Source organism: Rhinoderma darwinii, chromosome 6, assembly GCF_050947455.1.
Source record: "Rhinoderma darwinii isolate aRhiDar2 chromosome 6, aRhiDar2.hap1, whole genome shotgun sequence".
In the NCBI taxonomy this organism is placed as follows: domain Eukaryota; kingdom Metazoa; phylum Chordata; class Amphibia; order Anura; family Rhinodermatidae; genus Rhinoderma; species Rhinoderma darwinii.
Window position 1 is genome coordinate 28,133,283 of NC_134692.1, and position 72,089 is coordinate 28,205,371.

The 72,089-nt window shown below is 40.9% G+C and overlaps 1 protein-coding gene across 3 annotated transcripts; it reads right to left on the reverse strand.

Annotated features, from left to right (window-relative positions):
• Positions 1-4,785: 4,785 nt before the first annotated feature.
• On the reverse strand, positions 4,786-60,480 carry GRB14 (growth factor receptor bound protein 14). Of its 3 annotated transcripts, none has more exons than XM_075829374.1 (13): positions 60,334-60,480; positions 42,508-42,664; positions 40,408-40,529; positions 36,175-36,249; positions 35,081-35,218; positions 24,397-24,507; positions 21,480-21,575; positions 16,474-16,551; positions 15,054-15,170; positions 14,571-14,640; positions 13,338-13,425; positions 6,318-6,387; positions 4,786-5,214 (listed from the first exon to the last, which is right to left on the reverse strand). In XM_075829374.1, exons 1-13 carry the CDS (start codon positions 60,394-60,396, stop codon positions 5,068-5,070), a joined length of 1,332 nt encoding a protein of 443 aa, XP_075685489.1. In that variant the 5' UTR covers positions 60,397-60,480; the 3' UTR covers positions 4,786-5,067. The 3 variants fall into 3 exon arrangements, with proteins under 3 accessions (XP_075685489.1, XP_075685488.1, XP_075685490.1); XM_075829373.1 differs by having other exon boundaries at positions 6,294-6,387; XM_075829375.1 differs by lacking the exon at positions 15,054-15,170 and having other exon boundaries at positions 6,294-6,387.
• Between the last annotated feature and the right edge of the window lie 11,609 nt (positions 60,481-72,089).

Below are 72,089 nucleotides of genomic sequence, written 5' to 3' on the forward strand. Positions count from 1 at the left end.
TTGTGTACCTCTAACAAAGTATAGCCCTAATACTGATCAGATCTAAGTTCATGAACACAGGATAGCCTTAACACCGGTCACATCTAAGTTAATGAACACAGGATAGTCTTATTACCGATCAAATCAAAATTCATGAACACAGGATAGCCTTAATACAGATCACATCTGATGTAATCTGATGTAATCGCTATTAGGGTTATCCCGTGTGTCAGAGACACACAGGAGCCGCTGTCAGCCAATCCATCGGTCCAACAGACTGATGGATTTGGCTTACAGCGGAGCTACAGTATGCAGCTTCTATAAATAGTGCATATGTGCATTGCAAAAAGTAAAGAGAATTTTTAGGTGCATAAGTTTAGATAGAGCCAACTTTAACTAGACCCCGCACTGTTCAAAGCAATTAAATAGCTCAAAACTAGAATTACACTTTAAAGGAATATTCTAGACCAAATGTATCCACTCTTGATATTCCTTAAATCCCTGGATCGTACCCTGCCCCCTCAGGTCATGCACAGGACATAACACAGTAGGGCAGATTTATTAATACGGTCCTAAATACAGAATAAAACTAAGTCATGCAAGCAGAAATTGTGCCATATTTCTCAGTAGCACACGCTGTATGATCAATTTAAAGCACTTTTCTCTTTCTTACGCCACCGCTTGGCCAGCATATTTCACACAAGGTTTTTGCGCCAAAACAATGGCACACACCATTAATAAATTCTGCACATTTTACAACTCCTTTTAGACATGCTCCCTTTTCTAGACAGTTTTGAAGACTGTCTAAAATAGATAATACATTTGGCACACAGCATGCACACCAGTTGTTTGGCACATTTTGCTTAGTAAATCTCTTTCAGTGTATGATTTTTGCTTGGAGTGTTCCTTTAACAACATTATAATTTCCACCCTAGGGTATAATAACATTTATTTTCTATAATTTAACAGAGCAGTACATCCTAGATGGCATAAAATCTTGAAATTAATAATAATATTAATAATAATAATAATAACGCCAGATAATTTATGTTAAAGGGGTTAGAATAGGGCATATGGATGTCATAACTGATTGTGACCCCCGTCTATGTGCCAGATAGAGAACCACTGTGTAAAAACAAGTCGGACCCTGGAGGACCCGTCACATTGATGCATTCCATGGTTGGCCATACATTTATATTGGTAGAAGCAGCTTTCGCTGGCGATCACTGGGGGATAGCGCATCCAGACTCACAGCGATCCGCTTATTGCCTGACCGCATACTATTTAAAAAGGATTTGTCTTCGTGAGTAAATCCATTTAACCCTACGGCCTCCCTATCAGGCAAGTTTACACATTTCTGTCCCTTTAAAACTTCATCATCTCAGTAAAACTCCAAGGACATCAGTGTGAAAGCTTAAATGGAACAAGACCCTGAGATAGAGAAGAAAACGAAACACTGATTTAACAATTACCTTGGTCACTCCATACCTGATTAGAAAAACTACTTACAAATTAAAGAATTGGTTTGGTTAATACACGGATGGTCCCTTTCTCAAGGCTGGGGAATTAAGTTCCCATGTGGATTCGGAAACAGGTCTCCAGTCCACTTCAGAGTCATCTCATTAAGTAGAGTGAACACATTACACAGTTCCGTATTAAAGATCGAAAATTACATTTGGAAGAAAACTAAGGCCGGTAGAGATGTCACAAGTCCGGCAGGATAAAGTACGTTGAGGAGGAGAGGGTGGTCAGCTGTGTCGACTTCAATTTAAATAGGGTTTTTTTGCAATAACTTAGCTGCCTTATTTGCATCTCACCCCTTTTGAAAAGTCTCATTATGCTTTCAAAAGTCTTTTCAGGCTCCTTTATATTAATTATAGAAATCATTAGAATAAAAAGTTAACATAATGGTTTTAAGAACAAGCTTCACAAGCGGAATATGTGCATATTTAATCCTCGGCGCTGATGAATTTTTAATCATTGTTCATGTCCAGGTTTTTTATCTTAAAGCCTAACTTGATAACAAACCTAGCAATTGGTAGAACTAATTGGTACAGAATAAGTAAATAATTTATACAATTAAAAAAAAGCATGGCTGTTTAAAAGGTGTGCATAGTGAGCGTGGATTTAATGATGGCAGAACCAGCCTGGACCTGGGTATGGATGCTGCTTTATGGTACGCTGCTGACATCCAGAGGCCAATGCTATACATGCTCCACTCATTTTATTTACAGATGATACAAGCCAGGAGAAATTCATAAAATCTTTCCCTTAAATTACCATTAATTAGAATTTGTTTGCGTTTGCTGTGTGCATCTTTAATAAGGGACAAAGGCTTTGGAGAATGCTAATATTTCCTAGTTTGTGTGGTAGACTAGGTACAAAGGGGATTAAACTGCATAAAAGCAGTACGATATTAACACTGCTGGTCAGAGGTTATTATGGGAATATTAGCAGACACATTTTTAAATCTCTCCAAGGTATAGCACTGTAAAATTCCTTTAATCTAGCATTTGATAGTCCAGAAATTTTGATAATCCATCACTTATTTTGCAAGAATTGCTAAATAATCTTAAATCCCAGAAGCAAAAGTGATTTGGGAAATCCAGAAATTGTTTAAAGCACAGAATTTTAAAATAATCTAGATTATGTTAAGATTTTATTTTTTATTAAAAAAAAATGTGTTTTCTTCCTGGATGTTCTCTAACTATTTCTGTCTGTCCAATAATTATGAATATTTAATTCTCCGGCACCTATCAGGTCCCATTAATACTAAGTTAAAGGAGTTTCACGGTTACTCATCATATATATATAAATGAAATATTATTAACTAACATGGGAGAATATAGTATGATGGAATAATACTGTTAACACTGCAGTCCTAAGGCCAGGTACCCACGGGTCGGATACGCTGCGTAAAAACTGATCAGCATATCCAACCTGGAACCCGTAGCACCATCCGTCTGAAAAATCGCACCACATTGGTGCAGTATTTCAGACGGAATTTCCTCTGCATAAAAAAGCACTCATACACCCTAATCTTTCAGCTCTTTTCCCACTGATGTCATTGCTCCCATTTTTACAGGATCTACAGATTTGTCCTCTCTTAACTTATCTCTAAACCCGACATGTCCCGAGATGTATGGCGCAAAATAAAATAAAAATAAAATTAACCAATCATGTAAATAAAAGACGTATACTTCCTATGGATGCCATTCGTCAGCCATCTGTCGCCCATAGACTCCCATGTTGTTTTTCTACTGGATGGCTGTGATGAATGCCTCAGACTGATGTCATCAGTTGACCATCCGTCGCTCATAGACGCCCATGTTTAAAAAATGTATGTTTAGCGTTTACGTTATTGTTGGATGGCGCGAGATTGTATTTAATTGGTATCATTACAAATTGTATAATTTATCGCAATGTAAGAAACGTTAAGGGTGGACACATCTGTACAAAGGATATGATGGATCCAATATGATCCTTTAGAATCTGTTTTTTCTTTTACCCCTATTGACTTATTATGGATCCGTGAGATTTTATCTACGTTTTGCTTCAACCACAGTACTTTATGGGCTACAATATTGATACACGATATGTAAGAATGATCAGAAGGATACGGTAGATAGTGACTTTTTCAAAACAGATGACAGACCCAAAAGACAAACTAATACTATATGCTCCATTCATATTTTATTAATAATAGTTGTAGTAGTAGTAGTAGCAGCAGTTGTTGTTGTTGTAGTATTCAGATCAATATATTTTAATTTACAGTTGCAGTGACCACAAAGATTACATTGTCGGGCACAGGGCTGGCGTTAGGTTGGTGGGTGCCCTGTGCAGTATCATATATGGCCCAAATAACCCAATTTTATAGTACCCTAATAACATTCCTGTAAGTTGCAAAAACAACGCTTGTCCAATAGATAAACTAGGAAAAGTAGCCGCATCTTTTGCAGCTGCATTTCCATAGGTTTGGGCACCAAGTGTAACATCTGGGCGGCAAGCTCCGGGTGCACAGGACATCAGGGCCAGTGTGACCTCTTCAGTGGTAACAGATGAAGCGCCCTGCACGACAAGCACAGGTTGGACCCCCTAAAACTAGCCCTGCTAGTGCACACATAGCCCTCTTGAACTTGGACACATATCAAAGAGCTGTATATTATTATTATTATTATTATTATTGCCATATACACCGAGGTTGATGTCATACAATATTACTGTGTTTAAATGTCATTTAGCAACTTTTAATTATGTTCTTCCCCATAAATTTGAATGGGAAACACTGGGTCACATGTATCAATGTATTTGCGAAGATGTTTGTATTTTATCTACCATGCAACATAATCCGTTTATGACATAATTTAGTGCAATTTGCGCCATGCATGTCCGTCAATTTGTAAAAGTAGAGTACAAAGTGCGAAAGGTGTCTAGTAAAAGGGGCATGGCTAAGAAGACTCATATAATGCCCCAAATTTATTACACACATAGCACATCATAGCATCATAGCTTGTAAGACCGAAAAAATACATTTGTCCGTCCAGTTCAGCCTATTATTCTGCAATGTTAATCCAGAGGAAGACAAGATCCCCATGAAGTAAAAGTACATTTTTCTCAGCTTAGGGAAAAGATTTTTCCGACTCCAATATGGCAATCAGAATAAAATGTTGGTGTACATGTATGGCAACCATGATGTGAAATAAAGTAGAGAGATTGATCAATCTTTCCCTCACCCTGTGTTTTTCTTCCTTAAAATGTCTCGTTTGGAAGATTAAGCCAGCCACATAAAACAATCCCTATATGATATAAAGTAAAGGGTTATTATCACCTTCTTATATTTTTATTTGAGTATTTGCAATATACATTTATCAGCGGAGACTAAACATATATCCCCATAGTGTAATCATACATGTGACTTGGAGCCCGATTACGGGATCACTCTCCATCACACTTTGGTCACAGCTTCTTCATATTTTATAATTCCATCCGTGACAGTCACTAGTTATAATTCCACATCTTTTAGGCACCATTTATATACAATAATGTCTTAATACAGTGATTATTATTTACAGTAGTTCATGAAGATCGTTAGAAAGTAACCCGGGTACAATAGTGCTTCAGGGTGCAGGGCAGGATTCCCTTGTTCAGCTGATGAAACTCAACAAATTGTGTGAGATCTGTAAACCTTGTGTGTCCCTCATCTAAAGTGTAAAACAGTTCTCCTTCATCTTCAATCTGTTGGATGGTGGGAAAAATAGCAGAATTAAGAATTTCATGAAAGTTAATGGCCTAAAGGTAGTTTGTCTGCAGTTTTGACCCCCTTAAATTGCTAACATCGCTATATACTGTAGGTGGCGGAAAAACAAGTTTAAAGATCCCCATGTACCGAACATACTGCTAGAATAACAGAGAAAATCAAGTTTTAATGACCCACAGGCTGTATGCTAATGAGAAATCAAGTGTCCCCTGGGCATTCATCAACAAGGGAAGTATCCTGGGCTCTCAACTGTAAACCCTCCCTAACCCCTCTTGATTGACATCTCTAGTGGTCTCCGGCATCATATGATGTCCTATCCGCTAGAGACGTCTATTGAGAGCAGAAGGAAGGGGTTGGAGAGGTTTCACAGCCTGGAGCCAAGGATACTTCCCTGGTTGATAAAAGCCCAGCGGACACTTGACGTCTTGGTAGCATACGGCGCATGAGCCATTAAAACTCTATTTTCACTGTTATGCTAACACTAGATCAGCAACATGGGAATGTTTAAACTTGTTTCCCCATCACCTGGCTTTAATGAGAAAGGCAGGACACTGTAGACTAGCCAGATGGGATAGCAAGTGAATATGAAATGGAAGGAGTATTCCCATCATGCAAATTATGGTGCTAACACTGCAAGATCGATAGGGGTCCTATCTCTGGGAACCTCAGCGATCAGGTGAAGGGGCTTCTGTGACCCTGTTCTCCAACTCTGTGCAGCCACTGTCCCGATAGACTTTTTGTAAATCCCATAGACTTTAATGAAGAGTGCAAAGTTTCCGCTAAGGTCTATGAGGACAGCGTTCGCACAGAATCAGTGAGGGCCCCCGAGGTGGGACCCAAACTTATCACACATTTATGAAATATCCCTTTACAGTGATTTCCTGACGACAGATTCCCTTTTAATTATTTAGAAAGTTAGGAAATACCATTGTCTAGTAACCCAGCCCATATCAACAAATAAGGCGTGAAAACAAACCATGAACATTTTTGGTTGCCATGGTTTACTGTGGGTGCATTTTGGCACTTGATGTACACGAGGTGAGTACATGTTACTTACTGGTAGAATCTGGAAATGCTTTACCTTCTGTCCATAACACAGAGATAAAACAAACGATTTTGGAGTACTTTGGCTGTCCCGGACCAAAAAGACCCTAAAAAAGAAAAAAAATATTCCTCAAAATATATAAATTGCTTGCGCCTATAGCTTGCCCGTGGGATGGAACAATTTACATATGAATGTACTCTATGTGCATTCTTTTCATATCTAAATTATGTATATTTATAGGTTAGTTAGAAGAATACGGTACTGTGGGAATATGAGGACACCCAGTGGCGGATTATCATATGGGCCCGAACCGCACATCATCTTAAAAAAAACACATTGCAGCGCGCTAGCACTGCTAATGGGGAGGAGGGGCGGGCTGAGAGGGAATAGGGCCGCACCGTCCGCCCTGCTGCCCCTTTGAGTGGGCAGCGGCGCAACTGAAACCAGCCGCCGCCACCCCCTCCTGCACTAATTGTACCTGCTTCTATAGAACGCAGTTGCAATTATATGCATAAGCGCTGAATGGCCGGGTACGTTCCGTGCCCGACCATTCAGCGCCTTACAATGACACTGATTGGCAGGGCAGAATGAGTTGTCTGGCTAATCAGCGCCTTTCAACTTGTTAAAAGGCGCTGATTGGCGGGGGAACTCATTCTGCCCTGCCAATCAACGATTGTAGCGGCACAATGACATCATCGCATCGCTTCCATTATTGAAGGGCCCTGATTGATGGGGCATGTCATTCTGCCCTGCCAATCTGTGCCTTTCAACAACACAAGCGGCGCAATGACTGGCTGAAGTCTGGAACCCATGGACATCACCAAACGCTGGGTTTCCTCCTTTGTGATGCTTTGCCCGGCCTTTACTGCAGCTGTCTTCAGTTGTTGCTTGTTTGTGGGTCTTTCTGCCTTAAGTTTTGTCTTAAGCAAGTGAAATGCAGCTCGATCGGGTTGAGATCTGGTGATTGACTTGGCCATTGCAGAATATTCCACTTCTTTGCCTTATAAACTCCTGGGTTGCTTTCGCAGTATGTTTTGGGTCATTGTCCATCTGTACTGTGAAGCAACATCCAATCCACCTTGCTGCATTTGGTTGAATCTGAGCAGAAAGTAAATCCCTGAACACTTCAGAATTAATCTGGCTGCTTCTGTCTTCAGTCACATCATCAATAAACACTAGTGACCAAGTACCTTTGGCAGCCATGCATGTACATGCCTTCACACTGCCTCCACCATGCCATCACACTGCCCCCACCATGTTTTACAGAGAATGTGGTGGCTTTGGATGATGAGCCGTTCCAAAACTTCTCCATACTTTCTTCCTCCCATCATTCTGGTACAGGTTGATCTTAGTTTCATGCTGTTCCAGAACTGGCCTGGCTTCTTTAGATGTTTTTTGGCAAAGTCTAATCTTTCCTGTCTATTTTTGGGGCTGATTAATGGTTTGCACCTTGTGGTGAACCCTCTGTATTTGCTCTCATGAAGTTTTCTGTTTATGGTAGACTAAGATACTGGTACACCTACTTCCAGGAGAGTGTTCTTCTCTTGGGTAGTTGTGAAGGGGTTTTTCTTCACCATGGAAAGGATTCTGCAATCATCCACCACTGTTGTTTTCCGTGGACGTCTAGGCCTTTTGAAGTTCACGAGATCACCAGTGCGCTCTTTTTTTTTCAAGAATGTATCAAAATGTACTAACATTTGTGCTCTCTCTCATTGATTTCTTAATTTTTTTCAGCCTAACGATGGTCTGTTTCACTTGCATTGAGAGCACCTTTGATCTCATGTTGTGGGTTCACAGCAACAGCTTCCAAATACAAATGCCACACCTGGAATCAACTCTAGACCTTTTACCTGCTTAATTGATGATGGATTAACAAGGGAATAGCCCATGCAGCCCATTAAATTGCTTTTGAGATAATTGTCCAATTACCTTTTGTCCCTTGAAAAAGAGGCAGCTACATATTAAAGGGAATGTGTCGTTAGAATTAGTTTTTTTTTTCCAGTTAAACAGTTAGTATATAAGTGATTACACATTGTTTTAATTGTTTTAATTTTTTCACAAGTCCGGAAACATTATAAATTAGATTCTAATTTTTAACATTTCCATGTGCTGGTCACTAGAGGGAGCAATTCCCAAAATTGCAGCATTGGCAATGTGGTAAAGCAACCTCATTGCTTTATGCTGCAAATTTGGGGCAGACACACTCGCTCTAGTGTCCTCACACAATCCCCCGCCCTTATTCTGGTTAGTGCCAGGAGGAGGGGGTTGAATCTTCAAACCTCCTACAAGGTGTGCCGCCATTTTCTGAGCGAATGCACAGTGTAGGAGGATTAGATACAGTGGTAATCAGACAGTATAACACAAACATACACGAACATAATACACACATCACATACACAAACATAACTTACCTGCTTCTGCCGCCGCTGCCGCCTCCGCTCCTATACCTTGCGTCTTCGCTGCCTTGAACATATGGCCGGAAGCCGCAACCGGAAGTCGTCATCTTACTGTCCGGCCGCGGCTTCCGGTCCACATAAAAATGGCGCCGGATTTCGCTCTGCCAAAGACCTTCCTTTTGGTCTGTGTGGGAGCGGCGCATGCGCCGTTCCCACACAGACGGTGTACGCTATGGTGAATGGAACGGCTCCCGTTCGCATTCTCCATGGGGATGTATGTGCTGTATTCCATCTCTGTATGTGTCGTTAATCGACACATACAGAGATGAAAAAAAAAATGGCAGCCCCCATAGAGAAGTAAAAGTAAGAAAAAAGTAAAAAGTACAACACAAGAACACAAATAAATACAATTTATTTTAATATCATACTAAAAGCAATATTATATATAAAAAAAAATATCATAATTTTGTGACACCTTCATTTAAAGAGCTGTAATTCCTAAACCCTTCCTCAAATTAGGATGTGAATACCCTCAAATTAAAGCTGAGAGTCTGCACTTTAAGCCCATATTGATTATATAACTGGATATTCAATATGTTTTGGTAAACAGATAAAATGCCAAAACTTGTATCACTGTCCAAATAATTCTGGGCCTAACTGTAGTTAAGACAGCATATCTATAGCACTAAGACCCTATAGCTATGGATAGGATTAGATACAGTGGCTCAGCAAACAGTATCACACATCATAGGATTAGATATAGAGCCCAGCTCGCTGACATTGTGGCTCCAGCGCTGGACCCAGGAAAGGTAAAAATAATAATTACTTTGCTTGTTTATGTGTTACAAAAAAAAATTTTGTTTGTGTATTTTACAGGTTTGGTTGTTGAACTACTTCGGATTCGAGGACTACTTCAATGACAGCGTTTTTTTTTATTCTCAATAAAATTATTAACGAGGGTTGTGTGTTTTTTTTTTAATTTCAATAAAATATTTTTTCCTATGTCTTTGTATTCTTTTAAACCTTATTACTACCGCCTTAGTAATGGCCGCTGGCTGATTACTAAGGTGGGGCTTAGTTTTAGCCGGTGTAGAGGCTAAAACTAACCTCCATTATTACCCCGGTACACACTGCCATGAGGAGTATGAGGAAGAGCAGGGTCTGATCCAGCACCCGACAATTTCTAGTGATGGTTGGGCATTGGGTCGGCCGCAGGCTGATATTATTAGGCTGGGAAAGCCCAAAAACAATGGTAATGCTAGCCTGCTGCTGCTGGGTTGTTTCTGGCTGGTTATGAAAAATGGGGGGGACCCCTCATCGATTTTCCTAATTATTATTTTTTTTTTATTACGTGCCCCCCCCCCCATTTTTCATGACTGGCCAGATACAACATTGCAGCAGCAGGCTAGCATTACCAGGGCGGGAAGACCCACTGTTTGTGGTCTTTCCCAGCCTAATAATACCAGCGGCCCCAGTGTCTGACCATCCCTACATATGGTCGGGTACTAGATCGTACCCGACTCTTCCCGGCACCCCTGGGTAATAATGGGTGTTAGTGTTAGCCTTTTCACAGGCTAACACTAAGCCCCGCCTTAGTAATGGATGTTGTCAATCAGCCAGGAGCCATCACTAAGGCGGTAGTAATAAAGTTTAAAAAAAATACAAAGACATAGAAAAAATATTTTATTGAAATAAAAAATTCCCACACAACCCTCGTTAATCATTTTATTGAAAATAAAAAAGCCGCCATCGAAGTAGTCCTCAAAACCGACGTATTCCAACATCCGAACCTGTAAAAAAGCACAAACACAAAAATAACCCATTAGTAACACATGTGGTGGGCTTAGATACAGGGCCCATGTGTGATACTGTCTGTTGGACCCTGTATCTAAGCCTACCACATGTTAGGCTTAGATACACGTCTTATACAGTATAAGGCCCTGTTCACACAGAGTTTTTTTACAGGTGGAAAAATTCCTCAAAATTTCTTCAGGAATCCTTTCCGTGTCAAAAACAGCGCCAAAGAACTCAGTGTGAACATACCCTAAGATTACTGTCTGCTGGGGTCCTGTACCTAAGCCTACTATGTGGTAGGCTTGGATACAGGGCCCATCGGACAGGATCACACATGGGCCATGTATCTAAGCCTACCATTTGGTAGGCTTAGATACAGGGCCCCAGCAGACATTAATCCTATATAGTATAAGAGTAATATCTGCTGGGGCCCTGTATCTCAGCCTACCATGTGGTAGGCTTAGATACAGGGCCCAGCAATCAGGATCACACATGGGCCATGTATCTATGCCTACCATGTGAAAGGCTTAAATACACGGCCCAGAACACAGAATCACACCATGTCTGATCCTGTCTGCTGGGCTCTGTATCTAAGCCTACCACATGGTAGGCTTAGATACATGGCCCATGTGTGATACTGTCTGTTACAAGCTGTATCTAAGCCTACCACAAGGTAGGCTTAGATACATGGCCCATGTGTGATACTGTCTGTTACAACCTGTATCTAAGCCTACCACAAGGTAGGCTTAGATACAGGGCCCCAGCATACAGTAACGTTATACTTACCCTCCTCTTCGGCGGCACAGGTTCTGATGTCATCCAGCGTCGTGACATTGTGCGTGGCGCACAGCGTTGTGACGTCATGACACGGGAAGACGTCAGGACCTCCAATGCACTTGTAAAAGAGGAGGGTAAGTATATTGTTATTACTATAGTAACAGGGGCCCGTGTAGTTTCTTACATAGACCCCAGTTAGTATCGTAACCTTTTATAGACTTGGTGCGGGGGGCCGCAGGCCCCCCATACTTTGGGGCCCGGTCGCAATTGCGTCCGCTGCAACCCCCATAGCTACACCATTATGTGGCAGTCGCCTGGGGATCCGTGGCACCAAGCCAAAAATCCGGAGCTTGGGCCCCGAAAGCCAGGTGCTAGCGACGCCACTGATTTAAATTGATTTCTGGGGGCAATCTGACTCCATGTTAACAAGGCTGATTTCTATAAGGCATGATAAAATACTCTGATTGTATTTAAACATTTTAAAGAAATGCTAAAAAAATAATAAGGTGGTGTTCTGGTTATTTTATGGGTTATGCTAGAGTATTTACTAAGCCAGGAATCTCAGGAGAGAAACAGGTCCTCTATAAGTTGCAGCAAATGTGGTGGTTGGGGTCTGTATCTGATGCTGCCCTGTTCACAAAGCCTGTTATTTTGCCACAAACCGAGTTTTTATTCAAGTCATTGAATTACAAAGTGGTTTCTAGTAATTTTTTTTCCACACAAAAAAAAAATCTTATAGAACTAAATGCAAAATGAACATTATTTAGAGGAAATAAGAATTACATTTCTCTATATACAGTATTTTCCTAAATCAGAATATGTGGCATTTAAAATCTAGAATTTGCATGCCATACTTCTAAGGACATTTTTTTGAAAGTGTTGGTCGACACAGAAGACCAGTTTTCAATAGCACTACACGGCATTTCGAAAGTTTTATGGGAATCAGATTTATAAATAGAACTTCTTTGGCTTAGAAGTGGAAGGAGATAATACTGAAAAGTATGATTATGCTTTCAGAGAAACTTCAATGACTTGAGTATTGATTCATCTCTATAGGTCCAAGCTGTCAAGTTTGTGTAGTACACCAGCTGGCTTCCACTGCATAAGAGCTGAACTTCAAAATGCCTCTCTGATCCAGAATTGAAAACATTAACTCAGACACTTTCCTTACAAATTGTACAGTATATTATCCAGCAGCAAGGCTTAACAAAAGAAATGGCTATTTCTGGAAGATGTGTAAGTAGTAAAAAAAACAACAACTTTAAAGTATGTTTGCCAAATGTCTAGTAAACTATATAATATTAAAATACTCAATACAATGGGGGATAAATGTAAAAATTGTTCATAGAGAATAATAATGGCAAATTGACCTGAGAATCCGATTGGACTGCTTTCAATTTCTTAAATAGTTTGTCAACTCAGGATGGAGTTGGACAAGGCCAATATGAATAAACATCTTGTCTCCACATCCTCCCCATCCTCCCACACTATCATGGAGCCCTTCACAGCTATCGGTACTGGAGGACAAGAAGGAAGCTCAATGTACACACTAGATGGCTTGGTTTCTCAGGACAGGGGTAGGCCCATTCATCTATTACCCCTTGTGCCAAAACTTCCCCTATTAGTTGATACAAATTCATGAGTTCCTCGCAGCTGTCAGTGCTGGAAAACAATAGGAAAGCTCAATATACACAATAGACCAACACATTGAAGCTCATCATCTACATACAGCCAATAGGAGGGGCACCCAACAGCAATAGCCTTTATCAGTTTATAAAAGGGGGACCAGCAATGTAAAAAAAAATGGTTGCCAAAACCATACACCCCTTTAGTGCAAGACAATTTGAAGGGAAATACTGCTAGATTTGTAAATTTCACAGTACTAGGTGTGAAAAGGTCTTAAATAACTAAAAGCGCCACACTCGTCCATGGGCTGTGTCTGGTGTTGTAGCTCAGCCCCATTTAAGTGGATAAAGATGAGCTGCAATACAAGACATAGTCCATGGACAAGTGTGGTACTGTTTTGTGAAAAAAAGAAGACTTTTATTTCTAAATCTTTGAAAAAGCATCCACATGTAAAGAAACTTACCCATTTACAAGTCCTTGCTGATGGATCAGTTTCTGTGCTTCGTCTCTTGATATTTTATGGTGGAACCAGGGTTGTGACATATGGACCACTGCATATCATAATAAATAATTCAAAGAATGAACATAGTAGTAGTCAGCAAGCAGGTAAACAGGTGATATGTGCCCAGTTAGATCAGTAGCCAAATATTATATAGCATGCGGTAATCATATATTAGTCTATTCTAATTAATAAATGGAATTATATAATTAGATGTTAGTGTACTGTTTGTATCATGATGTGGAAGTAGATCTGCATTTTTTTAAATAAAATTCATAAATCAATATGACATCAATTCATTTTGTCGTCTTTGTAATTACCCTTATTAATTTCTTTCTTTTTTTTTAATGAGAAAAACCTATATAAAATGACAAAATAAATAAAATACTTTCCTATTTATCCCTTTTCGAATTCTGCTGCGCTAGCATTATGACATCACGTCTGTGTGGTCCCACAACATACTGTGCCAGCGCACATAAAAACTACACCAAAGGCAATACTAACCAAACTGGTTCTGCTTTGGTCCTCAGCCACGAGTCCTGTGCTTTCCCCACCACTCCTGCTATCCCTCTGATTGCACAGACATGATGTCCATATGTTAGGTGACTTGCATACAATCGCCGCAGTGGTGATAATACTTTGGATGAAATGTCATCCCTGTGGCCAGCAATTGAATGTCATGTCAACAGGCACGGGGGGGGGGGGCACAACATTTTTGAACTTTGAAAACCCCCTTAGGTAATTAATTAATTAATTAATTAATTATTTTATTAAAGGGGTTCTCTGCTTTGGACAATCCCTGCTTGCCAGAATAATCCCTTGACAATAAGTAGATTAAAAAGCATCCCCCTCCTGGGACTCCCAGCGATCAACTGTAATCTGTGATGAAACCTGTCACTAAGTGTTCAATTTCACTGCAGCGCCACCACAGGGGAAGTTCAGCATTACACACTGCCAATGGGCACAATTAACGGGTTGTCTGTGTAATGCAGAGCAGGACAGGTCCTCCAGAGCGAGAGATACTCTTTGCAGCCACTCTACACTCTACTCCACTCGCCACTCTACTCTGGCCAACCGTTGATAATCCTGAACAGAGGACCCCCCTCTATTAACTCAGAATTCATTTAATAGGGTATGTAAAAATTTATTTTTCTATTTAAGTAAAGCATATATTAGAAGCCAATATTGTTAGCATACCTATGTTCAGCTTTGACTTTTGAGAAGTTGTAGGGATGCTATGGGCACTGATCCGTCCACAGCTTTTTCTCTGTATAAAATACAACAAACAGTATAATAGGAAGTACAAATATGATGTACTTAAAGGGGTTTCTGTGGGATGTGCTGCAATTTGAATTTTTTTTGTAAATCCGTGCATTATGTTTCTCGAAATAGCGCCACTTTTGTCCATGGGGTGTGTCTGGTATTGCAGTCCAGCCCCTACATTTTAATGAGACTAGACTGGAACAATATCACACACAGCCCACGGAGTGGCGCTGTTTCTACAGTTTCTAATCTGAGAAAACCCCTTCAGCAACACCAGAGGTAGAAGTCCAAGGAAGGGGCATAGTTTCCCAATATCTCAGTTTACTGACTGGTAAATATAAGAAAACTTGCAAATATGCTATTTAGTTACCTGTACTATCATAAAATACCCTTTAGCAGTTTAGCTATGATACACACCCTCCATAACAATCCCTCTTGTACAGCAATAGACAAAGCTTCTGTGGGATTTTCAATTACTCTTGTTTTATTGCCTGAGAAGTCCATTGCCACGAGAGAGTTTTCTGATATACTTCGCTACAAATACAGAAATCTATGTTAACAAGTCATACAGTCATTATAACTTATCCGGTACAACAATGAACAGACTTAGAGGCATGCTTATAATGTTATGGTAGTAAGTACACCATTATGTAATATCACACCGTCAATTAATCCATCGTAGACCACTAAGCCGTATTGTTCCACTATGTGTCTTCAATTTAACACTAATTACATGTGAATCAGAGAGAACAAAATAGTAGGATGCTGCATTGGATAATATATTATGTGGGGGATTAGAAGCATTACTCCTAGGGGAAAATATGGTGGCTCAAGGACGCACCATACAGTGGTACACGGAGTACCAGCAGACCCGTAACACAGACCCTTAGGCACTCCGGGTGATGCTGTACACGGTCTGTGCACACGGCATTGCTATGTGGATTAGCCCTAAAATTCATAAATAAAATATTTTTGTCATTTGCCAAACAAATCGTCAGTTTTATGAACAGCATTAGGTCAGGACAAGATTTCATACTCTGCATATAAGCAAGAATGTTTCCATTTACTGCCTTTAAACATAGTTGTTGAAAATGGTGAGATTTTGAAAATGCTATGGGCCTCTGAAAAATGAGTGCACTCATTTGATTGGTTGATATGGGCAACTGCTCCACTTTTCCTTTGCACTAGTCAAATCTCCGCCGATGTACAATATAGTAGTAAGTTATATGACTTCTTATAATGCAATGATTATTCTTTATTTACATGAAACTGGAAACCCCTCATTGAGTAATATTAATATTATTATTATTATTATAATAATTTACATAAAATGTTATAGCATATCCTTACATTGAATTATATTATATCGGTGGAGGTCCGACCTCTTGGACTCCCATTAATCCCAAGAATGAAGTGACTTCAACTTTTTTCCTGCATAGCTTCCCTCCCGGTCATCTGCTGCGCGGGTAAATGCATTACAGTATCATTCAACTACATTGTGTTGTAGTATCCAGTGCTATGGGGGACGGCCGGGACGGCCACTGAGCTTAACTAGTGATGCCTCATTCTGAGAATTGGTCGGGGTACCCGCAGTCAGCCCCCCATCGACACGAAGTGGTGGTATATCTTTGGATATGCCTTCACTATTAATGGTTAGGATAGCTGATTAAGATTTTATCAATGGGGTTGTCGATTAGCAGAATGAAATGGCCGTACTATACAGTACTCAGCTGCGGTACCAGGCATAGCAGCACATATTGGCGAGTCGCTCTGCCTGTGTAAATAATGATGCTGGTATAAAGTAGCAGACAATTCTGCATCATATTACAATACATACCATTGCTGTCAGATTGTGTCCATTCGGATCATTTTTTTGGTGAGGTCTTTGGTAATTTTGGTAAATCTGTTTACCATTCTGAAAATGAACAAAGAAAATATTAGAAGGAATGAGCTCTGCATGCCATGTATTGTACTGCAAATGTTGAGGTTATTCGAAGCTACAGCATTTCTTATTCACCTCTTAACAACCACCTATACATGTTTTTATATAGGCTGCAGTTCAATTCAAATGCCCAATAGTGACAGACGGCCAGGTGCCAAGTAGAGAAGGCAGAAACTATATTTTTACTTTTTCTGCCCACTAGAATTCTGTATACAGAGCTCTTAATTAGTGTTGTGTATACAATAGAGGCAGCGGCAGTGCTACTTCTCTTAGATTCGGCGATCACGTGATTGCTGGGACAACTGTCAACTAGCTACTGGGTTTATTTAGACCTAGCATAGCCATGATTGTGAAAAAAAAGTCTGTTTTCCCCTGTAACCCCTGTCTTAGTTAAAGGAGAAAAAAATTTCATCCTAAGGTCTCTTCTGACCATTTAGCGGACAAGTTTAAGTAAAAAAAGTAAACAAAAATCTCTTAAATTAAAAGCAAAATGAGTAATAAAATAATTATACAAAAATACTTTTTAAAAACCAACGAACGTGTCTGAAGCTCTAGCCCCAACGAAATTTCAAAAACTAGGCCAGGTTATAAATAAAAATAAACCTTAGACAATAGCAGACACAAATATCAATTCAATTTTATTGTTCCTCTATGTCATTTTTAAAAACAGTTTATACTTAAAAAAAAATGATTGCTTCGACTCGAGCAGAACATTTTTAGAAATTATCTCATTATTAACGACCAAAATAAGTGTGGCGTAAAGGGATTAAAGGAAATACAATGTGTCTTGTGCAATCACCAGTTATATACAAAGCTAATAAACCATAATACTCAGGAATAGTGTTACTTTCTATCATCACGGATTCTACACCATCAACCACACACACTTTGGGAAACTTTTTGAAGTGCACAAAACACAAAAACACCCTCAAGTTAATAGTTTAGATTTCATGACAAATTTGTGCTTCAGTTAAAAATTAAAGGAATGTCATTCAGCTGACTGTGGGGTCTGACAAATGGCATTCCAGAGGAGGCATCACTGTGCCAAGTACAACTATGTCAGGAGTTGAATAACTCTTTAAATGACCGTCAATCCCACAGATGAGGTCAAGATAATAAAGAGTTTGATCTAAAATTCCATAGTCGAAGGACAGCAGGTTCTAGAATTCTGAATGGATGGTTGGTCTGAATTTGTTAAAGCAAACTCAGGTAATTCTCCCACAGTATGCAATGTTAACCCCTTAGTGACGCGTAGCGTAAGACCATAGCCACACGGCTTATTTTAAAGCGTATTTCTAAGCAATTGCATTACTCTCCAAAATGCAACTCGAACCCGCCTGCAAACAGCTTCCAATTGATTTCAATGGTAAAAAGCTGTGTAGTTCATAAGAGGCGTAAAAACTACACCTCGTAAAAAAATGAATGTTACAGTCAACACTTCCTTGCAACGGCCGAGCTCGGAGATACGTGGCCATTTAGCCACTTAGATGCTTCTAAGTCGTTAGAAAGAGGGGAATGATAACAAGAAAAAAGAGAGAAACACAGCGCACATAGTGCATCAAACAATACAAGTAGGTGAGAAAATAATTTGTGGTTAAATTGTGCTGACCTGAAAGAGTTGTGCATGGAGCACAACATCCAATGAAGCGTGAATGTATGGGCCCGGCTGGGCTGTAGGGGTATCTAGTTTGCCCCCTAGTTTCCAGACTGGAGTGGTAGGTCCAGGAGTATCACAAAGACAATAATGTAGGAAAAACCGGACTATTCTCAGGCGCAGCTGGATAATAGAAAATTCAATCCATAGGGAATGATGATTCCCTATGGATTGAAATTTCTATTATCCCGCTGCGCCTAAGAATTATCATTTTTTTCCTACAATATTCTCTTTGTTAGAAAGAGGGGGTCCCACGTCACCCCATCGCCCCCCCCCCCCCCCCCCCCGTGACATATTCGAGGGATGTTGATGATTGAAGTGGCAGCCTAAAGTGGCCTAGTGAAAGCCCCCAAGTCTACCATCTTTGTGCTCCTAATAAAAATGACAATAAACCACAATACATAAATATTTCAGTGTATTGTACCAGTGATCATTTGTTCAACTACCCTAGGTGGACTAAAAATGTAAAAAACTGTTAAAAAAAATTTGTTAATATATGGTACATAAAAAAATATTAAAATAAAAAAATAAATGAAATAAACATAATACATGATACATGGTATCGTTGCATCCCTAAAAGTACTAAATATTATCATTTAATGTTATTTAACCCGCATTATGAACGCCGTTAAAAAAAGGCCAGAACTTCTCTTTTTTGGTCACCTTACCAAATCAAATGGAATAAAAAGTGATCAAAAAGCCGTATGTACCCCAAAATGGTACCAATAAATACTCCAGCTCGCCCAGCAAAGAACTAGTACTCACACTGCTCCATCGAGGGAAAATAAAAAAGTTATGGGTCTCAGAATATTATGGCGCAAAACAATTAAAAAAAAATAAATATTGCTTTTCTATGTAAAAGTAGTATATAAAAAAACAATATAAATTTGGTATTGCCATATTCGCATTGACGCGCAGATTAAATTTAACGTTTTTACTGCACAGTGAACCCCTTAAAAACAAAATCCAAATAACAATGGAGGAATCACTGTTTTTTTTCCCATTCCACCGCGCAAAGAATTTTGCAGTTTCCCAGGACGTTATATGATATATTAAATAGTGCCATTTAAATTTACAACTCATCTAACAAAAAAAGTCCTCATACGCCTATGTTAACGGAAAGCCGGGGAGGAAAAAATGAAAAACTAAAAAATGACTGCAGCGCCAAGGGTTTAAAGACAGCAATGAGCTGCAGGTAATGGACTTTTTTAACAGTATTCCAAATTTTTTTCTTTTAAACCACGCCTCTAATCCCACCCAATCCCTGCCCATACACACCCGTTTCACCCCACACAGTATCATGCTCCCATAGTGCCTCCCACACAGTATAATGCCAAATAGCTGCCCCCACAATGTATAATGCCCTCTAGGTGCCACCATACAGTATAATGCCCCCATAGATGCACCCCTTCAGTATAAAGCCCACACAGATGCCCCCATACAGTATAATCCCCACACAGATGCCCTCATACAGTATAATGGCCAAACAAATTCCCCCATACAACATAATGCCCCATAGCTGCCCCCATGCAGCATGATGCCCCCATAGCTTCCCAATACAGTATAATTCCCCATACAGTATAATGCCCACACAGATGCCCTCATACAGTATAATGCCCCCATAGCTGCCCCATACAGTATAATGCCCCATAGCTGCCCCATGCAGCTTAATGCCCCCATACAGCATAATGCCCCCACAGCTGTCCCCTCACAGTATAATGCCCCCTAGCTGCCATTATACAGTGAAATGCCCCCAAAGCTGCCCCTAGTGCCAGTGCCCACATCATATAAAGTACCAGTGCCCTTGAAGATAGTGCCACAGTGCCCTTGTAGATAGTGCCCATGTAGATAGTGCCCCTATGTAGTGTCACAATGTCCATGTTGATAGCTCTACACCCCCCTTGAAGACAGTGCCACCCCCTTTGTAGATAGCGCCATGGAACTCCCTCTAGGAGCGGAATCCCAAGCCAGAGCATAGACTGGGGATTCCACTCCTAGAGGGAAGCCCTGATGTCCCTATACATATATGGACAGTGACATCAGTGGCTACTCCTTGAGCGGAATCCCCATTGCCGATTCTGGTCATATATGGACAGTGACGTCAAGGGCTTCCCCGAGCACAGCGCTTAAAGTAGCACTGTGCCCGGGGAGACCTCGGCGAGCAGAGGAGCTCCCTCTGCTCCTCCGCTCTGAACTAATTCTGAAGTAGGGAGCTGATGGTTCCCTGCTTCAGCATTGGGTTGAACTGTATCTGTGTCATGAGGATGCAAATACAGTTGACAGCGGGACATACGCCTGGCCGCCCAGGACAGCGGGACACCACCTGGAATCCAGGACTGTCCTGCTGAATCAGCAGGACTGTTGGGAGGTACGCTTAACCTTTGGGAAATCTGACAGTACCTACATAAGTACGATTGGAACTGCCACCAAAGAAATTATTGGGGGACCAGGAAGCTAAAGGAACGTCCAAGCCTTCCTGCCCTTCACAAAGCGAGATTATAGGGAGGGCTGGTGAGAAAGGGCAATTACGAAGCGGCCACCACCACCCAGTTCTCTCCAGCCCTTCCGAGACACTCTCAGGAGCAAGACATGGGAGTATGAAAATATTTAATCTGTACCTGTACCAATATAAAAAATGTTAATGTATGACAGGAGATTATTCAGCTATTACTTATAATAATTACTAAGGTTGAGAACTCCATCGTCTTGCCTGCACTGCTAACAAGGCGAAAAACAGTGGTTCAGCATGCAAGTTTATTGCCATTGGCAGAAGGGGATAAGTAGGTGCCAAATACCTCTGGCTCCACTTATCTCCTGGTTGAACAAAGGATCAGGCATATTAAAATTTAACATATCAAACCTTGTTTCTCCAAATAGCAGACACTAAGAGATAGTGGGGCAACTCTCATACAGAAGATTGTGGTCAGATTCTGTGGACATCAACCGTTATTTATTGTTTCTGTACAGCCAAAGATGCATTATATGAAACAGCTACTGGGAAGAGGGTACCTACCTTGTCTTTTGCCCAGAGACCCCCGCTAAACTAGATGTGGCCCTGATGACAAAGTTACAGTATGCTGTGGGTGCAGATAGCTCAGTACATTTACTTGCATTTTTATGGAGAACCACTGACCATATTGTGATATCGAGGCAGATTGTGTCAAATACCTGCTAAGCTCTACTCCATTTACAAACCCTGCCCTACTATATCTGCACATCTAGGTTGATTATTATAGAAGCAGGTTACCTTATACAATCGTATTGCTGTCACCCAGCAGATCTTACTCTCTTCATTCTCCGCGCACAGCATTTTCATCTCCTTGGCTCCTCTTGTCTTGTTAGGCTAGAAGGCCACAGCACATTTTGATTAATGCATATCTTGCAGGCAAAACCTGTTGAAATAAAAGTCACTAAAATCCTCCTATTTAAACAGTCAAAGCACAAATACACTTTTTATTTTAACAGAACTTTGTATTTTAATCAGCTTTGCCGTCTCCCTATTTAAAGGTTTTCCCATCTCAGAAAGGCATGGCATAGTGACAGGATATGTCATAAATGTCTCATGTGGGAATCCTAATTCTGCAAGAGGCACCTATTGGGAGAATCAGAGTCCACTGACTTGCTTGGCTCTTTCTAGAACGAGACTTGAATGTCAAATGTAAGGCCACATCTCCAGTCTTCTACCAGATGTGGCTGCAGTGTTCCAAGTGACCTGGCAGAATGGAGGTCAGGGGATTAGAGGGGCCAGATGTGGGACCCCCACGTATTAGACATTTATGGCATATCCTTTGGAGATGGGAAAACATCTATAAAGTCTATCTTAAAGAGAACCTTTCAGTACCCCATACATGTGCAGATGAGTGCACCATGTTATAAGCGCTACTGTACTGACCCTGGGGCACTTTGAATTACCTGTCTAGCCTCCACCGTTCTGGAGATATCGGTGCCGTTATTATTGATGCTCGATATGTAAATTAGTCCCTGTACTGTCAGTGGGGTGTTCCTGGACATGGAAAGACAGGAATATGGAGAAAAAAAAGGCCAGACACAAAGCGCTCCTCTAAGGTGATACCGTCAATTCAAAGGTGGATGGTACTGACAAAGGTGTATTTCTAAAAAGCGCACTCACCTTCTGTAGTTGTGCTGGAAGGTCGGCACAACTCAATCATCCAGTATGTGGAGCCATTATGCTCCTTACTTAGAGAGTCTGCTTATCCTCGGAGTGGACACTGGTTGCTGAATACTCAGCGGGATCCGAAGTGGGAAAACGGTCCAAAGAAACTTGAAAAACGATCACTCCTTGCTGAAGGCGCTCTTTCAAGTGGGTGCAGGAGCGCCTTCAGCAAGGAGTGATCGTTTTTCAAGTTTCTTTGGACTGGACATGGAAAGGGCAGGGGGGCGTAATAATCAGCGCTCTGACACAGTCCAGTCAGCTGCAGACAGTGTGTGTGTGTGTGTGTGTGTGTGTGTGTGTGTGTGTGTGTGTGTGTGTGTGTGTGTGGAGGCTAGTCAGGTAATTTAAAGTGCCCCAGGGTCTGTACAGTAGCGCCTATAATATGGTGTACTCAGATGCACATTTATTGGGTAGTGAAAGGTTCTCTTTAACCTTTGCAACCATTTATTTCTTCACACCAATGTATCTCTAATAAAGACACTTAGCAAATACTCTTAAAGCAAAAATATCCTGCATTTGGTGTATACATCCCCTATGTGAACCAGGTTAATACAGCTGAAGCTCTATGCTCACAGACTACAAAGAAACCTGTGTGACGTCTGGTCCTGCAGACGTGTTATTCCACTGACTCTGGCTTACTTTTTGCTAGCCTACGACTGATCACTGTTGAAGCGTCTGTCATCAGAGCTGGTTAGTATTATTCACACACTGCAAGTTATATACACTAAATGGCCACGTTATTAAAGACACCCATCTAGTAGCACGTTGGACCTCTTTTGGTCTTCAGAATGTTATGGAATAGATTCCACTAGGTGTTGAAATTGTTCTCCAGGAATATTTGCCCATACGGACAGAATAACTACTTGCAGTTGCCACTAAAGTGTCCTTCTGCCATAGGGTAAAAAGCTGCCATGAAGGGATGAACTTGGTTGGCCATCCACTGGTATCAGAGGACCAACAGTGCAACTGCATGGTGCAACTGAAATCTGGATTTCTCTGACCAGACAGAAGGAGAGAGGGCAAGGGGAACACCCACTGAGCTCTGAAATTGAAGCTTTACATGCAGGCAAATCAAAGAAAACTAAATTTGAATATTCAAGCAATGAAGGAAATTAGCTTACAACATAGTTAATTTTAAAGGGGTATTCCGATCACAGACATGTATGGCATAACCACAAGATATGAAATAAATAGAACCGATAAAAACAAGGGGACATATACAAAAACACCGAAAAAGGCCATACTTACAAATGGACACAGCCAGGTCAGAAACGCTGATGAAGGAGTGAGCAGGTGCTTTAAATAATAATAGCCACTCCCACTAGTCTTGAGGGGAGTGGTGTGTGTGGTGCATGGGATGTGTAGTAAGAAATAATAAATTAATAGTGTGTGTGCAAGTGTAATACTATAAGTGAAATATAGGGGGCAGTAATGAGTGAAGTGCCTCAATAGAAATGGATAATGGGGTGCAAGTGTGTGAAACATGGAGGGATAGTGTGTACGTCATGAGGCACAACGTGTATAGCCAGGTAGAAGCCTCCTTCATCAGCGTTTCTGACCTGGCTGTGTCCATTTGTAAGTATGGCCTTTTTCTGTGTTTTTTTAAGATATGAAATAAATGTCTGATAGATGCAGGACCCACCTCTATATTCATGGTGTTGGGGCACGATTTTTCTCCACATAAGTGGACATCCCAGACGTGGGACCTGCATCTATCAGACATTTATGGCATATCGTGTCAATATGCCATAAATGTCTGTGATAAATGTCTGTGATGGGAAAACCGTTTAAGCCTCTCCAGGTACAGACAGGTACAGTACATACCCCTTAAGCAACAGTTATATTAACAGAACTGACTAAAACAAATATAAGGATACCAGCAGGGGAATACAGTTCAAAAGGAGGGGGATATGATTACACTTCTTATGTAACACAATTCAACTGCAAATAAATAAGCCATTATGAGAAAGGTACATGCAAGAAAATGTACCTTTAGGCAGAATCCATAGTCTGTCGGTGCTCCATACATCTTCCTTGCAGAAAGTAACACATATATGTTACTCTGGCTCAAATCACTGAAGAACTGCAGGTGCCTGGGGTCCTAGACAGAAAGAAATAATTTTATGATCTAAATTAAGTGTGTGCTGCTTCTTATTTTTATTTCTAAATTATGGTATAAAACAGGGATTTCTTGTATGTTTTTAACTGCAGGGATTGTACGGCTCTTCAGCTTTAGCTGGCACAAACGTTCAGCGGAGACCTGGTATATGTGGCAGTGTGCTACAGAGAGGATCCCTTAAAATAAATTGGTCATAGGCTGTCACAGTGTTGATACACCCCAGATATCAACTACAATTCGAGGGGGGAGGCAGCAGGTGTTCAATTCCCCTGCAGCACCTCCACAGGTGAAATTAAGCATTACACAATTCCCTTTGAAATCAATGGTCTGAACATGTGCAAATGTTTGTCTCCTAAATAATACAGTAACATGATAAAAACCAAACTTTGCCAGGTAAGGAGAAGTATGTTTTAAAGGGACAGTTTCCACCTGGAGCACAAATCTCTTTCTGTAAGAACTAATTTATAGATTAGCACTGATAAATTTACTGTATGGCTTTAAAAAGTTTCAGTTAAAAACAAATCCTACCCATAACAGCTCTTTTGCTGTATATAATTTTATGATTTTGTGCTGTTTGGTGCTTATAATTTTCTATATTCTACAAATTTTAGTAATACTTAGAGAAAAACAGATTGCTTTACCTTATTCACCAGGTTTACTGATTCGCAATTTCACCAGTTCACAGAATATATTGGAAGAATGGATTTATCTATTATTCTCTTACATTTGTCAAGAGCAAATATGATTTGTTTGTCTCTTCTGGTAAATTCTAAATTAATAATGAAGACTATTAAAATGAATAGAAAATAGACCCTTTGAACAATGAACCTTAAAGTGAAACTCCACCTTTTATCATTAGGTCTAACATTCTGTGCTGATTAATTTCTTAGTATGTTATTATAGCATTCGGAGCTCCATTTTTCGTATACTGAGCGCCAAGGCTCCTGCATAGACTTTGATTGAAGCTGTACAATTCTGGTTGCCTACAGTCACCACTAGAGGGAGCCTAGAAGAGTTCTGTTTTATCATTGAATTCAATGTAATATGTATGCAGTAAGCTCCCTCTAGAGGGAGCCATAACAAGCATGTAGCAACAATATCTGATTATGTTTTGCGTGATCTACCCAAGAAATTTAATATTTAATAGTGTAACAATTTCTTTAAAGGGGATCTGTCACCTCTCCTGACATGTCTATTTTTTTTGTAAATACTTGTGTTCCACATTAAATAACAATTCTGGAGAATCTTTTCTTATAACTTTGTTTTATTCCTCTAGAAATGTATGAATAAATTGACAACTGGGTGTTACCATTGCAGAGGTGTGTCCCTACACAGTCTGAGACTGTCATCACTGATTGGACAGTGTGAAAGTGTGTATGAACACACCCCAAAACTGGTAACACCCAGTTTTCAACTTATTCATACATTTCTAGTACGAATAACAGAGGATATCACACAAAGTTATAAGAAAAGGTGCTCCAGAATTGTTATTTCAGTTTGATTGTGAGTATTTTAATAAAACAGACATGTCAGGAGAGGTGACAGGTCATCTTTAATGCTAAAATGTGCCCAAATATACATTTTTGGCATCATCTTAGCACAACATGGCACTTTTTTGTGTAGTTAGGATGAAAAAATTCTGAAAAAAAACCGAAGGCAAATTCCACAATTCCCAGATAATCAGCATATACCTTACATACACACAAGTTTAGGTAGACATACAGAAGCTATGTAATAATATACATAATTCATATAGTATGCATATCTCTATGTCAGTAAATAAATGGATTATTAGTTGAAATAACGGAGTTTTCTGAATGCACGTTGTGAACTTCCATCAGTCATGAAGAAACAATGCTGGCTGGCTCCTGCATAACCCTGACTCCATGGATTATTAAACAGGCAATAAGCATTGTATTCTGCCAAGTTTGGATGGTAATAGGGCAAAACATCCCTTGCAGTATTATGTATTCATGTTAAAGTTTTACTAATAAAGTTTGTGGTCATGTTTTACTCAACTTTTACCCTCTCAGGCAAAGACAGCAAACAAAAGATCAAAATGTTGCTTCTAATCTGTGTAGCGTCTGGAAACTACCAGTATGTACATAGTTATGGGAATAAAAATGTACATTTAGGAAATTATAACTTTAATGCCAAATTCAAGATTAAAAAAAATGTTGGAAGTAGAGGAGATACTTGATCTGGACCTGAAAACAAACAAAATGTAGTAAAAATGCCGAAAAAACGCCGAAAAAACCAACCAATATGTCTGACCTTCTGCAAAGAGGAACGGACTGAAATCTCACAACAATCTAAAAGATTAATTGCAAATGATGGGATTTATTTGCTACTAAAGTCAATGTAATCAGTGGCTTAGTTTAAGGTCATCCACACACAGCAGATTTGCTGCGAATCTGCGGTGCAGCAACTTACAGGACATTACAAGTGCATTGGTCTATCAAAACCCCATCCACGTGAACCAGGAAAATTTAGCACAGAATTTAGAGCACGCTTATTCACTTGCATAAAGACACCCATGGCAATGCAGCAAAATCTGCAACAAAACCCACATGTAATATGTCGCATCAGAACCCAGCCTAGGGCTATGTTCCCGGAATAGGATTTGCCATAGGCAAATCTAACACGTATTTACTGCAGGATCTGCAGCAGAAATCCGAGGCTTATTTCTGAATTTTCTGCCACGGATTGGTGCACGCATTAGCCCTATTCAATGTGCCTAATCTCCGTATTGAATTCTGCCCACTTTTCCATGCAGAATACATCGGAAATCCGCATGGAAATTTTCGGTAGTGGAGCTCAAACTGGAGCTGAGCGAAGAACAGCGACCACCTGGCTTGACGAGGATTCAGCCGTTGAGCCGTCTGAAGATAGGTGATGTACTTGTGGTCCGTGAAGACCAGGATTGGATGAGCTGCGCCCTCTAGTAGGTGTCTCCACTCCTGCAGGGCCAGCTTGATGGCCAGTAACCACCGATCCCCAATCGAGTAGTTGCGCTCTGCGGGAGAAAAAAGCTTAGAGTAGTAGCCACATACCACAGTCTTGCCTTTGGAACCTCTCTGGAACAGAAGTGCGCCAGCACCAACAAAGGAGGCGTCCACCTCCAACGAAAACTGTAGGGACACATCAGGATGATGAAGAATTGAGGCTGACGTGAAGGCCTTCTTTAAGATCTTGAACGTGGCCTCTGCTTCTGGAGTCCACACCTTGGAATTCATGCCCTTTTTGGTGAGGGTAGAGATGGGAGCAGTCAATGAGGAGAAGTTGGGAATGAACAGCCGGTAGAAGTTGGCGAGTCCCAGGAAGCACTGTATGGCCCTTAAGCCTTGAGGGCGTTGCCATTCCAGGACAGCCTTTACCTTCTCAGGTTCCATTTTGAGGCTCTGATCGGAGATTATATAGCCCAGGAAGGGTAGGGACTTTATTTCAAACACGCACTTCTCCAGCTTGGCATATAGGTGATTCTCCCTTAATCAAAGCAAAACTTGGCTGACATGTCTCTAATGAGTTACTGGATCTGGGGAAAAAATCAAAATGTCATCGAGATACACCACAACACAGACATAGAGGCGGTCACGGAAAATGTCATTGACGAATTTTTGAAAAACCGTGGGGGCGTTACACAGGCCGAAGGGCATAACCAGGTATTCATAGTGCCCATCACGTGTATTAAATGCAGTCTTCCACTCGTCACCCTGACGAATCCGGATTAGATTGTATGCTCCCCGCAGGTCTAGTTTGGAAAAAAAATTTGCCCCTCGTATGCGATCAAACAGTTAAGAGATTAAAGGCAATGGGTATCTGTTCTTTACCATGATCTGGTTGAGACCCGGGTAGTCAATGCAGGGTCGAAGGGATCCGTCTTTCTTTTTCACAAAGAAAAACCTGACACAGGCCAGGGATGAGGATTTACGTATGAAGCCCCTCTCTAGATTCTCCTTAATATAGGCAGACATTGACTGGGTTTTAGGTAAGGAGAGAGGGTATACTCTACCGCGAGGAGGGGACGAATCAGGAACCAAGTTAATAGGACAATCATACGCTTGATGTGGTGGCAACGTCTCTGATTCCTTCTTGTCGAAGACATTTGAGGACTGAGAGTAGCAAGAGTGCAACCCTGCCAATGACTGATCCGGAGGAGGCTGATGCGGATGGATATGCCCCAGACAGTGGTTAAGGCACTTGGGACACCACTGGAGAAACGCTCCGGAGTTCCAATACAGGACTGGGGTGTGTAGACGGAGCCAAGCCAAACCCATCAGCACTGGGTTGATGGCCTTGGGTAGAACAAACAGGGAGATGAGATCCGAATGAAGGGCTCCCACTTGAAGCCTCAGCAGTTTGGTTACAAACAATATTGGGTTGGGCAGCGGCAGTCCATCTACTGAGGCAGCGATCAACGGCTTCTCCAGAAGGGTAGTGGGCAAGTGAAGATCCACAAGGTCTTTGCGTATAAAATTGGCTGCAGAGCCAGAGTCTAGATACGCTTTTTTTGCCGGACATTATCATCACGGGAATGGACAATTTAGATGAACGTCTTTCTTTATCCAAGGTTGTCTCTCCTACCAACCCTAGGCTTTGGGGCTTTTGGGGACACAGACGCACAAGATGGCCTCTGAGGCCACATATATATAGGTGAGTCTGCGTTGTCTCTCCTGTTTAGATAGCGTAAACTGGTCCATCCACACAGACTCTTTAGGAGGGTCGCCATCTGAGGACAGATGGGGTTGCTGCAAAGTTGGGAATGGACTAGGGAGACCTCCCTCCCGACGAGCTTCTTGGAGCCGTTCTCGGATCTTTATATCAATCCGGGTAGCCAGAAGGATGAGGTCATCCAGGGTAGACGGCAGATCTCAAGCAGGCAGCTCGTTCTTAATCTTAGAAGACAGCCCCTGCCAGAATGTAGCCGCCAGGGCCTCATTGTTCCACAACAGACCCCCGCCAGGGTGCAGAAGTGGATGGCATACTCACCCACGGAGGTGTCTCCTTGGCGTAGGTTCAGCAAGGAGGCGACTGGAGACGAGACTCGTCCAGGCTCCTCAACCACTGTGCAAAATGTCCGGAGGAACACCTGGAAGTCACGGGTCTCTGGTCTTTGTTTCTCCCAGATAGGATTCACCCATGCAAGGGCCCTGCCAGTGAGGAGAGAGATGATGAAAGCAAGCCTTGCACCATCAGACAAGAATGCCCTTGCATACAGGCTAAAGTGGATCTAGCATTGGTTCAAAAATCCACGACAGGTCTCTGCATCTCCATCATAGCGATCAGGAAGTGGCAAAGAAAATTGGGGATTAACACTGCCAGGAGGTGTAGTCAGAGGATCAACACTGCCAGGAGGTGTAGTGGGAGGAACGGCAGCTCGCACCTCCTGCTGACGTGCGAGAATGTTCAAGGCCTGAAGGCATTGGTCCTGTCGAGACCGAATGTCTATCATATCCATTGGCATCTCCTGTGACGTCATCTTGGTCTTGGATCGGCCAGCGGGGTCCATGGTCTGAGCGTAATGTTATGGCGTGGGGTGTGGACCCACTGGGCCGTACCCCGTAGCGGGATAGCAGCTGGCCAAACAGGTACAATGCAATGTCTATAGTACAGAAAGGGTACCTGAGGCAATGTAGACAGTAGCAGTGGATTCAGGCTAAGATGAGGCTCCAACAGTAGACGAATACCCGGCGGGGTGCGACACAATAGATGCAGCGGAGGGCACAACACGACTTCCACTCTTGAATGCACAGGCGCACGGTAGCACGGGATACAGGGTACAGGCAGGAACAGGTAACTCTGGGAACTGGAAAACACTAGGAGACCATCTGCAATGACAAACTAAAGGCAACACAACAACGCTCAGGCAAGGATCAAGAGGGTAGAGCCCCTTTTATAGTCCAGCATAATTCTGGGCTAATTGCAGATATTCTGCAACTAGCCCTTTAAGGCCGTGCACGCGCGGGCGCGCACGCGTGCCCTGCGGGAGACAGTGTCCGGACCAGAAAGTGTGTGCCGGCGTCTCTCAGGAGGGAGATGCCGCCGGGAATTCACTCGTCTATGTCCGCGGCCGTCAGAGTGGAAGTCAGGACGACGGTCCGCAGCCATACACGTTACTCACAGGGAGGTGTTCTGCCGACAACGATAATATTTTCGGCTGCGTTTGCTCGTTCGTTGTCTGATTGTTGCCCTTTACACAGGGCAATGATCGGGAACGAGCGGTCTCTGAACTCTCGTTTGCCCGATAATTGGTAAAAGGGCCTTTAGGTTTTGCAATGTTTGCACATTGAGATAACTCAGTGGTTTAACCTGCAGTTACCACACATCATGATATCACATTGAGATGTACCAAATAAATAAGCTCTGTTTCAAAATATGTCCAGATGTACAGTATATGGACACCATGAGCTTGTTTAACATCTAATTCAAAAACCATAGGTGTTAACAGGCAGGTGGGCCCCTTTTGCCGTTATAACAGGCATCACTCCTCTGGGAAGGCTTCATACAACATTTTTGTTGGAATTTATGCCCATTCAGCCAAAAGAACATTTGTTGGGTCAGGCAGTGATGTTGGTGTCTGTGCTGAAAAAATTATAGAACCTGTCCTATTCTTGTCTGTAATTACTGCAACGACTCTCCCATAGTCTATGGGAGCTTCCGTAAATACGGACGGCTACAAATGTGCATCCGTATACCATGCATATTTACGGAAGCATTGCTATGCAACATGCTGATGACATCATTTGCATCCACACTTTTCTTTTTACGGATCCGTATATATGGATGGAATATGGATGCAATATGGACCGTATTTACGGGCAGTATTTCGGGATAGATAAAAATATGGTCGTGTGCATAGGGCCTTAGAAACGTCCACATACTTTTGTCCATACAGTGTACATCAGTGTCACTCAATGACCCATAAGATTCATAACTTTGGTGTAAGGTCTTTTGGCATTATACCAGAAACACGACTGCACAATGATCGGGAACAAGCGGTCTCTGAACTCTCGTTTGCCCGATAATTGGTAAAAGGGCCTTTAGGTTTTGCAATGTTTGCACATTGAGATAACTCAGTGGTTTAACCTGCAGTTACCACACATCATGATATCACATTGAGATGTACCAAATAAATAAGCTCTGCTTCAAAATATGTCCAGATGTACAGTATATGGACACCATGAGCTTGTTTGACATCTAATTCCAAAACCATAGGTGTTAACAGGCAGGTGGGCCCCTTTTGCAGTTATAACAGGCATCACTCCTCTGGGAAGGCTTCATACAACATTTTTGTTGGAATTTATGCCCATTCAGCCAAAAGAACATTTGTTGGGTCAGGCAGTGATGTTGGACGAGAAGATCTGGCTCACTATTAGGCCGGATTTACACGAGCGTGTGCGTTTTGCGCGTGCAAAAAATGCTGCGTTCTGCGTGCGCAAAAGGTACTTAACAGCTCCGTGTGTCAGCCGCGTATGATGCGTGGCTGCGCCATTTTTATGCGCCATCATTAAGACACTGTTTGTATGTTTGTAAACAGAAAAGCACGTGGTGCTTTTCTTTTTTCATTCATAGATTTTACTGCTGTTGCGCGAATCACGCGCGTCACACGGAAGTGCTTCCGTGTGCTGCGCGTGATTTCCACACACCGATTGACTTCAATGGGTGCGTGATGTGCGAACAACGCACAAATATCGGACATGTCGTGAGTTTTACGCAGCGGACACACGCTGCGTAAAACTCACGGACAGTCTGCACGACCCCATAGACTAAGATAGGTCTGTGCGAGGCACGTGAAAATCAGGCGCGTTGCACGGACGTAAATAACGTTCGTCTGAATAAGCCCTAAACCTTCCAATTCACCCCAAAAGTGTTTAATGGAGTTAAGGTCAGGGATCTGTACACTCGTGTTTCTCCACACCAAACTCTTCACACCATGTCTATATGGACCTCACATTGTGCATAGGGGTTCATCATGCTGGAACAGGAAAGGGTCTCCCCAAACTGTTACCACAAAATTGGAATTGTGTAAAATGTCATTGTATACTGTAGCATTAAAGAGATATCCCGGACAAAACTAAACTTTTCCATGTGACCATTATGGTATTCCATGTGTCACCTGTTATTTATCTCTATATATCAGACTGGGTGTAACATCCGTGGTCGCTGACCACGAATTCCTCCCATCCTGCCGACGCCTTTTTTTACAGAGATGCCAGCACATGCGGCCGTCCTGTTCCGCAGTGACCACTATGTGCACGCACGAGCTCAGTCCAGCCTTAAAGAGCCAGAGTGCACACATGTGTGAGATTGAGCTAATTGCTCCCAGATCACCCTGGACTATAAGAAGGGCCCAGCCCCTTCCTTCCTTGCCTGAGCGTTGTTTGTAACTACCCGTGTCTGTCTTTGCAAATGGTCCCTTGAGTGTTTTCCAGTTCCAGTGTTCCCATTCCTGCTACCTGTATCCTGTATCCCGTGCTACCGTGTTCCTGTGCTGTGCAGTGTTGGAGTCGTGTTGTGTCGCCTACTACACCCGCTGTGTTTCATCGCACCTGTTGTCTGCCTGCTGCCAGAGTTCCATCCGAGCCTAAACCATCGCTACTGTCTGAATTGCTACAGGTACCTTTATCCGAACTATAGACATTGACTTTGTACCCTGTTTGGCCAGCTGCTATACCGCTACGGTGGTAAGGCCCAGTGGGTCCACACCCCCATTGTGACACTGGGATAGTTGCTAAGCAGCAGTGTGAATCAGGCTTGGTGACACACTTTCTCTACTTGAGTCTACGGGGGTCTATTTGTCACCATCACAGGCTTCAGCGGTTCCTGGACCACACTAGTTTTGCACAGGGTGGGACAGAAACTTCTATCATCAGCTACTACTAATACTTAGACAGGTTCCTGTCCCACAGGTATAATGTAGAAGAATATAGTGCAGCCTCCCTGTCTGTATACTTATGATTTCTCAGCTTGTTTAGGAGAATAGAGAGAAGGTTAATCACAGTGTCCCCCAGCATGCAGAAATGGTATCGTCTTTAGCTGGTCATGTGATGGTGTGCTGAAGCATCATAGGATTGATAGCAAAGCAGAGAGGAAGAGAAAGCTGGGGAAATCTAAGAATCAAGATAGAAGCTTTTTCTAAGCACAGACAAGGCAGCCGTTCAAAAAGTAAGTACAGTATACATAAAATAAGTGTAGAGTGTGGTATATAGTCAGGTGGGGAATGCAGACATCTAAAGTTGGGTTTCCACGGTAGGTCTTCTTTAACTAAAAATAAGGGACCCTTCACTGAAAATAAGGGACCTAGCCGCAACCCTCAACTGAATTTTACAGTAGCCACTATGCATTCCGGTAGGTAGCGTTCATCTGGCATGCCTCCAGAGTACAGTGATGACATGCCTTATACCCCTCCAACCAATGATTTGCATTGTGCATGGTGATTTTAGGTTGTGTGCAGCTGCCTGATCATGGAAACCCATTTCATGTCACTTCCAGATGCAGTTTAAATCTCTGTAGTGAGTGATACAACAGAGGATAGGCGAGTTTTACAAACCATGCATTTCAACTTGCAGGAACCCCACTCTGTGAGTTTGTGTGGTTTACCTTTTTTCAGCTGTACTGTTATTACTTCTAGATGCTTCCACTTTACAATAATAGCACTTACAGTTGACCGAGGCAGATTTAGCAAATTAGAAATTTCACGAATTGACTAGTGGAAAAGGTGTCATCCTGTAACAGTGCCACCTTTAAAGTCACTGAGCTCTTCAGTACAACCCTAACTACTATCAATATTTGTTTATGGAAATTGCATGGCTTTGTGCTTGATTTTATGTGTAGCTGAAACAACTGAACTCAATAATTAGGCTCCATGTACACGACCGTATTTTTCATCAGTAATTACGTTCCGTAATTACGGACAGTAATTACGGTCCCATTCATTTCTATTGGCCACGGACACCTTTCAGTATTTTTACTGATGGGTGTCTGTGCTGAAAAAATTATAGAACCTGTCCTATTCTTGTCCGTAATAACGGCAATGACTCCCCCATAGTCTATGGGAGCTTCTGTAAATACGGACGGCTACAAATGTGCATCCGTATACCATGCATATTTACGGAAGCATTGCTATGCAACATGCTGATGACATCATTTGCATCCACCCTCTTCTTTTTACGGATCCGTATATATGGATGGAATATGGATGCAATATGGACCGTATTTACGGGCAGTATTTCGGGCAAGATGAAAATATGGTCGTGTGCATAGGGCCTTAGAAACGGTGTCCACATACTTTTGTCCATACAGTGTACATCAGTGTCACCCAATGACCCATAAGATTCATAACTTTGGTGTAAGGTCTTTTGGCATTATACCAGAAACACGACTGCACAATGATGGGAGTCACAGGTCACACATTAGAGAATGCAGAAGGATGTGTATATGATCCAGGCAGTGCCCCTTCATATATTAGTCCAGATCATTATATAACCGCTAGGAGTGCAGTTAATTCATTTAAAAAAAAACACGTTTAGGTTTCTATTGTCAGTCCCTGCTTTACCTTAGATGTTCCTTTTGTGGAAAAGTATAGTCCAGAGCGTCGTAGTACAAAAAACTGTTTCTTCCATGACTTCTTCCCTTTCTCGGACATATACAAGTAGCTGTGGACTTCAGGGTATGTGGTTGTACTAAGAAACATCTAGATAAAGAAGAGCAATATACATTATAATAAAACATATACAGTACATATCCACCAACTATACTCAGCCAACAACTCAAGTGTTTTACAATGCAGTAAATAGAAGCAGCTCCTTGCAGGGAATATTAGGGTTGCAACGCAGAAATAGGAATCAACTCACATACCAGGTAACATAATGGAATCAATCTGTTTGTTGTATACCCCTGGGCTGGCACACCATACCTGTAAGGCTACATTCAAGGGCAAGGATAGCATTTTTAAAGATGGGTTTCCAAGCGCCTTGGTGTCCACAGTGGAGATGGCAAAATTGTGCAGGGGTTAATATAGGAGGTTTTTAGCAGAAAAAATGTACTTATAATTTAATTCTGTTTAATTTAAATAGGTGCAAAATGTCAGAGCTCTCCTATCCTGAAAGGAATCTCTAAATGCCCTGCTTCCCCTCACACACCTCAAGAGTTACATGGCAAAATTCTGTTTACCTGCAGCTACCACTAGGGGGTGCTCACTGCATAAGGATTTATACAGCTCCCACTGATATCTACAATAAATCCAGATACAGTAAGCTCCCCCTAGTGGAGGCAGACAGAAATGTATCATCAATTTCTCATAAAGGGCTGAAAGGGGAGTTTGCAGGTAGTGGGCAACACATGGAGGTAACCAAGTAAAACAGTATTTTAGGATTAAGGTTAGCTTAACTCCATGCTGTGATATGAAAAATGCCGTTCTCTAGCTTATGTAACTTTTTTGCTGTACAATTTACTTTATTGCAGTACAATAGTATAAGGGTATTTTCCCACAATGTGTGATATTTTTTCAAAAAATGCAATTTGACTGCACCATGTGAATAGACACTAATAATAGCTCTGCTATTGCAGGTGGAAATGGATAAAAAGGAATAGCAGTGTGCACATAGCCTAAAACTACCTATTATGTATTCATGGGAGATCAATACTCACCTTTAATGTGTCCAAAGACTTGGCTGTACCGTTAACTTCATTGGAATAAGACAGCATTAAATCTGGAAAATAGTCCTATTAACATGAAATCATTAAATTCAAATACAGTAATGTTTTAACAAGTATATGTAGATCTACATTTTTATTATATATTTTTATTTTAAAAAGGAGGATAGATAGATAGATAGATAGATAGATGGATGGATGGATGGATGGATGGATGGATGGATGGATGGATGGATGGATGGATGGATGGATGGATGGATGGATAGATAGATAGATAGATAGATAGATAGATAGATAGATAGATAGATAGATAGATAGATAGATAGATAGATAGATATGCTCCGGAATTGTCATTTTATGGGGAATACAAGTATTTACTAAAACAGACATGTCAGGAGAGATGGCAGCTCCTTTTTTAACCATATATAAATGATATCACAGTACATCTATTGTAAAGGACCAGCCAGGCCACATAGTTGGTTTCCACTGACGGATTTCCTTCTTCTCATCTCTCTCCAGATTTGCAGTACTGTGTAGATAATATTTTTTTCACATTTTTCCAGCTATTTCATTTAATAAATTTGAAGTGGATTTCCTTTGAGACCGCACCAATTTTTTTTTAGCACTTTCCAAATTTGGTAAGAGTTTTTTGCTCAAATTTGGTGCAAGTAATTATTTGCAACATATTTTGTTGCATTTTACACCAAAACTGCTTCGTTAATGTGGGCCAATATTTTAATATTTGTTCCCTCAATATGTTTTTGGAATAGTGTTAAAATACCTGATCCTTTGCTCCGTCTAGCCTCATCTTTAACATTGCTATACCACATTTTCTTGAATAATAACCTTTTTTCTTGTCCTTGGAGGCGCTGGTAATTGGGCATCATGCTATACTCTTAATATAGAACTACTTTTGTACGAATCAGGTCACCTTTGCAGTAGAAACATTATTAGAGGCAAAATCTTCCAGTGTTAAAAAATCAAAAAGGTGCAAATGTGACAAATGAAAACATATCATGATCTCTGCTTGACTCACATGTGAATGTAATAGGTACAAGTAATACAGAAAATAGCAGAAAATGCATATGAACTTATAGGGAAAATGGAGCGATACCATTCTTTTCCTTGTAGTAAGTAAATCCCCGTTCTGGTCCATAAACCTTAAATTATATAGGATGAGATGACCAGGAATCAATAGCACTAAGATATAAAACTAGATAAATGGAGACGTTCACTCAGCAGTTTGCTCGCAGCTAAAGCAATGACTTTGATATCGAACTGGTTACACTTAGATGATAATGTCTAAAAACCTTGTTGTATAGATTTAATTATGTTCTCCAGAGTTTTATGAGTGATGAAAATAATTAGGTAATTAAAGGGATCACATAATCAAAAAATGACATATTAGTTAAATTACGTTTTGTTTTTATAAACATATTTGTTTTGAAAATTTGGTTGTATTTTATATGTATAGAAAAAGTCCTGAAATAATCAAGTTTTCACATTAAAGGGAATGTGTCGCTAGAATTTTTTTTTCTTATTTTTTTTTAGTTAAACAGTCATTATATAAATGATTACACATTGTTCTAATTTTTTTTAATTTTTTCACAAGTCAGGAAATATTATAAATTAGATTCTAATTTATAACATTTCCATGTGCTGGTCACTAGAGGGAGCAATTCCCAAAATTGCAGCATTGGCATGTGGTAAAGCAACCTCATTGCTTTATGCTGCAAAATTGGAGAAGACACACTCGCTCTAGTGTCCTCACACAATCCCCCCTCCTTTCTCCTGGCTAGTGCCAGGAGAAAGGAGGGGGTTGAATGTTCAAACCTCCTACACTGTGTGCCGCCATTTTTTGAGCGAATGCACAGTGTAGGAGGATTAGATACAGTGGTAATCAGACCGTATAACACAAACATACACACACATCACAAACACAAACATAACTTACCTGCTCCTGCCGCCGCTGTCGCTGCCGCCGCCACTGCCTCCGCTCCTAGTCCTTGTGTCTGAACATATGGCCGGAAGCCACGACCGGAAGTAGTCATCTTACTGTCCGGCCGCGGCTTCCGGTCCACATGAAAATGGCGCCGGATGTCGCTCTGCTGAAGACCTTCCTTTTGGTCTGTGTGGGAGCGGCGCATACCATCATCCTTCCACATAGGTATGAACCTGTGTAGGACTCTATCACACCCCAGGAGCTGCCACATTAACAAATAGTAAAATGGGGTAGCAGTATAAGGGGCACAACACCCTTTTCTTTTATAGAGAATGGGTAAGAGGGTGAGCAATTTTGTAAGCCCTCTTGCAGATGACCGAGTGGCATCCGTTTTCTCGGACCTATGCACTTTAGTGGGTGAATTGGGTCCATGAAAACGACCCGACTCTCTGATCCGTGGAAAGATAGAACATATCTATCTTTCTGCAGATCACGGACGGGACTCGAGCAGAACACATGGTTGTGTGCATTAGTACTTATTAAGATGGCATGAACCAGCAACTGAGGGGGGCAGTTTGTTCTGGCTGTGAGGACCATTCTCTACACCACTGTTAATGGAGGAGCTTGGGCTGGCAGCCTTGGATCGACTCAAGACACTAGATATTTAGGCAAATTTGAAAGGATCTGCTGATAATGAAATGTCTATGGATACCTTTATTCTTCTCAGCCTAAGGAAATATATTGAAAAATGTCCTGTATAGGTCATGAACAATACCTGGTCATATAAAAATTTACTGTTTTCTCGTTGTGTTGGAGCGCTTGATGGGATTATACAGTCCGTCTACGCGAATAATAGCTCTTGTGGGTTATGTAAGGACAAGTCCCCGGCTGTCTATTTACTCTAAGATTACAGGTATAAGAAGGAAATCTTTTTTAACTATGTTAATTGCTGAGCAACAATTATTGTCACATAGTGTATTATTGGTTTGTTTGTTGGTTGGTTTGTTTGTTTGTTTGTTTGTTTGGTTCCTAATATGCGAGACATTTGGATCTAGCAGTGCTAAATTTGTCATTTAACTTTTTGTTTTGTGCACAGTCAAACCTGCAATCTTTTGGATAAACCCCAGATAATACAACATGATCTAAACCCTCAAAGTGGAAAATGATATACTCAGCTGTTACATTTGTATAAGATAGAATATATAGGGGCAAGTATACCATTTTTTAATAAAACATTTATGGAGCCATTTTTTCCTTAGGTCTAGTAGTGCAGTGTGAATAGTACCCTACGTCAGCCAGCACTTAGGTTTTGGATAACTAAATAAGAGGCGTTTAAAGGGATTGTCCACGTAGTGCAAATCCTGTCCTGATTGATGTCACTCCCCAAACAGTGAATTTATTTCCTGGGTCTAGCTACTGGGGTCCAAATTACCACTGCTGCAGGGCAGAGGTGTAACAAGATAGAGCCAGGCCTGGGAAATAGAGTAGGAGGGTCCCAAGCTGGGGATGGGACCTCCGTCTATAAAATTCATATTGATCAAAACGGGTTAGATCTTTTTTTTGCCAAACATAGCTGTCTAGCTGAGCTATCTCTTCTTACCTATAGGACTATAACTATGCAACCTTGGGAAACCCACATATAAAAAAAAAAAAGAACAATTATGACTTGGTATAATACTATCTAATGTCTATCATCAGCTTAAAAGTTGAAAAGACAAAATTTTTAAAGGGGTTGTCCAGGATTACAAAAACATAGATGCTTTCTTCCGGAAACAGTGCAACATATGTGTCTGGTATTGCAGCTCAGCTAAATTGAAGTTGATCTGGTTGAGATGCAATACCACACACAACCTATGGACAGGTATGGCGCTATTTCTGGAAGAAAGGAGCCACCACTCCTTTGTATTAGGGTCTTTAATGTCCTTATCATTATAAAGGAGTTTAGTTTAGTGTACAGTATGACTCCTGAATCAGGTATTATCAATGGCTAATTTTTACAAAGGTCTGGTGAGACTCTTACAGGTTTTTGGATGCAAAAATCTTATATATTTTCCCTCTCCTGATAACTTTTTGTCACAAATAAATATTACACTGTGATATGGCAAACTATTCCTCCAGAGACAGATTGTAGTGGGTAAAGTGTCCCTTTTTTAGTAATTGTTGGTTAAAAAAACAAGGACTACCAGATGCATGAGATACTAACATGATGAAGCCCTTTTAGATGTAGGTATTAAATGTGACTTCTTAATAAAAAATTAACAAGTCACTCACAGTAAGGATCCTACCTCTGGATTTTTGAAAAATTCATATTTTGCATAATATTTCCTGAAGTAAAATCTGCAGTCTTCCTCCATGTCACACTTTGACTGCACATCGATCACCAGCTCATGATCTTCTATAATTCTTTCTGGAAATATATAATATTGTATTATACTATTGTCAATGTTGGCCAAATCCATTTATAAAGGGGTTGTATATCAAAACACTCTTTGCTGATTAAAAACAATTGCGAAAACATATTCAGGCATGTTGCAAGAGTCATATAGCTGGCGGTCAGGTTGCCGTGAATTTCTCCAATGCCTATTATGTCTGTGTGTTCTAATTCTGGCTTTTGTGAATGTCCAACATACCGTAGATCAACTCATTAATTATGAATAATTAATAGTCATTAACACAAGAATATCCAAATAGTCTGATTAATGTATTAGTAAGTGTGTGTTCACATCAGCGTTGGTTTCCATTCATGGGTTCCGTTAGACCTTTCCGTCGGAGGAACCCATGAACGGAAAGGCAAACAGAAACCATAGCTTCCATTTCCCATGGATTTCAATGGTAATGCTTCCGTTGCAAACGGTTTGCGTTTGTCTCCGTTCCGTAAGGCTTCTATTTTTTAAGGGAAAACAATAGCAAAGTCAACTACGCTATTGATTCCACTAAAAAACAGAAACCTTATGGTACGGAGACAAACGCAAACCATTTGCAACTGAAGCATTACCATTGAAATCAGAGGTAATGCAAATGGAAGCTATGGTTTCCATTTGCCTTTCCGTTCATGGGTTCCTCCGACGGACAAGTCTAACGGAACCCATGAACGGAAGGGTGACGCTGATGTGAACACACCTTTGCTAATACATTGGGTATTCATGTATTAAAATGTTTTCCCAATTTAGACAAATCCACAGAATATGCTATAAATATCTGACAGATGGGTATCACACTTCTGGGACCCACCGTCTTTTGCAATAATAGGGTGCCCTTGAACCCAGTTCTTAAAGCCAAGGCGGAGCCATAGGGAGGCCGTTTGAATGGTAAGCATGGCCACACATGTCTAAAGGTCTTTCCATGGAAGTCTATGGGAGCCACAGAAACAGGATAGGTGGTAATTGATTGATGGGGGCCCCACCATGGAGCCCACACCGATCTCTAGATTGATAGTTAACGAACAACCTGTTCCTTCTTACTGCACCCCACTCAGTGAGCAGAATCTTGAACGGAGTGGTGAGCGGTGATCAAGCATGTATCCGACAGTCCATTTAATGTCCATGGGACTGACGGAAACAGTGGAGCGCTGTACTTGGCTGTTTCCGTCATTCCCATAGACTTTGAATGGAACAGCGGCGCGCATGCTTGACCATTCAAAGTGCTCTTGCGGTCGAGCACTGAGAAGGTGTTCGGTACAACCCGTACTCTTGATCAGTGGGGGTCTCAGTGGTGAAGACCCCAGCAATCAGACAATTATCACCTATCTGAGACATAGGTGATAATTGTCGATTGTAGTACAACCCTTTTACTTAGCCATTCAGATACACAACACATTCACCGCAGGATACCATTATGTACCCAGGTACTAAATAAAGAAACATGATAAGCATGACAGATCCATCAACAGCAACTTATTTATGGTTTCCATGAAGGAGATTTTTCCTACATTGTAAGAATTAACAAATCAGTGAAAATAGATTTTAAAAAGTCATGAATATACACTACAAAGATGCTAGATTTACATTTACTGATTATAGAGCCAACATTTCCAGGTAGAGATATTCAAATCTTTCCAAATTAATTCCCCGACTCTTTATCCAAAATACATATCACTGATTCAGTGTAAATCCATAACTTGGTAAGTCAATTCTACTATCTATGAGCATCGATCGACTTGTTACATCATTGATCGACGCTCATTATGGGCAGAAAACTGCCCGTGTAAACTAGTCATTATAGTATATTGTTTCTCTTGACCACATTTTCTTGTATCGTACCTTCAGCCCTATACATGGTGAATGTTTCAAACCATTTTAACCAGGAAAATGAAAATCAATGGTACAATGTTATACTACGGTAGGGTGTAAATGCAGTAGTGTCACTATATGAACATAACCACTAACCTAGACATAATGTGGGCAGCTGCTCAAACATTGTCCAGCTCTGATCATCTATATAGTGGTTCTTTTGAATCAGAAGTTGGCAGATATTTACAGCTGTGATATCATTTGGCACTTCCAGGGCTCGGCTGGTCCCATCTTCATTGAAGACTTTAATCACCTGTAATGATATCAAACATATTTCTACTTTTCAACATGTGAATACTTTATGGACATGCATTTCGTTAGCACATACCGACAGCCTGACTTTATGTGTCTAATTTTGGATTTCATCTTTGGACCAATTAATATATCAAAAGATAAATCCGTTTTCAAAGTTGTGTGCTATTAGCAGTGTACAACCACCCAATAACATGTCTGCATAGAAGATATATTGACCAGTAAGTAAGTACCACTCACCTTTAGGCCCTGTTCACACAGACTATTTCAATTTTGACCTGCCTGCACTTTCTTGCTGCGTTTTTCGTGGCATTTTTCACAGCGTTTTTTGCGCGCAGCCATTGAGCTCTGCTGGCAAAAAAACACCCAAAAAAAACCACTTTCTCTGCCTCCCATTGTTTTCAATGGGAAGTCAGAGGCGGAACTGTGGCAAGAAAGGACATGCCACTTTTTTTTCCCACGAGCGGCTAAAAGCTGCCCGGGAAAAGAACACCTCTGCCTCCTATTAAAATCAATGAAAGCAGTTTTGGAAGTTTTTTGCCGCTGATTCCAACGTGGTTTCCGCATCAAAATCAGCACCAAAAAACTTTATTTGAATTGGGCCTTATTTTAGACAAGCACAACCACCGATATGGATGAGCTGCTGTGCTTGGGTAAACAATGAAGGGGACGCGACGCTCGCAGGAGTGCCACAGCCCGTTTGTTGTGTTGATTGTTGGGGGGCTCGGGAGTTCGGAACCCCACTCATTAAACATTAAAGACCTATCCTAAGGATAATCTATTAATGCTAAAAGGGGTTTATCGGTTTTATGTTAATAAAGCTGAATCAATAAAGTTCTGTAACTTTCTCTTATACTTATTGTTTCAATTTCCACCATTTTCAAGATCTCTGTTTGCTGTTAGTACATGAGAACAGTGTTGTTTACATTCAGAAGCGGCAGAGGCTTCGTTCACATCTGCGACGGGACTCCATTCATGGGTTCCACCGGACCTTTCCGTCAAGTGAACCCATGAACAGAATCCAAACTGAAACAAATGGAAACTATAGGTTTCCATTTGCATCAACATTGATTTCAATGGTGACGGATTTGCTGCAAATGGTTTCCGTTTGTCCCCGTTGTGTAAGGGTTTCGTCGTTTTGACGGAATGAATAGCTCAGTCGACTACGGTATTGATTTCTGTCAAAACGACGGAACCCTTACCCAACAGGGACAAACGGAATCCATTTGCACCGGATCCATCACCATTGAAATCATTGTTGATGCAAACAGAAACCTATTGTTTCCGTTTGTTTCAGTTTGGATTCCATTCATGGGAGCTCCAACGAAACTGATAAACAGAGTCCCGACGCAGATGTGAACGAAACCAAAACTGTACATAGCTAGTTCTGCTGTCAGCTAAGAAGTGGATGCTATTGTATCCGGTCTAGGCAATGCTCTGCGAGCTAAATACATCAGCAGCTGTGCGAATATCTTTGATAGTTGGCCATAATGTATCAGTCTGGTGTTCAGGAGGTTTAGCTCACAGAGCATTGCCTAGACTGTACACAATTGTATCCACTTTAGCTGACAGCAGAACTGGCTATGTATGGGTTTGCAACACCTGAATGTAAACAAGAATGTTCTTATTCACTGGCAGCAAACATATATCTATAAAATAGTGACGAATGGAAACACAAAGCATATTAGAAAGTTGTAGAATTTCTCATTTATACAGTGATTACCCTTTAAAATTCGACATTCCTTTTTGAATGACAGCAAGCAGAGGTCTTGAAAACCATGGGGAATTGATACAGACAGTATAATACAAAATTGTATAACTTTCCATTATAGAAGAAATAACTTTTATTTGCTAAGAGGGAAATCACCTTTAAGATCTGTAAAGGGATTTTTGGTGACTATATTAGTATGTCACATACGCCTGGCAATCCAGTTCACACTTACCCTATACATGCATTTATATTAGTATAATTAATTCATCAAAGCTGACTTTTACTTAGATCCAATCCTACATATACAGACCATTTACTTCTCAGAAAATGTGTACAGTTGTCATTAACGTCTTCTATTCTCTGACCTTCACATTCTCATTTCTCAACCCCTGTCATTGCCATGGATTTCCTTGAAAACATCACAATGCAGCCCTTGTTTTGTCCTAGTTCCGGGTGACATGTATCAAGCAGGGAATGGTATAATTAGTCATACTCAACACACAGTATAAGCTTTTTATCGCTAAAGGTCTTTTTTAACGTCTTGGTCTATTTCTTCTTTTGTTTAACTTTGAGAATTAAAAATTTCTGTACAAAACTTCTGTGTTTTCCCTTTGTTTGTTTTTCCTCAATTTAGACGGTTAAGTAAAGTAAACCATATTATTACATTATTTGAGGAAGATAGGAAGATAGTACACCCAGATATGCAGCACTAAAATAGCAACACCCATATATATATATATATATATATATATATATATATATATAAATTGCCATGTATCAGATAACCCTTGTATGAGCAGGTAACTAAAAGCAAAATAAAACACCCATACAGTTTTCATTATGTTACTGTAGGGAAACAATACGATCCTGTTCTGATAAGACTTCTACTAAATTCACGGCAGACACTGTTTTTTATGGGGTCCTTCCGGCATGATTCCTCTATAGCAGGGGTGCACACATTTTTATGGTTTGAGAGCCACATTGTCAGAATTGATCACCATCGAGCGCTATAATAAAACTTAAACTGTATTCCCATCTCAGACATTTACGACAGAGTTACAGAATATACCATAAATGTCTGATAGGTGGGTTTTCCATGTCTGGGACTCCCAACTATCTGGAGAATGGGAGTTTTCTGCTCCCCTGTTTGGCACTCCAGAGATAAAAAGACAGGGTGGACACACATTCTAGCTACACTGTGACCCCCTGTACAATCATACGTATAGTGCCCCCATAACAGAACCTGCCACACCGTGCCCCCCATTGGTATGAGACACACTGCCCCCTATTAGTATGAGACACACTGCCCCCTATTAGTACTAACCGGTCCCTGCTTTGTTGCTGCACCCCACTACTCTTCTCTCTGGCATGGAAGGTACATGTAAGCATCTACTGGAGGGCGCTTGCGTGCATCTTCCAAGAGCTGAATTGTTATCTTTGATCAATGCAGGGAAGAAAAAAATGGAGCTGCTGTCTAATGACTACATAGTTTACGGCATTGGAAGGATGAAGCTGTCTTTTGACAGCCTTTTCTTTCTGGGCCATTGGGACACAGCCTGTCTGTGTCCTAATAGTTGGGGGCAGCACAGAATGTAATTGCGGACCATATGTAGCTTCTGTGCCACAGGTTGTGTACCTTTGCTGTAGAGCATGACAATAGTTATCCTGTACCATCTATAAAGCTACTCCATGTACCCAGTGGCAACTATAAGGGTCATAGTTGTCACACATAGGGGTCACACTATTTCCGTTAAGCTGTACACCTGCGCAGCTTACCTGAGCCCTCTTCTCCTTAGTGATCGAGCAGAGTACTTATAAATAGCTCTGTCCAATCATAGAGCCAACCCTGCACTTCATCAATTACAGCCCGCAGTCCTCTCTATATACCCTTCCTGCTAATCATCTTTATGTTCAATGCGGGGAAGGAAAAGGAAGCTGCTTTCTGTCAAGGGACATCACTGGACCCTAGACCTGTATGTAACTCACTAGACACCAGATATGCAGCATTAAACCCTTCCCTGTCCTAGACCACCAGGGATATCGGCAGTGCAACCTTCAATACCCTAAACCACCAGGGATGTTGGCATTGCACCTTTTAATACCCTAGACTGGCAGGGAAGTAGGTATAAATGCTTTGACCTACCTTATACCTCTGGGGATGTTAATGTTTATCCCTTCACCACTCTAGACAACCAGGACTGTTACCATTAACCACTTAACTATTGTCAGTCCCCAGAGATATTACTATTACCCCCTTCACCTCCATGGACTACCAGCGAAGCTGCAGGGGACCCAAGCTGACCATTTTCCCCAGGGCCCATGAGCTTTTAGATATGCTGCTGCCAGTACCTATTATATCTAGCAGAGAGAACAGAGTTTTACACAGATGACCAGACAAATCCTGGCAATGCTCCATGCAGGTCCTGAGGATAGCATGAATTAGGCAAAGTAGATACAGTAGAAGGAGCCCCTGAGAACTTTGACTTGAACCCATGTGGATAAGGTTTAAGAGTGCCTTTAGTCAAGCTAGACGTAGATTATAATGAACCTTGTTCTTGATTAGTTGCCACGGATAAAATAACTGTGTTTCTCAAAATGTAGCTAGTTCTTTTTTGTCAACCTAAGATCATCTCTCGTGACTTGTTATGAATAACTTGGGTAAAGACATGTTTAATAATATGCTGGCACTAGTTGTATTTCATTTGAGTTGTATGAGGAAATTAAAGACACGAGGCTCAGGAGTGTGGCAGATCCTGTCTGCTTATTAAAGGGACACCAAACTTAATAATGGAGAAATAACAACAACTCGCCTACAATATTTGCAGGACTGTTTAAAAGCTCTTGGAACAAAAAATATCTGGTAGATAAAACAAGTGTTCCCAGAGGCCCCATGCACACGACCGTAGCCATGTGCACGGCCCGTGATTGCGGACTGTGCACACATTGAATTCAATGCAAATGAGGACCGTATAATGACATGTCCTATCTTTTTGTGGTCTGGGCTCCCAGCCGATGCCCATAGAAATGAACGGGTCCACAATTCACCCGGAGATTTGCGAGTGAATTGTGGCCGCAAAAACGTGTGCATGAGGCCATACTCTTAATCCCCTCCATTCTGGAACATTTTGTTAGCCTAGTTTTCCATTGCAGACAAAAAAGTGGGGGAGAGGTGCTGCAGCTTTAAGCTGACAGAATTTTGTCTGATCAGGTTCGTCTGAGAAGAAGGGGGTGGTAAACTGGATGCCTACCAATTTAAATGTGGGACAAGACAGGAAAAACCTCAAAGGGATATTTTTATTTTCTATTTCTTTTTGTTTCGTTTCTTACGTGCTCCTTTCAAATTTAGGTTCACCTTTTACTTAACATTAAGTAATTATACATAGTAGATCAAAAAAAGTTATTTTGTAATGTATCTTATATATTTTTTGTTGTATTATGTGTTGCACCCCATAGCAGTAAAACAGAATAAAAAAATATATATATCAGATATCTCCGTTTACTAACAGTTTATTGGTGTAGTCAGAACCCCTCTGTTAACTGATGCAGTGGTTTGTTCCACAATGATTCAATCAGTTGGAGAAAGATGTGTTGGGGAACAGACCATTGCACACAGATAATACAGGGGTCCTGACTACATTAAAGGGGTTGTCTCATCAGGGCAACACCTGTTTACTTATGCCCTATATGTCATATGCCCATTTAACATATATAGATTTCACAGTGGGAATCACCTGCTTGGGACCTCCACTATGAGCCAGAGTGAAGAGACTTTAACAAACAGTGTCTCTTGCTCTTGCGGAATCGGGCCATCCATGAAATACATGGAATTATCATTTGAATGGCCGCATGTATATTACATTTGCCTGGTAAAGCCGCTGTAAGGAAATGAGCAGCCGACAGCCATTTTCCTCCGGATGTCAGGGAATGCTGGGGATTGAAGCATGGTAATAACTAGGGAGACAGAGGCTTTAACCACTGCTTTAAGTAGTAGGATTACTAGTATACTATTAGCCTGTTACATTATTAATGAGCAGTACTCGTTAATTCTCAACCTGCTACAAAGGAGTGAAGGTTGCAAGGTACCTGAGGTTTGAAGAAAACCTGAGCTCCTTAAAAATACATATAAAGCTCTTGTAAACACAGAAAAACATAAACTGCTTTTTTTGATAGTGAATATCACCTACTGTGACACAGTAAAAGGAGCCTAAAAGCGCAATAACAATATCTGATTTTACAACACACTAATTATACAGAGATGATTGGCGCTAGTCGCCGTTTACCTCTCCTGCCAGCAGTTCCTCTTTCTGTGCTGACCTCTGGCATAGGAAGAGGACGTTACATGTGAGCAGTCAGTGTGAGTCTAATATCAAGGAAAAGTGCATATCAATTGCGTTTTGGTGTGAGCACTGCTTTCCTTTAATTTCTTGCAAGCTCTATAGTGTACAACGCCATCACATTGTAGCCGTGGTGCACAGTATTACAGCTTTCTTCCATTGAAATAATGGAAAGGAAACTGTAATACTTTGCACCGGCGCTATGAATGTGATTAAGGCTGGAATGACACTCATCAAAATTCAGTGCCTTGACTCGCTGCCATATTAATATTTATTTTGTAGTTTGCAATACCAACTCTTTACTCCTCGAAGTGTATGATTGCAATTATAATATTTTTGTAAAATGTTTCAGAAATATTGTATGAACATCTAAACAGTAGGGTGTATGTAGCATAGAGGCAGCTACTATGAGGTCCCTGGAGAGAAGGGGCCCATTCCAGGTTTGTCTTGTCCTTCACCTTAAAAGGTGGTTAGAAGATGCACAGGGATGTGGTCTCCACAGGTGTTGCAATGCTAGCTAACAAAAAAGTAGAAAATGTACCATAGCCATGAAAATGGGACCAGAACGTTCAGTTGTAGATGGTTAAGAATGAGGTGGTGTCAAGCAGCTCCTGAAAGGGGCCAAATTTTTATCTTTGCTAGAACCCCTGACTCCTCTATGTACACCACTGACTAATATCAGGAGTTATCACACATGGACAGCACATTAAATACACCATGATGGGATTGTTCTAAGCACTATATTTAGCATGCTATGATATATGTGCTATGTGCTATGTACTAGTACGATGTTCTGTGTACTATTATCTTTATTCTATATACGATGTCCCATTTTCTACATACTACGTTCTGTGTACATTGTTCTATGTACTATATATGCTGCATTCTATGTACAGTAAATACCTGTAACTGTGACAAGGAGATATTCACTACTAGAGGAAAGAAGTTTTTGCTATCAGAATAAACAAGGATTCTTTACTGTAAGAGAAGTGAGACTATGAAACTTTCTGCCCCAGGATGTTGTAACATTTGATTCATTAAAATATTGGGGGCCTTAATGCCTTTCCAGGAAGAAACAATCTACAAAATATTGCTGGAGACAGGTCATCTTCTTGATACTTTGTTCTATGTACTGTCTTATATATACTACAGTATGTGCTACGTACTATATACTATATTCTATGTACTATGTACTACATGCTATGTTCTATGCATTATCTTCTACATACTATGTTCTCAGTACTATCTTCTATATGCTATGTCTGGGTACTGTCTTCTACTTGCTATGTTCTATATACTCTGTTATTTTATATGCTATATTCTATGTATTATGTTCTACTTACTATGTTCTATATGCTATATTGTATGTGCTATTTACTACATGATACATTCTATTCATTATCTTCTATATACTATGTTCTATGTGCTATGTTCTATGTACTAATGTCAATATGCTGTGTACTGTCTTCTACTTGCTACTGTATGTTCCATAAACTGTTGCCTTATATTTTATGTTTTATATGCTATCTTCTACATGCCATGTTGACTCTTAACGCCTTAAATACAATAAGTGATAAATTCTAACGCTACAGCAAGTTATCAGAGTCAAGATAAGGATTGCTACAGATGTAGCCGTCTTTATCTTGACTTTTAGGTTATGTTCACACACAAACGCCAAATACGTCTGAAATTACAGAGCTGTTTTCGCCTGAAAACAGCTCCTGATTTTCAGAAGTTTTTGTAACTACTCGCGTTTTTTGCGGCGTATTTTACGGACGTTATTGGAGCGTTTTTTCAATGGAGTCAATCAAAAACGGCTCCAAAAACGTCCCAAGAAGTGACATGCACTTATTTGATGCGGGCGTCTTTTTACGCGCCGTCTTTTGACAGCGACGCGTAAAATTACACCTCGTGGGAATAGAACATCGTAAAACCCATTGAAAGCAATGGGCAGATGTTTGTAGACGTAATGAAGCCGTTTTTTCAGGCGTAATTCGAGGCGTAAAGCGCCTGAATTACATCTGAAAATAGTGCGTGTGAACATACCCTTAATGTATTAAATAAGCAGTGGCAAGATCCTTTATCCCCTTCAGGACACAGCCTGTTTTGGCCTTCAGGACGCAGCCAATTTTTTCAAATCTGATATGTTTCACTTTATGTGGTAATAACTTCGGAATGCTTTTACCTATCCAAGCGATTCTGAGATTGTTTTCTCGTGAGACATTGGACTTTATGTTACTGGCAAAATTTGCCCGATACATTAAGTATTTAATTGTGAAAAACACCAAAATTTAGCGAAAAATTTCAAAAATTAGCATTTTTCTAAATTTATATGTATCTGCTTGTAAGACAGATGGTAATACCACACAAAATTGTTGCTAATTAACATCCCCCATATGTCTACTTTAGATTGCCATTGTTTTTTGAACATCCTTTTATTTTTCTATGACATCACAAGGCATAGAACTTTAGCAGCAATTTCTCACATTTTCAAGAAAATTTCAAAAGGCTATTTTTACAGGGGCCAGTTCAGTTGTGAAGTGGATTTTAGGGCCTTATATATTAGAAACCCTTGATAAGTCACCCCATTTTAAAAACTTCACCCCTCAAAGTATTCAAAACAGCATTTAGAAAGTTTCTTAACCCTTTAGATGTTTCACAGGAATTAAGGCAAAGTAGATGTGAAATTTTCAATTTTTTTTTTTTTTTGCAGAAATTCATTTTTCATCTATTTTTTTTTGTAACACAGAAAGTTTTACCAGAGAAACGCAACTCTATATCTATTTCCCAGATTCTGCAGTTTTTAGAAATACCCCACATGTAGCCCTAGTGCACTTATTGACTGCAGCACAGGCCTCAGAAACAAAGGAACACCTAGAGGATTTTGGGGCCTCCTTTTTTATTAGAAAATATTTTAGGCACCATGTCGGGTCTGAAAGGCTCTTGCGGCGCCAAAACAGTGGAAATCCCCCAAAAGTGACCCCATTTCGGAAACTATACCCCTTGAGGAAATTATCTAGGGGTATAGTGAGCATTTTGACCCCGCAGGTTTTTTGGAGAAATTATTGGAAGTAGGCCGTGAAAATGAAAATCTACATTCTTTCAAAGAAAATGTAGGTTTAGCTAATTTTTTCTAATTTCCACAGGGGCTAAAAGGAGAAAATGCACCACTACATTTGTAAAGCAATTTCTCCCGAGCAAAACAGTACCCCACATGTGGTGATAAACGGTTGTTTGGACACACGGCAGGGCTTAGAAGGGAAAGAGCGACATTTGGTTTTTGCAGCTCAAATTTATCAGGAATGGTTTGCGGAGACCACGTCGCATTTGCAAAGCCCCTAAGGGACCAAAACAGTGAAAACACCAAAAAAGTGACTCCATTTAGGAAACTACACCCCTTGAAGAATCCATCTAGGGGTGTAGTGAGCATTTTGAACCCACAGGGGTTTCATAGATTTTATTAGAATTCGGCAGTGAAGATAAAAAAAATACTTTTTTTCCAATAAGACGTAGCTTTAGCTCAAAATTTTTCATTTTCTCAACAAATAAAGGAATTTAAAAAAACAAACATTTGTAAAGAAACTTCTCTGGAGTACGGCAATACCCCATTTGTGGTCATAAACTGCTGTTTGGGCACACGGCAAGGATCTGAAGAGAAGGAGCGCCATTTGGCTTTTGGAGCACAGATTTTGCTGGATTGGTTTCTTGACACCATGTCACTATTGCAAAGCTCCTAAGGTACCAGTACAGTGGAAACTCCACAAAAGTGATTCCATTCACAAAACTACACCCCTTGAGGAATTCATCTAGGGGTGTAGTGAGCATTTTGACCCCACAGGTGTTTCATAGATTTTATTAGAATTGGGCAGTGAAAATTAAAAAAAATCCTTTTTCTTCAATAAGACGTAGTTTTAGCTGAAAATGTTTCATTTTCTCAATAAATAAATGAAAAAAAGCACCACAACACTTGTAAAGCAACTTCTCCTGTGTATGGCAGTACCACATATGTGGTCATAAACTGCTGTTTGAGCACACAGTAGGGCTCAGAAGGGAAGGAGCGCCATTTGGCTTTTGGAGTACAGATTTTGCTGGATTGGTTTCTGGGCGCTATGTCGCATTTGCAAAGTCCCTGTGGGACCAAAACAGTGGATCCCCCCAGAAGTGACCCCATTTTGGAAACTACACCCCTCAAGGTATTCACTTAGGGGTGTAGTGAGCATATTAACACCACAGGTGATTGGCAGAAATTGGTGTGCACTCGATGTTGCAGAGTGAAAATGGGATTTTTTTCTATAGATATGCCAATATGTGGCGCCCAGCTTGTGCCACTGGAGACACACACCCCAAAAATTTTTAAAAGGGTTCTCCCGGGTATGGCGATGCCATATATGTGGAAGTAAACTGCTGTTTGGGCACACTGTAGGGTTCAGAAGGGAGGTAGCGCCATTTGGCTTTTGGAGTGTGGATTTTGCTTGTAGTAGTCTTGTATTGAGTCTTACTGGTGTTTCCGTTTATAATGTGGGGGTACATGTAAGCCGGGCGGAGTATATAAGGGGCATAGTCAGGTGGTATAATAATGGGGTAAACAAAAACAATAAAATGATCCATAGATGTGTGTTACGCTGTGACACAATCCTTTCTGCACAGGCCGGTGTCGCACTGATAAACTGTGTCCTTTCTTATCCCCCTTTTGGTCCACACTCCGCACCTTTGCAGTTTGAGGAATTTTGCTGAGAAGTGTTGCCCTGGTATAATACGGGCACCGTCGCTTTCAGCAGATATGTTTGGGCCCTCCCCTTCCTGGTTCCCTAATTTTAGGGGCCTTGATAATTCGCCACTTGAAACAGAAGAAATGTTTCCCTCGGGCCGGCACAACTGCATATTTTTATTTCCTGGCTTATTGGAGCCTTAACTAATTTTATTTTTTCATAGACGTAGTGGTATGAGGGCTGTTTTTTTTGCGGGACGAGCTGTAGTTATTATTGGTACCATTTTGGGGTACATGCGACTTTTTGATCACATGTTATCCTTTTTTTTTTGGGAGGCCAGGTGACCAAAAAACAGTAATTCTGACATTATTTTTTTAATTCTTTTTATACAGCGTTCACCACGCGTTATAAATTACACGTTACCTTTATTCTGCAGGTCAGTCCGATTTCGTTATAGAACTTTTTCATGTTTTACAACTTTTTGCACAATAAAATAACCTTTGGAAAGAGAATGGATTTTTTCTGTCGCCAAGTTGTGAGAGCCATAACGGTTTTAATTTTTTCGTTGACGGAGCTGTATGAGGGCTTATTTTTAGCGAGACGAGTTATAGTTTTTATAGGTACCATTTTTGGGTACATGCGACTTTTTGATCACTTTTATTTCAATTTTTGGAAGACAAAGTGACCAAAAAATAGCAATTATGTCAGTATTTTTTAGTTTTTTTTTACGGCGTTCACTTTGCGGAATAAATAACATAATATTTTTATAGTTCAGGTCGTTACGGTCGCTGCGATACCAAATATGTATGGCTTTATTATTTTTTTCAATAATAAATGACTTGATAAAGGAAAAAGGGCGATTGTGTTTTGTGTTATTATTTGAAACTTTTATTGTATTTTTAGAACTTTTATTTTTACTTTTTTTACACTTTTTTTTACACTTTTCGTTAGTCCCACTATGGGACTTGAAGGTCCAACTGTTTGTTTGATGTTCTAATACATTGCACTACTCATGTAGTGCAATGTATTAGAACTGTCAGTTGTTCACTGACAGCAAGCCGATCAGGCTCCGCCTCCGGGCGGGGCCTAATCGGCTAACGTAACGGCAGATAGGAAGCCTTTGTTAGGCTTCCATTTGCCATAGCAATCGCCCCCCCGCAACAATCGGCCCCCGCAATCGCGTAGTGGGGTGCCGATGTTGCTATAAGAACTTGAATGCGGCGGTCACTATTGACTGCCGCAATTAAGGGGTTAATCAGTTCGGATCACCGCTGTGATCCGACCCGATGTTTTCCCCCAGTACTAAGGCTGCTAGTAGCAGCCTGTACTGGGAGATGCCGGGCTGCGGGGAGCGCCTGTGTGCTCTGTTAGGAGCACACGTGGATTAACGGGCTGCAGGCACAACGACCAGCTTTGCAACCCGTTAATCTACGTTGGGTGGTCGTGAAGGGGTTATCTTGACTTTTTCAATGACTTTTCAATGGCTTCTGTTGTGTGACATCACGCTGCAACACGTTATCAGTCAAGATAAAGATGTCTACATCCGTACATCTGTATGTACTATATGCTATGTTGTTCTATATACTATGTTGTTCTATATTCTATAGCAGGGGCATCTCTAGCACCAGGCCTCCGGGGCCCAAGCCCCGGATCTTTGGCAAGGTGCAGGGGATCCCCGAGCAACTGACGCTACTGCGGTCGCAAATTTACTATAGTAACTGAGGTCTATGTCAGAGAATATATGGGCCGCTATTACTATAGTAATAACACTGTACTTATCCTCCTTCCCGAGCGCAGCGGAAGTCCTGACGTCTTCTCATGTCATAACGTCACGCCGCTGTGCGCCGCCCATTACATAATGACCTGGATAGTGTCGGGACATCCGCTGCCCCCAGAGCCGAAGAGGAGGGTAAGTGTAACATTACTGCCTGCTGGGGTCCTGTATCTAAACCTGCCTTGTGTTAGGCTTAGATACAGGGTATAACAGCCAGTATCGCACATGTATCTAAGCCTACCACATGGTGGGCTTAGATACATGACCATGTATGATACTGTCTGATGAGCCCTGTATCTAAGCCTACCACATTGCAGGTTTAGATACAGGGCCCAACAGACAGTAATCTTATACTGTATAAGATTACTGTCTGCTGGGGCTCTGTATCTAAGCCTAACATATGGTAGGCTTAGATACAGGGTCCAACAGACAGTATCACACATGGGCCCTGTATCTAAGCCTACCACACAGTAGGTCGAGATACATGGCCATGTATGATACTGTCTGATGGGCCCTGTATCTAAGCCTACCACTGTATACTATACAGTATAAGATTACTGTCTGCTGGGGTCCTGTATCTAAGCCTGCCTTGTGGTAGGCTTAGATACATGGTCTAACAGACAGTATCATACATGAACCCTGTATCTAAGCCTACCACCTGTGTTACTAATGTACTGTTGTGACGGCCGGGTACTGGGGCGGCCGCAGGCTGGTATTATTAGGCTGGGAAAGCTCAAGAACAATGGCCCTTCCCACCCTGGTAATGCTAGCCTGTTGCTGCTATGTTGTATCTGGCTGGTTATCAAAAATGGGGGGGACCCCACGTCATTTTTAAAAAAAATGGAATAAACGTGTGCCCTCCCCCCCCCATTTTTCATAACTAGTCAGATACAACATAGCAGCAGCAGGCTAGCATTACCAGGGTGAGATGACCCACTGTTTTTTGCCTTTCCCAGCCTAATGATAACAGCCTGCCATCACCCCAGTACCCGACCATCACTACAGATGTTCGGGTACTGGATCGTACTCAGCTCTTCCCAGTACGCCTGGTGGTCATGGGTACCGGGGTAATAATGGGGGTTAGTGCTAGCTTTTTCACTCGCTAACATTAAGCCCCGCCTTAGTAATGGATGCTGTCAATCAGCCAGCGGCCATTACTAAGACGGTGGTAATAAAGTTTAAAAAAATACAAGAACATAGAAACTATATTTTATTGAAATAAAAAAAAAAACACACAATCCTCATTAACTATTTTATTGAGAATAAAAAACACGTAATCAAAGTAGTCCTCGAATCCGACGTAGTCCAACAAACGTAAAACAACACAAACACACCAAAAAAATTAGTAACATAAAAAAACAAAGCAATTCTTATACTTACCTTTCCTGGGTCCAGCGCTGGAGCCGCAATGTCATCGAGCTGGGCCCTATATCTAATCCTATCGTTTGTGATACTGTCTGCTGAGCCAATGTATCTAATCCTTTCCATAGTTAAGGGTCATATATATGCACACACTTACATATACACACATATACAGACACGCACACACATTTTTTTGGGTCGGGGGTGAACATATGTTAGTACAAGGATACTTACTGCTGGGGTCCTGCATCTAAGTCTATCATGTGTGATATTGTCTGCTGGGCCATGTATCTAAGCCTATCATGTGTGATACTGTCTGCTGGGGCCATGTATCTAAGCCTATTATGTATCATACTGTCTGCTGAGACAAGGTGGGTATGTGGGACTACCTACAGGGGACTGCATGGCACTGTCTACAAGGGGCATATATGGCAGGGGGACTGTGTGTGGAACCATGCAGGGGGTGTGACACTATATACAGGGGTTGTAACACTATATACAGAGGGTGAGACATTGTTGTTTTTAAAACATTATGTATCAATTTATATTACCCTGATACTCTTCTATTGTTTTTATCACGCAATTTTCAGATGTATATGTCAGTCTCATTATTTTAATGAGATTGATTATGTATATTGGATACACACTATATAAACCACTGAATTTGCATGTATCACTATGCTTGAAAAAGGTCCCAAGGTGGGACGGAAACGTTGCACTTGCCATGTTGGCACAATAAACCACATTTTTTTTCACCTTGATTACCGGAGTGCTGCTGGATTTATTTCTGGGATATCTACATGGTCTTTGGATCAAGACTATCAGCTGGCACCCTTTATTATTGGACTATTTTGTTTGAAAACCGAGTGCTGTTGTCTCTCTTTGCGGGGGTGAGACACTATATACAGGGGGGTTGTTACACTATATAGAGGGGGGATTGTGTGGGGAACTCTACAGGTGTCTTTGATTAGAGCCCCAAGAGACATAACTATGCTTGCGGCCCCAGAAATGGCAAATTTGCCCCTGATGTTCAGTACAAGGATACTTACTGCTGGGGCCTGTATCTAAGGCTACATTCACACGAGTGTGACAGATTTACACGCGTAAAAAAAACGCGTAAACCTGTCTGTGTGCGTTGCATTTTTGCATCAGTGTGCTTTGCATGTGGCATGTGTTTTTCACACACTTGCAAGCACTTTTTTTTTTTTAGTGTAATTGATGCGTGAAACACGGACAGCACATGGATGTGCGTCCGTGTGCTGTATGTGGTTTGCACGCACCAATTGACTTCAATGGGCGACTAGGTTCGTGAAAACGCACCAATATAGGACATACACTGAGTTTCACGCAACGGACACACGCATGTGTCAATAACCCCATTGAAATCAATAGATCAGTGTGCTGTGTGTTGTATCAACGCACAGCACACAGACGAAAATCACGCTCGTCTGAATGAGCCCTAAGTCTATCCTGTGTGATACTGTCTGCTGGGGCCATGTATCTAAGCCTATCATGTGTGATACTGTCTGCTGAGACAATGCATCCAATTCTATCCAGTGGTGTAGCTATAGGAGCCTTAGGCTCCATGCACATGAAGGTGCTTTTGCAGCCGCACTTCCCCGAAAATCCACTGGAGAATTGCGGCCCCATTCATTCCTATGGGGCCATGCACACGACCGTGGTTTCAACTGTCCATGCATGGCCCAGGAGCCCGGACCGCAGAAAGAACGGGCATGTCTTATTACAGCCGTGTTCTGCGGTCCAGGCTCATAGCAAAAATCACGGCCGTGCACATGGCTACGGTCGTGTGCATGAGGCCTAAGTCTTATAGATATGCTATCTCTGATATGTATGCAAAAAAAATATTTTTTGGGGGGTAAATATATGTCTCGGGGCTTGTGCCCCTGATATTTTAAGACCATAGCAACGCCCCTGTTCTATCGGCTATCTACTACATGACATATGCTGCATACGATGTACTTTATGCTATATTATATGTCCTATAATAAAATCAGTAATAGTAACAACTAAGTAATCGTAATAAATGAGAAAATAAAATCAATATGAAAAGCAATTTTTACAGGGTCATACAATATATTACATATAGTATAGAGGCTGCTATGTTTGCTCATATAGCAATATCATAAAGATGTTTCCTGTTGCCACTTTATTACAGACCGGACCGCAGACTGTTTACATACTATGGCTGGTTTCAGACGGCCGTAATACAGCAGCATATTAGCTTTTGCATTACGGCCGCAATATCTGGATCTTCCTCAGTTCTACTGAACCAAACAGAAATTACTATAGAACTTTATGGTGAGCTAATGTGGGTAATGTGGGTGATGTGGCCATAATATGTAATTATTATTTAATTAGGAGACATTAACGATATTCCAGGTTGGAACAATGGAACAACGGAACCACCGAACGCAGATGTAAAAAAGTCCATAAACCATGTTCCGAATCATTCATATTGTTACAAATAATCAGTTATTGTTAAAGTTCATTGCTATGTGTATAGGGGCTAAGTGATGAACACATGAAGCTTAATTTAACGTAAGGGTTCCTTCACACACACACTTTTTCCCAGCGTTTTAGAAGGCATGTAAAAAACGCCATGAGTTTCACGCATTTTAATGGCATTGTTTATATGCATTTTTTGTGGTTTTTTTTTAAATTTAGTGTCATATTGTGCAGGCTTTTTTCCTGGTGTTTTTGAAGTCCCATGGAGTAGCCTTTGGAAAAAATAGCAGGTTAAAAAAGGCTATACCTAGAGCATGCTCTGTTTTAAAAAAAAAATACAATGATGCTAGAAATGCTACAAAAATGCAACAAAACAAAACTCTAGCACCAAAAAAATGCCACCAAAAAAACATGGGTAAACGCCGTGTGTGAATCCAGCCTAAAGGATTTTCTATATGCAGGTTTTTCGCAGCCCCCTCCCCCCCCCCCCAACTATTCATGGAGATGTAGCAGCTTCCATAACTTCTTTTGGGAAATCCCTTTAAGAGACAGATGTATCCATCTTTATCTTGACTCTGATAACTTGCTGCAGCGTGACATCAATGGCTTTTGTTGTGTGATAAGTCATTGAAAAAGTAAAAATAAGGGATCTTGCCACTGTGTATTTAATGCGTTTAAAGTCAAGATAAAGACGGCTACATCATTATTAATGTTGTGTTATTTTTAATTCCAGTATTTTATTACTAGTTTTTTCCCTTTTCAAAATATAGAAATTCTTTTAATCCAGAATTCTGATAGTCAGACATATATTTATGCCACACAGTGTCAGGAAAATCCAGAATATCACATGACCAAAAGATAATGATATTATGATGAGCTGTAGCAGAGCTGAGTTAGCTGTTTCCCCGGCCATGCAGTAATAGTCCTGAAATAACGCAATAGATTTACCTGCCGTCCGGTGGAAGTCTACTCATAACACATTATATGAGTTGTGTAAAATAACAAACTCAGCTCTGCTACATTTACATAATAGTTGCAGCCCTGATTCCGATAATTCTCTGAAGACCCCATATAGCATATTGTGATTGGTTCCAAATGACAATCTCAGCTCTGCTACACCTATACAGAAGTTGCCCTATGAGTAAGTAGTAGCGTAGGTATAGTATCGCAAATTATAAAAATATTACAATGGAATATTTAGTGCAACTATTAAAACTATTACAGTAAATAAAAAGCTGTGACTTTACATTCCTCCCATAAAATCATTGACAGAACTTGTCATAGATTTAAAACAAGACAAACAATATGTCCTACCCTCTTCTGTAGCACCAGGGGGGTGATCGCTGGCAGTGTCACTCTCCTTGCATACAAACTCATGTTTGCGCTTCATAAAGTAGTTTACACTGGGAGTAATAGTCCAGGATGTGCAGTCACATATGGCACTAACACTGCTCAACTAAACGACTCTGATCCTAACTATACTCAAAGCCAATTAAAAGTAACTGTGGGAGAGCTCCAGCACGCAGCCAATCACAGGCGTCCCAGCGTTACTCTTTTGTCCTTGGAAGCACATTCTGATACTTTTGTTTATAATACTTAAGAAAAGCAGATGACATTCACCGCAAATCTTTCATATCAAAGCCTCTATTGTCAGGACTAGAGAGTCCTGCTCCGACAACTAGAGTCATTGGAATGAAGGCAGGACTGTTAACCCTTGATGTGTATGTAGAGTAAAACGTCACATATGTGTCACACAATGTCATATTGCCGGATAAATGAGGTATACACCAATGAGCCATAGCATTAAAACCACCTGCCTAATATTGTGTAGGTCCAAGGACTCCAAAAGAATTCTGAAGGTGTCTTGTTACTTTTTCTAACTGGTAGGGATTATCCAAAGTGGAGAACTTATTTAAGTCCTGTAAGTTGCGAGGTTGGACCTCCATGGATTCGACTAGTTTTTCTAGCACATCCCACCGATGCTCAATCGTATTGACATTTGGGAATTTGGAGGCCAAGTCATGAACTCTTTGTCATGTTCCTCAAATTATTACTGAAAATGTTTTGCCGTGTGTCAGGACACATTATCCTGCTGAAACATGCTACTGCCATTAGGGAATGCCATTACCATGAAGGGTTGTACCTGGTCTGTAACAATGTTCAGGTAGGTGGTACATGTCAAAGTAACATCCACATGAATGTCAGGACCCAAGATTTCCCAACAGAAATTTTCCAGAGTTTCCCACTGCCTCCGCCAGCTTGTCTTCTTCCCATAGTTCATCCTGGTTCTCCAGGTAACTAACGCAATCGCATCCGGCCGTCAATATAATGTAAAAGAAAACGTGATTCTTCAGACAAGGCCGCCTTCTTCCATAGCTCCATGGTCCAGTTCTGATCCTCATGTGCCCATTGTCGGCACTTTCTATCATAGCCATCACTAATTTTTTAAACAGTAACTGTTGTTTCATAGGAACATGTCAAAAGTTTTGATAAGAGGGGTCCAGGAGCCGAGACCCCCATCGATCACTGAAACACAAAGGGGCAGAAGCGCTTAGCCGAGCACAGGGCCATTTCGGCTGTAATAATATAACTTCAGTTTTCCTCAGCTCTTCTCGGAGAGACGTAGTTCGCTAAACCCGGGCTCGTAGAAGTAGCTGATCCCGTCTTCAGCTAACTCAATCTCTCTGAGAAATGACGAAGTTATACCATTACAGCCGAAGGGGCACTGTGCTCGGCTGAGTGCTTCTGACTACTGCCCCTTTGTTTCAGCGATTACTTCACATTTTTTTGATGAGCACTCTATGTCCATGGCTTCAGTATATTCCACTCCGGATTTTTTTTATTCACATGACCGGTTAAAGAAGATTATATCCCTGCCCTCTTCACAACTCATCTTGCTGTTTTCATCATTCCCTTGATTTGATACTGGTACTTTTCAGAACCTAGAACATCTTAGACAAGACAATGTTAATAACTAAATGTGACTCCTGGATACTGCCGTTTTTGCATTCGAGCAATGCTTGTGGGCAGTTATTTGTGAGAGCCTGGGAAAAAGTACGCAATATAGCCATCCTCCAGAATAAAGCAAACTGTCTCTCTAGCGCCACCTATAGAGTCAGTTATCTTTCTTCTGGAGAAGCGCTATTTTTCATGTTCTTTCCCAGGCTCTTACAAGGACTATTCATATTGTCATGTAAATAAACCCTTAAAGTGATTGTCCAGTACCCTGACTGGATGGTCATTCTGGCCTCCTGGTGAGGTTAAAGAAAATAGAAAACAAATAATATTCACCTATGTTCCATGCTCCCATGGCTCCGCTTTCGGATGCTGCTTCAGAATAAAGTTGTTGAGCAGATTCTGATGAGTGACATCACCAGTTGTGCCCGCCATCTTCATTCACTTAAAGTACCCATCCACTTCTATAACTACCCACAGGATCACACAGCCGGCTAAAATTCCTATTGAAGAAAGTAAGTAAGCCCCATACGTGTTTCCCACTTGTCCTTACCCAATGGGAAGGCTTAGCTTAGCACAGCTAGTTATAGTCCGCTCCTTGATACCTTTATTCTCCATCAGAATGATCATTAGAAGATCAATTACCTGGATATATTTCATTGCTAGGATTTCTAATGAATTTCATACCTAACTGTAACAGGGACATTGAATTACATATAACATTGCAATTGTCAGTTCAACAGTAATGATCATTTGTAGACTGTGTCTTCTCATTCATATGCAGAATCTAATACCTTGAGTACTGCCATATGGTGTCTCGGTAATTCACTGTATTCTCCTGTAAAAGCAAAGCTTCTAGCGGAGAATACCTCCGTAATATGGCATGCAATGGAGTATGACACGTCAGTTATAAAGTCGGAGGCACATAAAGGTACAGTATGTGCCCATATAATAATGTAATATTGAGTTTATGTCATAAATATCAAAGTTATAGTCATTTGGCAGCTGTAGATGTGACTTTGTATAATTAGATTTCCCATGAGAAATCTACTTGAGAATTTCCTACTGAAAAGAACAAACAAAAAGAATGTCAATACATTTACTACATAGCAGCAGATTACATGGAAAAGATGGAGCACGTACCCTATTAATCGAGTTGTCAGGTATTTACAAATATTATATGGATATTTGGGTGTCTTGCACTTTAAATTTACATCATGTTGAATAAGTAGCAGGGGCATAGGTAAAGGCTCATGGGCTCCCGGTTCAAAAGTTCAGAAAGACGGTCCCTGGCTGAGATGGTCAATGCAAGGAGTGCTGAGACGATGTGGTCAAGAACCTGCGGCCAGAAGTGAGATCACACTGTGCAGGAAAGGGGAGAAGCTGTATGATGCTGAATGGACTGCGTCATATGGACAAAATATAACACCGCCCACAGAGTAAGAGCAGCGTTACAGCCCCGTTGGCTAGTATGACCTCATTTGCATATTTGGAAAAAGGCTCATAACTTTAAAAATAATAAACGATTTAGGACACAATTTTCACTGGAATTATCAGCGTGACAGCACCGATTAGATTGGTTAGGAGATTGGTCATTACTAAACTAGTAACAGGTCCTCTTTAAGAAACAACAAAGTTTGATCAACACATTTCAAGAAAATGAAACAAAACGTGTATACCGGTGCAAGGAAGTCTAACACTGCAAACAATACAATATTTAAAAATGGTGACAGCACTATGTGAACACTAACACCACCTATACACTAGAAATAAATAAATAAATATCCTCCTGAATCTACTTACAATAGGGAGGTTCTTAGCACACATTTTGATCAAATTGTGTGAACCCACCTGCCACGTAAAGGCGACCACTATAAGGTGGGTCCCTACACTGCTAATACACCCAGAACTGGGACTAAGCCTACATATATCTGTGGATAGTAGCAACCAGCATTAAACTAATTAAAATCACCCAGGGCAGAATGGGAGGAATACAAGATCAAGATGTACATTACATCAGGACTTCCCTCTCCAGAGGAAATGAATTTTTAGCAAAGAAGGACATTGGCCCATTGGTCCTGGAAAGGGCATCAAGGGAGAAACAAACTGCAGGCCCATCTTTTGTTAATAGCAAATTCCAAAGCCATAATGTTAATCTTTGTTATGGTGTCCTTCTTTTCTAATTAGGCAGATGACAAAGATGTAATATGGAAATATTTACTAAAAGAGAAGGTTTTACCCTTATTTACTCTGAGCTGTATTCCCAGCGCCAATAAAGTAGGAGGTAAGTATGAGATTGATAATTACTTCTCTAACTAAATTCAGTTCAAAGTCAGAGTTACCCTGTAAAATAATAGACACTGATAGGGTAGAAAACATTTTTTTATTTGCAGTATTGTTACAGAGTCCTCTTTATTGAAAGGATTGATGGAGGTCCAGAATGATGAGGAGATGTGGAAGGAGTTTTAGATTATGTTAAGATGGTAGTCAGTCCAGCCTCACGTATTGCAACCAGGGCCGGACTGATAGCCAAGTAATAATAACATAGTGGAACAGAACAGCGGGGCTCACCTATCCAAGGGCTGATAAAATCTCTACAGGTTGCAACAACGATCCCTTACAACATCCAGTTCCATGTAAAAAAAAAATCACTCCTATCCAATTAGACCCCTTAAACATACAGTCCCATGTTAAAAAATAACAACACTACTCTCCCTCCATACCCTTCCAACATACAGTCTTATGTGCAAAACATCATTATCCTCCTTTCTGCCCCCACCAACATACAGTCACATGTAAAACATCACTCCCCTCCCTTATTTTAACCCCCACCAAAATACAGTTCCAGGTGGAAAATATAATTCCCCTCCAATCACCTCCCTCCACATACAGTCCCATGTAAAAAAAAAAAAAAACATTATTCCCATACCTTCAACCCCCTCCTACATATATTATCATCCTGCAATCCATAATTCCATTCCCTTTACCTGTATACACGTGTAAACAACCACATTGCTGCTGCCTCCTGGAATAAAAGGAACTGTAATCTGTGAGGCCCTGTCGATATTCCCAAGAGGCCCCAACCCTTGCTGTGACATCATACCTAGCAGGAGCACAACCGAGACTGCAGTGGCTCACCAGGGGATAAGCAGAACTCAACACCGAAGGCAGCAGAAGATGGAGACGATGTATAAATGCAATGTATGGCAGATGAATAGCATTCAAGCAGTTAACAGATGAATAGACAGCGGACAAGAATTAACAGCACTCACTGACCTTATCTAAATACTGTCTTACAGCAGGATAAGACAACAGCTTGTCAGTAGACCAAACACACAGGAAAGGCAAACAAACCAGTGGAACTACTGATTCCAGGATACACATGAAACCACTATACAAAAAACTAGATCTCTCAGAGGATCAACAGGTCCCACAGTACAAACAAACAGATAGACAAGAAGAAAGTCACCGACAAGAAACTGGAAAGTGTTTAGTACATGTTAGAAACAGTATAACCTGAGTAATCCAGGCCTGAAGTATATATAGGCCCAAGAAAAGTACTTAGTCCTAATTAACGAGGCAAAGCGAAAAGATTACCAAATCCAGACTCAGACCAAAGGTATTGCCTAGCAACGCCCACAGAGATAACAGAAATCATTGATTAGCAGCAGTTCTGCTGCTAATCATAACAGGTTGGGATCTAAAAGGATCCGTTTTCTAGTAGGCTGCTTGGATTGCTACAGTGAGGACTGGTTGCCCTGCAGGCTTGAAATGTAGCCTAGTAAGTGCAGTCCTGGATTAGACAGGTCTGGGTGGTGTACTCAGTTGGAGGGTTAGTGTGGTAGGAGCCCTTGAAAGTCAGGGCCCTAGAGAGAGGGCTGCCTTGTTTCCATGGTGACCGAGTGAAAAAATCAAACCTTGGTGTGGTCTGAAGTTCTGTAATAAGATTACCTATTGGACGAGAGTAATAAAGAACCCTTAAGAGTCAGGGTACTGCGGCCTATAGCAAGAGAGCCTTTAGAGCTAGGCTAGAGGAGGGATGTATATTGCCATCCAATGTGGGCGATGTGCCATTTCATGTGTTCTTTAACCCCCAAGATTGTGTGCCTCTACTGAATATTATTGTGCCACTGTAGTTGCAATTACGGTATGTGCAGTAAAATTGAAAATCACCACTCCAGTAACCGCATGTTACAAGTTGTTCAGTAGCCAATAGATGTTAATAGACTTTATACTAACGTGTTTGGCCAGTTTAATCCCTGCCTAGAATGTCCGAGTCTGATACACCACAAACAACCCTGCAAGTTGTTTGCATAAAATAAAAGTTCTATCATTTATCCCATCCCTTCCCGTTCTCCCATCACTTGGATGAATTAGATGGACATATGTCTTTTTTCGACCCTACTATGTAACTATGCAACTAAGTATCTGCGTCATGAGAGACAGGATAGCCATTTCTTATTATAAACTATGAAAAGTAATATATTTGATGTGTTCTGATTGCTATTTGCTGTGTTTAATATCTACACGTTACTGGCGCCTTGGAAATGTAGAGGTCTATGAATTAGATAAACAAGTGCAGTGCTGAATGTGCTCACAACAGGATTTACAAATTAATCATCATTTCATGTTCTCGGCTGATGTTAAAACCAAACATATCTAAAAGATAAACAGTGTACAGCAAACATCTATTCATTTGTCAGTAAACTTGGAAATATTCTGTGTCATTTATTTATCTACAATGAACATTTCCAGGGCCTAAGATCTGATATCCAACTTCAACCCAGTATTTATAAAACACTTTAAAATAATATTTGACGGCCGTTCAAGTAACTACAAATGTTACAAAATAAATGCACATTTAGCAAATCGCTAATCTGTATTCATCCTTGAAATGCTTAAAGTAAACTTGGCAAGAAATATTCTGCCTTGTGCCAGTTAACACTGAGCGTTAATGATACTCATTTCTTTTCCATTTTCCAGGAATTGAAAAGTTAAAAAAAAGTAAAGATTACAAAAAGTTCTAAAAAGTCCCTGTATCTGCAGATAACATTACAGATATATTGGCATACTATGTGTTGGAAAGGTGAAGGACATATGCCATCGCATTAAAAGGGGGTTTCCCATGAGAGACATTAATGACATATTGATAGGATATACCACATATAATAAGTATGGGTCCAACCCCTCCTGATTCCAAGCATAGGGTTGTCCACCCCTGTTGCAGTCTCCATTGAATTCAACAGGAAAAATGGAAATAACTAAGTGAGCATAGTTTTCTGCATCCGAATGAAGTGCATTGATAGCCATTCACTGGAAACAGGGCCTTCACTGACCCATTGGGACCCCCACTTGTCAGTCATTCATAACATATTCTATCAACAGGCTATAAATCCCAGGTGAAAAGACCCTTTAATCCCCTCTAGCAAATTGACATTCTACTACATCCTAATCGCAATAGGATGTAAAAGTATCTCCTATTAATAATGCGGGCACAAAAGCTGTGTCCACGTCTGTGCCTAACAGATGCGCTCCCTCTGTAACGGCCAGGATAGGAGAAACCTTGGATCCTGGCTGTTTGACCCCTTAAATGCTGTGGTCAATAGCGATCACGGCATCTAAGGAGCTTGACAGAGGGAGGCGGCTCCCTATGTTAGCCCATCGGCACCCCGAAATTCAATCTCGGGGTGCCAATAGGTCACCAAAAAAGGTCCTTATGTCTGCCTTAGGTATCTGAAAGAAGCATGGTCTAATAGATTGCCTGTCAGTGATACATTGAAAGGCAATAATGCTTTCAAATACTTATTATTCATTGATATTATTACAATATATGTGCAGTCCCCTAGCGAGTTAAAAAAAAGATAAATTAAGGTTAATAAAGTTTAATTTAAAAAAAAAAAAAGGTTATGCTATCGCCGCAATCATAAAGACCCTGTAGAATAAAGTTAACATATTATTTATAACCCATGGCTTAGTAAAAAAGGGAAAGAAAAGATGATGGTATTTTTTTCCCATTAGAAAATAGAAAAAATATACAAGGGTTCGCTCACCGCGTTTCCACTGCGTTAATCCATGCGTTTGTCTAGACCACGTTGTAAATAATAATGGTGCTTGAAGATATCCCAAGAGATGTCCTGAGTCGACAGCAGGTATATAAGGCAATGAAAAGGGAAAGGCGGTACCTCCAGCACTCTTGTAAAAAAAAATGTGTTTTATTCGTATTTAAAAAACAGGACAGTAAAAATTATAATCCCGGGACCATGCTTACGCGTTTCAAAACTCTAGGGTTCTTAATCATAGCTATGATTAAGAACCCTAGAGGTTTTAAACGTGTAAGCGTGGTTCCGGGAATATCATTTTACCACATATAATATTTTTAAATATGGCCGAATAAGGCATATTTTTTTTCCCATTCCCATTCCCTAGAAAATGTTAAAAGGTAATCAATTTTTGTACCCAAAAATTGTGCAAATATAATCTACAACTCGTCCCACAAAAAACAATCCCAAATACTGGTAAAAAATTTATAGCACTCAGAATAAGGTGATTTTTATTTTATTGTGCAAAAGTAATGAAATAAAAAAAAGTACACATATTTGGTTTTGCTATAATTGTTTTAACCCATAGAATAAAGTTATCATATTATATATACCTCACGGGAAACAGCATACAAAAAAAAAATATCACACAATATCACAGCAGAATTGCTGTTTTTTCCATCCCTTCCCAAAAAATTATAACAGCTAATCAGTAAAGTATTTGTACCCCAAAATTATGGCAATTAAAACTACAACTCTGTCGTAGAAACAAGCCCTCATACAGCTACGTTTACTGGAAAATAAAAAAGTTATGGCTCTTGAAATGCAACAATGCAAACAACTAAAAAGAAACAATTAACCCTGAATGCCCAAAATGCATCTCAGTGTCCATGCTTAAAAATTCTTCTCGGCTAAATAATGCTACCACTGTAAAAGAGACGTTTTCATGTTCTGCATTGACATTCGCCTGCCAGTGATAGCTGGCTCTTCTTTGTAAGCCTTCAGAATGTAGACACTTTTTTATCCAGAATATTGTTAAAATTGTCCTGCAGGGTTAAAGGGGTAAGGGTGCCAAACTAGCAAAAGTCAAAATGGACTAGTTACTTGTACAAGCGTAGGCAAGCATTTTGTGTGTGTGTGGCCGGAATACATAACAATTCAGAAATACTGTGTTAATGAATCTGTAACACACATCATGAATACCCACCTCAACACACTATAAAAAAAGTTTGCAAAATGTCTGTCTCCACTTTTTCAACTAGTATACAGTGGAGGAAATAAGTATTTGATCCCTTGCTGATTTTGTAAGTTTGCCCACTGTCAAAGTCATGAACAGTCTAGAATTTTTAGGCTAGGTTAATTTTACCAGTGAGAGATAGATTATATATAAAAAAAAAAAGAAAATCACATAGTCAAAATTATATATATGTATTTGCATTGTGCACAGAGAAATAAGTATTTGATCCCCTACCAACCATTAAGAATTCAGCCTCCTCCAGACCAGTTACACGCTCCAAATCAACTTGGTGCCTGCATTAAAGACAGCTGTCTTACATGGTCACCTGTATAAAAGACTCCTGTCCACAGACTCAATTAATCAGTCTGACTCTAACCTCTACAACATGGGCAAGACCAAAGAGCTTTCTAAGGATGTCAGGGACAAGATCATAGACCTGCACAAGGCTGAAATGGGCTACAAAACCATAAGTAAGACGCTGGGTGAGAAGGAGAGAACTGTTGGTGCAATAGTAAGAAAATGGAAGACATACAAAATGACTGTAAATCTTCATAGATCCGGGGCTCCATGCAAAATCTCACCTCGTGGGGTATCGTTGATCCTGAGGAAGGTGAGAGCTCAGCCGAAAACTACACGGGGGGAACTTGTTAATGATCTCAAGGCAGCTGGGACCACAGTCACCAAGAAAACCATTGGTAACACATTACGCCGTAATGGATTAAAATCTTGCAGTGCCCGCAAGGTCCCCCTGCTCAAGAAGGCACATGTACAGGCCCGTCTGAAGTTTGCAAATGAACATCTGGATGATTCTGAGAGTGATTGGGAGAAGGTGCTGTGGTCAGATGAGACTAAAATTGAGTTCTTTGGCATTAACTCAACTCGCCGTGTTTAGAGGAAGAGAAATGCTGCCTATGACCCAAAGAACACCGTCCCCACTGTCAAGCATGGAGGTGGAAACGTTATGTTTTGGGGGTGTTTCTCCGCTAAGGGCACAGGACTACTTCACCGCATCAATGGGAGAATGGATGGAGCCATGTACCGTCAAATCCTGAGTGACAACCTCCTTCCCTCCACCAGGACATTAAAAATGGCTCGTGGCTGGGTCTTCCAGCACGACAATGACCCGAAACATACAGCCAAGGCAACAAAGGAGTGGCTCAAAAAGAAGCACATTAAGGTCATGGAGTGGCCTAGCCAGTCTCCAGACCTTAATCCCATCGAAAACTTATGGAGGGAGCTGAAGATCCGAGTTGCCAAGCAACAGCCTCGAAATCTTTATGATTTACAGATGATCTGCAAAGAGGAGTGGGACAAAATTCTATCTAACATGTGTGCAAACCTCATCATCAACTACAAAAAATGTCTGACTGCTGTGCTTGCCAACAAGGGTTTTGCCACCAAGTATTAAGTCTTGTTTGCCAAAGGGATCAAATACTTATTTCTCTGTGCACAATGCAAATAAATATATATAATTTTGTCAATGTGATTTTCAGTTTTTTTTAAATATAATCTATCTCTCACTGGTAAAATTAACCTAGCCTAAAAATTCTAGACTGTTCATGTCTTTGACAGTGGGCAAACTTACAAAATCAGCAAGGGATCAAATACTTATTTCCTTCACTGTATGGGCTCAAATAAATTTTCTCTGTTCCCTTTGATAATTAGCAAAAATAAGGTTCCTCTTCCTGACTTAAAAATAAACTTCAGGAGGTGCACTAATAGTGACCTGTACCCTCAGGAAATAAAGGTTGTGGGCCCCTTACCAACTACCTTAGTCAAAACTCACTTGAGTGACTGCACTGTACTGCTATAACAATACTTTGTGTGATCTGGCATGAGAAGACTACTCCGTACCCCTGTCCCCACTTCTTTCTTTTGTATCCCTGATTTTTATCTGTTTGAAAATGTAATAAAAACATTAAATACAAAAAAAACAACTCACTTGAGTGGAGTCAAAGCACTGGGGAATATTGAGTAATACTGTCCTAAATTTAGGCAGGGTAAAACTAATTCAGAAAGGCAGAAACCGCACCAAATTTATGTCAATGGCCCACACGTATGATAAATTTGCTGCATCACACTTTTTGCCAACTGTGTTTTCCGCCAGAGGTTTCAAAGTGACAGCAAGAGATGTGGGTAGGCAACCATATAGCATTAGCAGACTCTCCTGCAAAGCTTCGTTGGTTGGCAACATAACTGGAAGTTTGCCATAATATTTAAGGCCCTTTTAAAGGTGTTTCCCACGATTTTCAATTAAGATAGACCATTAATGTATAATTTTGGAGGTCAAATAGTACACCCATTGATCAGACAAACAAAGGGGCAGCCCTTTCACAGCTGTACCTGGCACAACAACATCTTGCAAATGTGACTGCAGCTCAGCACCATTTACTTGAATGAACTGACCTGCAGGGTCAGATGCGGCGATACTCATAAAGATCTCGGTGGACCAAGTACCACAGTGAAGGGGCTGCAATCTTCTGATCGGTTAGGGTATCAGAGGTCGACCCCCATGATTATACATTGATGGCCTATCCTAATTGAAAATCATGTAAAAACCCCTTTAAAGGTTACCTACAGTTATGTTGCTGACCACTTTATATTTGTGATGTCCGACCAAAGAAGCTTTGCAAGAGAGATTCCCAACGTGATATGGTTACCTAAGCAACCGGACTGTCCGCGCCTCCTACTTCACCTTTGAAATTTTGGTGGGCGATGCGGTGGACAGCATAACTGGAGAGACCCTTTAATTCTATATGGTTGCATGCTTTCAGATCCTGAGAAAAATATCCCAGGACTAGGATAATAACAGCTGATCTCCAATGTAGTCAAAGCTGCAT

What these genes read in the sequence shown, in the direction of transcription:
- GRB14 (XM_075829373.1), bottom strand. Translation starts at nt 60,396, where the DNA reads ATGAGTTTGTATGCAAGGAGAGTGACACTGCCAGCGATCACCCCCCTG. An exon ending in CCCTGGTGCTACAGAAGAGG is followed by an intron (nt 42,665 to 60,333) that starts GTAGGACATATT and finishes ATATCATTACAG; the next exon opens with GTGATTAAAGTCTTCAATGA. An exon ending in GACACAATCTGACAGCAATG is followed by an intron (nt 15,171 to 16,473) that starts GTATGTATTGTA and finishes CTGTATTTGTAG; the next exon opens with CGAAGTATATCAGAAAACTC.